The 72,089-nt window shown below is 38.7% G+C and overlaps 2 protein-coding genes and 1 pseudogene across 2 annotated transcripts, besides 2 other annotated features; 2 read left to right on the top strand and 1 right to left on the bottom strand.

The window, feature by feature from the left end:
- Window positions 15,562-16,062: an enhancer, noted in NCBI's record as "H3K27ac hESC enhancer chr11:4317251-4317751 (GRCh37/hg19 assembly coordinates)". NCBI's record gives its function as "activates a minimal SCP1, AML or CMV promoter by ChIP-STARR-seq in naive H9 embryonic stem cells {active_cell/tissue: H9 hESC(naive)}" and the evidence as "EXISTENCE:reporter gene assay evidence [ECO:0000049][PMID:30033119]".
- Window positions 16,063-16,563: an enhancer, noted in NCBI's record as "H3K27ac hESC enhancer chr11:4316750-4317250 (GRCh37/hg19 assembly coordinates)". NCBI's record gives its function as "activates a minimal SCP1, AML or CMV promoter by ChIP-STARR-seq in naive H9 embryonic stem cells {active_cell/tissue: H9 hESC(naive)}" and the evidence as "EXISTENCE:reporter gene assay evidence [ECO:0000049][PMID:30033119]".
- SSU72L4 (SSU72 like 4) lies at window positions 23,898-24,999 on the top strand. The gene has a single exon (NM_001414001.1). The coding sequence runs from the start codon at window positions 24,000-24,002 to the stop codon at window positions 24,582-24,584; it is 585 nt and encodes a 194-aa protein (NP_001400930.1). The 5' UTR covers window positions 23,898-23,999; the 3' UTR covers window positions 24,585-24,999.
- On the bottom strand, window positions 32,791-33,386 carry SSU72P6 (SSU72 pseudogene 6; annotated as a pseudogene).
- Window positions 69,377-70,442, top strand: SSU72L2 (SSU72 like 2). The gene has a single exon (NM_001413999.1). The coding sequence runs from the start codon at window positions 69,443-69,445 to the stop codon at window positions 70,025-70,027; it is 585 nt and encodes a 194-aa protein (NP_001400928.1). The 5' UTR covers window positions 69,377-69,442; the 3' UTR covers window positions 70,028-70,442.
- The last annotated feature ends 1,647 nt before the right edge of the window (window positions 70,443-72,089 follow it).

Below are 72,089 nucleotides of genomic sequence, written 5' to 3'. Positions count from 1 at the left end.
TTTTTTGTAAAAACACGGTCTCACTATGTTGCCTAGGTTGGTCTCAAACTGCGGGGCTCAAGTGGTCCTCCTGCCTCAGCCTCTCAATGTACCGGGATTATAGGTGTGAGCCACTGCTCTCAGAGTAATTTTCTTTTATTGTATGGTCCTTGTCTGTCTTTCGTATCAGATAGTCCTAGCCTCATGAAATAAGTTTGGGATTTTGCCCTCTTCTTCAGTTTTTTGAAAGAGTTTGAGAAGGACTGGTTTTCTTTCTTCTTTAAGTGTTTTGTAGAATTCATGAGTGAAACCATCAAGTCCTGGGCTTTTCTTTTCTTTTAAACAGCTTTAAAGATATAATTTACATATCATACAATTCATCCATTTAAAGTGTATCATCCAGCCTAAATGCCCATCAACCAACAAGTGGATAAAGAAAATGTGGTATATACACCATGGAATACTACTCAGCTATAAAAAGAAATGAAATAATGGCATTTGCAGCAACCTGGATGGAGTTGGAGACCATTGTTCTAAGTGAAGTAACTCAAGAGTGGAAAATCAAATATTGTATGTTCTCACTTACAAGTGGGAGCTAAGCTAGGAGGATGCAAAGGTATGAAAATTATATAATGGACTTTGGGGATGTGGGAGGAAGGGTGGGAGGAGGTGAGGGATAAAAGACTACACATTGGGTATAGTATACGCAGCTCTGGTAACCAGTGCCCCAAAATCTCAGAAATCACCACTGCAGAACTTATCTATGTAACCAAAAACCATCTGTTCCCCAGAAACTATTGAAATGTAATAAAAAATAGAAATAACAAAAATCAATAAAGTCTATAATCCAATGGTCTTAGTATGTTCACAGAGTTACACAACCATCACCACAATCAATTTTAGAACAGTTTCATCACATAAAAAACTTCATAACCATTAGTAGTCATTCTTCCTTTTCCTCCCCACTCCCACCTATTCTCTTCCCCTCTTCCCCTAGCCCCAGGCAATTACTTATCTACTTTCTAACTCTATATAATTGCCTATTCTGGACACATGTTTAATGTATTATATACATTTCTCCTATATAACTGTAATTACATATCCTTTGACCACCATCTCCCTATCCCTACCTCTCCCTTAACCATCCACACCTCTGGTAACCAACATTCTACTCCCTACTTCTGTGAGATCAAGTTTTTTCTCACTCACATATGAGTGAGATCATCCAACATTTGTCATTTTATGCCTTATCTATTTAACTTAATGTTCTCCAGGTTCAAACATGTTGCAACTAACAGGATTGTGTTCTTTTTGATGGCTGAATAGTATTCCATTGTGTATATATACCACATTTTCTTTATCCATTTTTATCTGTAGATGGGACACTTAGGGTGATTCCATATCTTGGCCTTTGTGCATAGTGCTGCAATAAACCTGGAAGCACAGATATCTCTTTGATATACTGATTTTATTTCCTTTGGATATATACTCAATAGTGGTGTTACTGAATCATATGATAATTCTATTTTTAATATTTTAAGGACCCTACAGAGTGTTTTCCATAATGTCTGTACTAATTAACATTCCCACCAACAGTGTGTAAGAGTTCATTTTTCTCCACATCCTTACTATTTGTTCTTTTGTCTTTTTGATAATAGCCCTTAAGATAGGTGCAAAGTGATATCTCATTGTGGTTTTGATTTATATTTCCCTGATCATCAGTGATGTTTAACATTTTTTAATACACCTATTGACCTATTGGCCATTTGTATGTCTTCTTTTGAGAAATGTTTACTCAGGTGTTTTGCCCTTTTTAAAATACTGTTGTTTGTTTTCTTGTCATTAAGTTGTTTGGATTCCTTATAAATTTTAGATATTAATGCCATATCAGTTGTATAGACTGCAAAGATTTTCTCCCACTTTACAGGTTGTGTTTGCACTTTGTGGATTGTTTTCTCTGCCGTGCAGAATCTTTTTCTTTGAATGTAATCTCAGTTGTCTATTTTGCTTTTTGTCATCTTTGATTTTGAGGTCATATCCAAAAAAAAAATCCTTACCCACACCAATCTCTGAAGCCTTTCCCCTATATTTTCTTCTAGTAGTTTCATGGTTTCTGGTCTTATGTTTAGGTCTTTAATCTTCTTTGACCTTTTTTATACATAAGGTGAGATAAGGGTCTAATTTCATTGTGCATGTGACTATCTACTTCTTCCTATCCTACTTACTGAAGAGACTCCTTTTCCCAATATGTGTTCTTGGTGACTTACTTGATTGAAAATCTATTGTCTCTAAGTGCTTGGAATTATTTCTAGGCTCTCTATTTCTGTTTCATTGGTCAATGTATCTGTTTTTATGCTAGTGCCATGATGTTTTGGTTACTATAGCTTTATTGCATATTTTGCAGCCCCATAATATGATGCCTTCAACTTTGTTCTTTGTGGTGAAAATTACTTTGGTTATTTGGGGGTTTGTGTGGTTTTATAGGTCTTTTAGGATTGTTTTTCCTATTTCTGTAAAAAAGTATCATTAGTATTTTGATAGTCATTGCATTCAATCTGTATATAGTTTTGAGTAGTATGAATGTTTTAGCAATATTATTTTTACAATTTATTCATATGTAATATTCATTTCTTTGTGTCTTCTTCCATTTCTTTAATCAGTTTTTTTTTTTCATCATAGAGATATTTCACCTTCTTGGTTAAATTTATGTCTGGGTACTTTATTTTATTTTTGCAGCTATTGTAAATGGGATAGTTTTCTTGATTTCTTTTTCAGATAGTTTTCTATTAACATATAAAAAGACTACTAATATTTTTGTTGATTTTTTATCCTTCCACTTTACTGAATTTGCATATTAGTTCTAATAGTTATTGGTGGAGCCTTTAGAGTTTTCTACGTATAAGATAATGTTATTCGCAAACAGGGAAAAATTAACTTCTTCCTTTCCAGTGTGGATGCCTTCTATTTCTTTCTCTTGCCTAATTGCTCTGGCTAGGACTTCCATACTATGTTGAATACAAGTAGTGAAATTAGGCATCCTTGTCTTGTTGCCGATTTCAGTGAAAAAGCTTTCAACTTTTCCCCACTGAGTATAATGTTAGCTGAGGGTTTGTCATATATGACCTTTATTGTGTTGAGATGCATTCCTTCTACACCTAATTTGTTCAGAGTTTTTATCATGAAGAGTGTTGAATTTTGTCAAACACTTTTTCAGCATCTATTAAAATGATTATATTTTTCCTTCATTCTGTTAATTTAATGTATCACATTTATTGATATTCATATTTTGAACCATCCTTGCATTCCTAGGATGTATCTCACTTGATCATGGTGAACAATCTTTTCCACAGACTGTTGAAATCAGTTTGATAGCATTTTATTGAGGATTACTGTATCTATGTTCCTCAGGGATATTGGTCTGTAGTTTTTCTTCTTTTGTTTTTGGGACCTTGTCTGGTTTTGGTGTCCGGGTACAGCTGACCTTGTAGAATTAGTTGGGAATAATTCCCTCCTCTTTAGTTTTTTGGAATATTTTGTGAAGAATTGGTAGTAAATCTTCTGTAAATATTTGACAAAATTAAGCTGTGCGGTACTGAGCTTTTTTTGATGGCTTCCTTTTATTATTGATTCAATCTCCTTGCACATTATTGGTCTGTTCAGGTTTCCATTTATTCATAATGCAATTTTGGTAGCTCCTATGTTTCCAGGAATTTATCTATTTCTTCTCGATTTTCCAATTATTTGGTGTATAATTGTTCATAATAGTCTTCAGATCCTCTATGATTTCTGCGATATCAGTTGTAACGTCTCCTTTTTCATCTCTCATTTTATTTATTTGAGTTTTCTCTTTTTTTCTTAGTCTAATTACCGGTTTGTCAATTTTGTTTATCTTTTCAACAAATCAACTCTTTATGTCTCTCTTCTATTGTTTGTCTTTAAACAATATAAAGTAGTCTAGTTTTATAGGTAAAACAAGGAGTACTAATTTTGCGTTTGCTCTTGTTTTTCTATTTTCTTGAGGTAAAATGGTAGGTTGTATATTGGTGCTGTTTCTTCTTTTGTTTTTATTTTTAATTTTTGTGGATAAATAATAGGTGTATATATTTATGGGGTGCATTATATGTTTTGATACAGGCATGTAATGCATAATAATCACATCATGGAGAACGAGGTATACATCTCAAGCGTTTATCTTTTGTGTTACCAACAATTCACTTTTACTCTTTTAGTTGTTTCAAATGTACAATCAAATTATTGTCAGCTGTAATCATCCTTTTGTGCTATCAAAGAATAGGTCTTATTCATTCTACTTTTTGTATCCATTAACCAACCCCACCTCCTCCCCAACCCCCAATACACTTCCCAGCCTCTGGTAACCATCCTTCTACTCTCTATGTCCATGAGCTCGGTTGTTTTGATTTTTAGATCCAGCATAAATGAGAACATGCAATGTTTTTCTTTCTTTGCAAGCTTTATTTCAGTTAACATAGTGATCTGCAGTTATATTCATGTTGTCACAAACAACAGAATCTCATTCTTTGCATGCTGAATATTAGTACTGATTATTAGAATAATAGTAATCCATTGTGTACATTACCAGATTTTCTTTATTCATTCATCTGTTGATGGACACTTAGGTTGCTTCCAAATCTTGGCTATTGTGAATAGTGCTGCAATAAACATAGGAGTGCAAATATCTCTTCCATTTCCTTTTTTTGGGTGTATACCCAGCAATAGGATTGCTGGATCCCATGGTAGCTCTCTTTTCAGTATTTTGAGGAACCTCCAAACTGTTCTCCATAGTGGTTATACTAGTTTGCATTCCCACCAACAGTGTACAAGAGATTGCTTCTCTTCACATCCTCACCAGCATTTGTTATTGCCTGTCTCTTGGATAAAAGCCATTTTAACTGGGGTGAGGTGGTATCTCATTGTAGTTTTAATTTGCATTTCTCAGACGAGCAACGCTATTGCTTTCATAGGAGGCACCTTTTCATAAGCCCATTTGCCATTTGTATGTCTTCTTTTGAGAAACGTCTATTCAAATCTTTTGCCTATTTTTTAATCAGATTTTTAGACTTTTTTCCTATAGCATTGTCTGAACTCCTTGTATACTCTGGCTATGAACCCCTTTTCAGATAGGTAGTTTGTAAATATTTGCTACCATCTGTGGGTGTCTCTTCACTTAGTTGAATGTTTCTTTTGCTGTGCAGAAGTTTTTTAACTTGATGTGATCCTATTTGTCCATTTTGGCTGTGGTTGCCTGTGCTTGTGGGGTATTGCTCAAGAAATTTTTGCCCAGACCATTGCCTGGGAGAGTTTCCCCAATGTTTTCTTGTAGTACTTTCTTAGCTTGAAGTATTAGACTTAACGCTTTAGTCCATTTTGATTTGATTTTTGTATATGGTGAGAGATTCAGTGATACTGCCTAGTTTCTTTCTTTTTTTTTCTTTTTTTGCATGTGGATATCTAGTTTCCCTAGCACCATCTGTTAAAGAGACTGCCTTTTCCCCAGTGTATGTTCCTGGCACCTTTGTCAAAAATGAGTTTACTGTAGGTGTGTGGATTTGTTTCTGTGTTCTTCATTCTGTTCCATTGGTCTATGTGTCTGTTTTCATGACAATACCATGCTGTTTGGGTTACTATAGCTCTGTAGTATAATTTGAAGTCAGGTAACGTGGCTCTCCCAGTTTCGTTCATTTTGCTTAGGATGGCTTTGGCTATTCTGGGTCTTTTGTGGTTCTGTATACATTTTAGGATTTTTTTTATTTGTGTGAAGAATGCCATTGATATTTTGATAGTGATTGCATTGAATCTGTAGGTTGCTTCGGGTAGTATGGACATTTTAACAATATTGGCTCTTCCAATCCATGAACGTGGAATATCTCTCCATTTTTTTTGGTATCCTCTTCAATTTCTTTCATCAGTTATTTGTTTCCTTCCCCTGCCACTTTCAGAATCTTTATTTTTGAACTTTGACAGTGTGATTATAATTCATATTGGGGTAATCTTACTTGGATTTAATATGACATAGATAATGTATATTAAATACATTTCTACTTTAAATGTCTTCAACTTATGATTACTTTGTTGGGACGTAACCTCATCATACATCAAGGAACATTCATATGATAAAGCAAGTAGAGTTAAAATTTAATGAAAGAATCTTGGTGGTTGACTATATAATTGGTCATCATAATTTTTTTTTAATTTTCTGTATATTTGAAACTTTTTATAATAAAATAATAAAAAATTTATTTACTTGAATAAGTCATGGTGACTCTTTAAGAATAGCCAATACAGAATAATGGAAATAAAATGATTATAAAGGTTACCAATTCTTGATGTTCTTAGATATCCATTGTTAATAAATTTTAATGTATACTGTTATATGTTTTTCATGTGTATGAGCATTTGTGTGTGTGAATGTTTGTTGTTTCCCTAGTATCTATTGCATCTACTATCATTACTAACATAATAGTTACTAAATCAAGAAAATAATGTTTCATTTTAAAAAGCAAAAGTATGAAATTCTCATTGTAGACTATTTGGAAAATATTTAAATGTACAAAGAATTTCCTATTTTACTCTTGTGTTTATGGTACATTCTGTTTATCTCTTACTTGACCTTTTAAATGCATTTGGAAATCAAACATTTTTATTTCAATAATTTATACCCTATTATTTTACCCATATTTCTAACAAATATTTATCATACTTGAAACATATCTTAACTAGCTGCAAATTACAACAATTTAGTTACCAGTGTAACTTTTTCATACTTAACATCTACTGTATTTCACATTTTACAGTTTGTCCAAAAAGTAATCTTTTTTACAAGAATTTCCTTATTTTATCTGTTCCTTAATTCTAGTTATATAGGAGGACCTATATGTAGTCAAGTCACCAAACATTTTCTCTGGGTGTTTCCCTTCTCTTTTTAACTTCAGGAATTGTTCTGATTCTAATATAAGTCTATTACTTACTCTGTCTTTATTCCATTTATTTTAGATTTTAAATTGATATATGTAATATTTCAACAATATGTTATTTAAAAATATATTGTAATAATATTATAATTACCAACAATTGCACTCATAAAAATAATTATTAATATTGAAAACATTTCATTATTTAATCATACTTTCATGTATTTCTATGTTGTATAATGATTAGTTTATTATTACTTAATGTTACATGACAAGAATTTCCTTTGCTACAAAATGAACTTCACGTATTTATTTAACTTTAATTAATACTGCCTAACAGATTTTCACATAAACAATATATTACAAAATATATCATTTTAGCCAACCTATACATTCTTATTGAATATTTATTTCAGATGATTTGCCAGTATCAATAAACTTGTCATAAACATGATTATTCATAAATTTGTGTATGTGCTCTATGTTACTTTTTTATATGGGATAGATTCTTAAAGTTTTCTTATTTACATTTGACATGCTCTTGGCCAGGTAGAATATATACAAATTGTTAATACATCTTATGAAAACTAGGATCATTTTTGCTTGTCAACTATACTAAAAATAATTAAATAAAAAATTGTCAAATTAAAGATGCCAGTGCGAGTTATAATTTATATCATAAATTTTTGTATAATGAAAATTATAATTTCTTAATGGAGAAATTTCTTAATGAGGTGTTATTTCTGCAAAAATGATGGCCTTCTTCCAAGAGCTAGAAGTACATGATCAAAGTACCCAAGGCAATGTTTAGCTTTCAAAAAAAAATTCAGCATGAGTAGAATCCTGAATGGAGTAGGTTAGATATCAATGACACTCCCCCAACCCAATCAATCTATGACTTTAGACAGAAGCTTGTCATCCAACAAATTCAGGGTTGTCTTGGATTTTGTTTTTGTTTTTTAACTAATTGCAAAGAGGGAGACCAGAGGAACAATGGGGTGTCTCAACAAACAAATGAAAAGATTTAGTTATTATAGGATTTAGGGTACAGATTAGTTTTAGGCAAAATAATCAACATTTTAATAAGGTTAAAATAAAGCAGGGGTATCTCTAAAGAGATTAACATAAATACTGAAATCTTATTTTAGAACTCAGCTGCCTGATCTGAGAATGGGTGGCTAAACTCCCCCATTCATCAAAGGTTGGCCTGTGATGTCGTTCTTTTATGAATTTTGGCTTGAAAATCTTTCATTCCCTATTTACGTACATGTACTCAAAATTGGCTAGCCAGAGAACTTTTCACTGAGAACAGGATATGTGGACTGAAACTTACCTAATAAGCAGTAAGCCATAGAAAAATAGGCAGTGAGAGTATTTGGGGCACAGGAAAAAGAAATTTCAAAAAGCCGACTTCTAAAATTAGATGAAGGAGTTCAAAGAATAGAAATGGTTGTAGCAGAGTATTTGTGGAGGTGAAGCAGAAGATAAAGTAGATGAGGTGAATAGAAATCTAATCATGTAGGGTCAAGTATGCAAATGTTAAGATTTGAAGATAGGATTTATGGATTTTTTTCTGATTGAATCTTGGAAAATTGTTGGGGAGGTATAGGAGCAAGTTGATACTATAAAAGCTGAGAAGATAATTCAAGGACAGAACAGTAAAGTATCTTCAAATGCTCCTGAGAGGTTAAAACAAGAGGAGGAGAGAAAAATGATCATTGACAATATAAAACCACAACTTGCACTATTATTTCCCATGTAAAAAAAAGCTCTATGACATAAAATACATCACATACCACTATACTCTCTTCAGGAGAAGCAACGAAATTGTTGGTTGAAATTGTAGGCTGTTAAAAATCATAGAAATGACTAAATTCACTCTAACAGGATTGATAGAAATAAAAAACTCTGGAAATTTCTGATATTCTTTAAAATCATGTTTTAAACATGAAGTCCTTGCCCATGTCTATGTCCTGAATGGTATTGCCTAGGTTTTCTTCTAGGGATTATATGATTTTAGGTCAGAATAACCAATGCAGAGAAGTCTGTAAAGGACCTGATGGAGCTGAAAACCAAGGCACGAGAACTACATGACGAATGCACAAGCCTCAGTAGCTGATTCGATCAACTGGAAGAAAGGGTATCAGTGACGGAAGATCAAATGAAAGAAATGAGGTGAGAAGAGAAGTTTAGAGAAAAAAGAATAAAAAGAAATCAACAAAGCTTCCAAGAAATATGGGACTATGTGAAAAGACCAAATGTATGTCTATTTGGTGTACCTGAACGTGACGGGAAGAATGGAACCAAGTTGGAAAACACTCGACAGGATATTATCTAGGAGAACTTCCCCAATCTAGCAAGGCAGCCCAACATTCAAATTCAGGAAATACAGAGAATGGCACAAAGATACCCCTCGAGAAGAGTAACTCCAAGACACATAATTGTCAGATTCACGAAAGTTGAAATGAAGGAAAAAATGTTAAGGGCAGCTAGAGAGAAAGCTCGGGTTACCCACGAAGGGAAGCCCATCAGACTAACAGCTGATCTCTCGGCAGAAACTCTACAAGCCAGAAGAGAGTGGGGGCCAATATTCAACATTCTTAAAGAAAAGAATTTTCAAACCAGAATTTCATATCCAGCCAAACTAAGCTTCATAAGTGAAGGAGAAATAAAATACTTTACAGACAAGCAAACGCTGAGAGATTTTGTCACCACCAGGCCTGACCTAAAAGAGCTCCTGAAGGAAGCACTAAACATGGAAAGGAACAACCGGTACCAGCCACTGCAAAAACATGCCAGATTGTAAAGACCATTGAGATTAGGAAGAAACTGCATCAACTAATGAGCAAAATAACCAGCTAACATCATAATGACAGGATCAAATTCACACCTAACAATATTAACCCTAAAAATAAATGGGCTAAATGCTCCAATTAAAAGACACAGACTGGCAAATTGGATAAAGAGTCAAGACCCATCCGTGTGCTGTATTCAGGAAACCCATCTCACATGCAGAGACACACATAGGCTCAAAATAAAGGGATGGAGGAAGATCTACCAAGCAAATGGAAAACAAAAAAACGCAGGTGTTGCAATCTTAGTCTCTGATAAAACAGACTTTAAACCAACAAAGATCAAAAGAGACAAAGAAGACCATTACATAATGGTAAAGGGATCAATTCAACAAGAAGAGCTAACTATCCTACATATATATGCACCCAATACAGGAGCACCCAGATTCAAAAAGCAAGTCCTTAGAGGCCTATAAAGAGACTTAGACTCCTACACAATAAGAATGGGAGACTTTAACACCCCACTGTCAACATTAGACAGATCAATGAGACAGAAAGTTAACAAGGATATCCAGGAATTGAACTCAGCTCTGCACCAAGTGGACCTAATAGACATCTACAGAACTCTCCACCCCAAATCAACAGAATATACATTCTTCTCAGCACCACACCGCACTTATTCCAAAATTGACCACATAGTTGGAAGTAAAGCACTCCTCAGCAAATGTAAAAGAACAGAAATTATAACAAACTGTCTCTCAGACCACAGTGCAATCAAACTAGAACTCAGGATTAAGAAACTCACTCAAAACCGCTCAACTACATGGAAACTGAACAACCTGCTCCTGAATGACTACTGGGTACATAACGAAACGAAGGCAGAAATAAAGATGTTCTTTGAAACCAACGAGAACAAAGACACAACATACCAGAATCTCTGGGACACATTCAAAGCAGTGTGTAGAGGGAAATTTATAGCACTAAATGCCCACAAGAGAAAGCAGGAAAGATCTAAAATTGACACGCTAACATCACAATGAAAAGAACTAGAGCAGCAAGAGCAAACACATTCAAAAGCTAGCAGAAGGCAAGAAATAACTAAGATCAGAGCAGAACTGAAGGAAACAGAGACACAAAAAACCCTTCAAAAAATCAATGAATCCAGGAGCTGGTTTTTTGAAAAGATCAACACAATTGATAGACTGCTAGCAAGACTAATAAAGGAGAAAAGAGAGAAGAATCAAATAGATGCAATAAAAAATGATAAAGGGCATATCGCCACTGATCTCACAGAAATACAAACTACCATCAGAGAATGCTATAAACACCTCTATGCAAATAAACTAGAAAATCTAGAAGGAATGGATAAATTCCTCGACACATACACCCGCCCAAGACTAAACCAGGAAGAAGTTGAATCTCTGAATAGACCAATAACAGGCTCTGAAATTGAGGCAATAATTAATAGCTTACCAACCAAAAGAAATCCAGGAACAGATGGATTCACAGCCGAATTCTACCAGAGGTACAAAGAGGAGCTGGTACCATTCCTTCTGAAATTATTCCAATCAATAGAAAAAGAGGGAATCCTCCCTAACTCATTTGATGAGGCCAGCATCATCGTGCTACCAAAGCCTGGCAGAGACACGACAAAAAAAGAGAATTTTAGACCAACATCCCTGATGAACATCAATGTGAAAATCCTCAATAAAATACTGGCAAACTGAATCAAGCAGCACATCAAAAAGCTTAGCCGCCATGATCAAGTGGGCTTCATCCCTGCGATGCAAGGCTGGTTCAACATACGCAAATCAATAAACATAATTCAGCATAGAAACAGAACCAAAGACAAAAACCACATGATTATCTCAATAGATGCAGAAAAGGCCTTTGACAAAATTCAACAACTCTTCATGCTAAAAACTCTCAATCAATTAGGTATTGATGGGACGTATCTCAAAATAATAAGAACTATCTATGACAAGCCCACAGCCAATGTCATACTGAATGGGCAAAGACTGGAAGCATTCCCTTTGAAAACTGGCACAAGACAGGGATGCCCTCTCTCACCACTCCTATTCAACATAGTGTTGGAAGTTCTGGCCAGGGAAATCAGGCAGGAGAAGGAAGTAAAGGGTATTCAATTAGGAAAAGAGGAAGTCAAATTGTCCCTGTTTGCAGACGACATGATTGTATATCTAGAAAACCCCATTGTCTCAGCCCAAAATCTCCTCAAGCTGATAGGCAACTTCAGCAAAGTCTCAGGATACAAAATCAATGTGCAAAAATCACAAGCATTCTTATACACCAATAACAGACAAACAGAGAGCCAAATCATGAGTGAACTCCATTCACAATTTCTTCAAAGAGAATAAAATACCTAGGAATCCAACTTACAAGGGATGTGAAGGACCTCTTCAAGGAGAACTACAAACCACTGCTCAAGGAAATAAAAGAGGACACAAACAAATGGAAGAACATTCCATGCTCATGGGTAGGAAGAATCAATATCGTGAAAATGGCCATACTGCCCAAGGTAATTTATAGATTCAATGCCATCCCCATCAAGCTACCAATGACTTTCTTCACAGAATTGGAAAAAACTACTTTAAAGTTCATATGGAACCAAAAAAGAGCCTGCATCGCCAAGTCAAACCTAAGCCAAAAGAACAAAGCTGGAGGCATCACGCTACCTGACTTCAAACTATACTACAAGGCTACAGTAACCAAAACAGTATGGTACTGGTACCAAAACAGAGATCTAGACCAATGGAACAGAACAAAGCCCTCAGAAGTAATGCTGCATATCTACAACCATCTGATCTTTGACAAACCTGACAAAAACAAGCAATGGGGAAAGGATTCCCTATTTAATCAATGGTGCTGGGAAAACTGGCTAGCCATATGTAGAAAGCTGAAACTGGATCCCTTTCTTACACCTTATACAAAAATTAATTCAAGATGGATTCAAGACTTAAATGTTAGACCTAAAACCATAGAAGAAAACCTAGGCAATACCATTCAGGACACAGGCATGGGCAAGGCCAACACCAAAAGCAATGGCAACAAAAGCCAAAATTGACAAATGGGATCTAATTAAACTCAAGAGCTTCTGCACAGCAAAAGAAACTACCATCAGAGTGAACAGGCAACCTACAGAATGGGAGAACATTTTTGCAATCTACTCATCTGACAAAGGGCTAATATCCACAATCTACAATGAATTCCAACAAATTTACAAGAAAAAAACAAACAACCCCATCAAAAAGTGGGCAAAGGATATGAACAGACACTTCTCAAAAGAAGACATTTATGCAGCCAACAGACACATGGAAAAATGCTCATCGTCACTGGCCATCAGAGAAATGCAAATCAAAACCACAATGAGATACCATCTCACACCAGTTAGAATGGCGATCATTAGAAAGTCAGGAAACAACAGGTGCTGGAGAGGATGTGGAGAAATAGGAACACTTTTACACTGTTGGTGGGACTGTAAACTAGTTCAACCATTGTGGAAGTCAGTGTGGCAATTCCTCAGGGATGTAGAACTAGAAATACCATTTGACCCAGCCATCCCATTACTGGGTATATACCCAAAGGATTATAAATCATGCTGCTATAAAGACACATGCACACGTATGTTTATTGCGGCACTATTCACAATAGCAAAGACTTGGAACCAATCCAAATGTCCAACAATGATAGACTGGATGAAGAAAATGTGGCACATATACACCATGGAATACTATGCAGCCATAAAAAAGGATGAGTTCATGTCCTTTGTAGGGACATGGATGAAGCTGGAAACCATCATTCTCAGCAAACTATCGCAAGGACAAAAAACCAAACACCGAATGTTCTCACTCAGAGGTAGGAATTGAACAATGAGAGTACATGGACACAGCAAGGGGAACATCACACACTGGGGCCTGTTTTGGAGTGCGGGGAGGGTGGAGAGGGGACGGATAGCATTAGGAGATATACCTAATGTTAAATGACCAGTTACTGGGTGCAGCACACCAACACGGCACATGTACACATATGTAACAAACCTGCACGTTGTGCACATGTACCCTGAATCTTAAAGTATAATAAAAAAAGAAAAAGAAGACCTTGTCTTTTGCTAGGCATTCAGCATGGGTATTGATCAATCTAGTCAGGAGTTGAGATGGTTTAGGCTTTGTTGTTGTTATAATGATCCTGAATAAACCACATGTTTAATGGCCTCTAGTGTTACTCTCTTAGTCTATTTCTACTGTTATAACAAAATGCCTGAGACTGGACAATTTATAAATAATAGAAACTTATTCCTCACAGTTTTTGAGCCTGGAACGTGCAAAATCAAGGTGCTTGCAGGTTTGGCATCTGGTGAGGGCCTAGTCTGTTCTTCCAAGATGCCACCTTGAACACTGTATCTTCACAAGACAAAAGAAACAGAAGAGCAAAAAGGGCCTAGGCTAGTTCCCTCCAGCCCTTTGATAAGTTCACTAATTCCATGTAGGAAGGCTCTGCTCTCACGACTTAATCACTTCCTAAAAGCCTTGCCTCTTAATATTATCACATTGGTGGTTGAGTTTTAACATATGAATTTTGGGGAATATCTTCAGACCATAACTTTCCATCCTTAGCCCACCAAATTCATTTCCTTCTCACACACAAAATACATTCATTCCATCTTAATAGCCCCAAAAAGTTATAACTCATTCCAGTACCAATTCAAAATTCTAAGGTCTAGAGTCTCATCTAAATCAGATATGAGTGAGACCCAAGGTACAATTCATCCTGAGGCAAATTTCTCTCCAGCTGTGAGCCTGTGAAATCAAATAAGTTATGTGTTTCCAAAATACAATGGTGAGACAAGCATAGACTAGACACTTTCATTCCAAAAGGGAGAAATAGCCAAGAAAAAAGGGGGGTAATGGGTCCCAAGTAAGCCCAAATCCAAACAAGGTAAATAACATTAAAACTTTAAGCTTGAGAATAATTTTTGACTCCATGCCCTGCCTTCCAGACACACTGGGGTGGCGGTTGGGTCCCAAGGCTTCAGGGGACCCGACCTCCATGTCTTTGCCGGATGCAGCCCATGCTGCAGCTTTCACAGGTTGGAGTTCAGTGCCTGTGGCTCTCTCGAGCTAGAGTTGCACGTTGGTGATTCTACAGGTCTGGAGTGTTGGGAGCAGCCCAGCCCTACAGTTCTCTTGGGCATGACCCAAGTGGAACTGTGAGGTGGCTCCACTATGCATTACCCTCTCTGTGTGACTCTGCCCCTGTGGCAGTTCTCTCTGTGGGCACTGCACTTCAGCCTGGGTGACAGAGACTGTCTCAAAAAAATTAAAAAGGCAAAAGATCTGGACAGACATCTCATCAAAGAAGATACACAGATGGCAAAGAAGCATATGAAAAGGTAGTCAACAACATGTCATTGGAGAATTACAAATTTACACAACATGAGATACCACTACATACCTATTAGAATGGTGAAAATCCAAAACACTGACAACAGTACATGCTGGGGAGGATGTGGAACAGCAGGAGCTCTCATTCACTGCTGATGGGAATGCAAAATGGTACAGCCACTTAAGAAGGCAGCTTGGCAGTTTCTTACAAAACTAAGCATACTCTTACCATACAATCCAGCAATCATGCTCCTGGGTATTTGCCCAAATGAGTTAAAAATGTATGTCCACACAAAAACCTGCAGACAGATATTTATAGCAGCTTTATTCATAATTGCCAAAATTGGCAATCAAGATGTCCTTCAGTCAGTGTATGCACAAGTAAATTGTAAAAAAAAAAAGCAAAAATCAAATAATAACACCTAAATAAAAGATATTCAGGTCAGAAAGGAGGATGTAAACCTGTATTTATTAAGAGATGACATGGCTGCGTATGTAAAAAAAAAAAATCCTAAGAATCTACACAACACTTGGGATAAATAAATGGATTTAGCAAGGTCAGGGACACCAAGTTTAAAATACAAAAATAAATTATGCTTTATATAAAACCAGCAAATAATTTAAAATACCATTACAAACAATTTTATTTATCATAACACTAAAACAAAGCATAAAATATCTAAATTTTATGGCTGGGCACAATGACTCTCGTGTGTTATCCCAGCACTTCAGGAGGCCAAGGCAGGCAGATTGCTTGCACTCAGGAGTTCAAGACTAGCCTGGGCAACATGGTGAGCCCCATCTCTACTAAAAACACAAAACAACTTGGCTGGGCATGGTGGTACACGCCTGCAGTCCCAGCCACTCTGGAGGCTGAGGTGGGAGGATCACTTGAAAGCAGGAGGGGTGGCAGGGGCAGTGGTGGAGGTTGCAGTAAGCCAAGAGCTGAGATCGCGCCAGTGCACTCTAGCCTGGGTGACAGAGCAAGACCCTGTCTCAAAAAAAATCTAAATTTTAGCGGAGCTTAACATTTGAATGTGATCAGAGAAAGAGACATGGCCCAGCGAGCAAGTTGGTCAGTTGAAAACAAGGCAGTTCTGGAATGGCAAAAAACCTGAGGGTCCCACAGGGCACTCTTGGGAGTGCTAATTATTTACAAGAGCCAAAGGATCTTGTGGAACACACCCAAAGGATCTTGGAGGATGCTAAGCAGATGTGGGGCACTTTAACAGTCATGCCAATGGGTCATGCAGTACTAGCAGAATGTTTAGAAAAACCGTTCAGCTCCAAGAAAGACCATCCTCCTATTTATCCCTCAACTAAATTCACTTGGTGGGTCAAATTCAAAATCCAGCAGAAGGCCTCTAAAAGCTCTTCACGGTAAACAGTTTTCTAGCCTCTGCTCGCAGTTCAACCAAGACCAGAGATGGTCAGAGTCCCCACCAGCCAAATCATTAGCACCCAATTACTATTATTACCACTAAACATGTCCCTGGAACTGAGAAATATTCTGTGACAAACAAAAAGATATTTCTTAAACATAAAACTGTTTCTCCTTTACAAATATGTATATATACAGTTACTTGGACTAATTAAATAAAAAGATATGAAAAGGATACATAAAGAAAGAGATAAGTTTATCAGCAGGAAGAAGATTAGTGAATAAGATAACTGAAAATTAAACGTGGATTATTTGGTGGCCAAAGAAAAAGAGGGTACAGAATGTTTTTCATAGTTGACCTTGACTTACAGAAGTAGGGAAAATTGATTTTTAAGTGATATTTAGGTATTCCCATGTAAATATTTAAAATATTATTATTACAAATACAAAAGTTTAAATGGCTTTTTTGAAAATGTTATAAACTTAATTCAAGTTCCAAAGAAACACTTTTGATAAAAAGTGTTTCTTAAGTAATTAATATGATTTTCAGGCCGGGCATGGTGGCTCATGCCTGTAATCCCAGCATTTTGGAAAGCCAAGATGAGAGGATCACTTGAGGCCAGGAAATTAAGACCAGCCTGGGCAACATAGGGACACCCCATCTCTACAAAAAAAATTAAAATATGTAAAATTTTCAAAAGAAAATTAATCCCAGATCCCATAAAATGGAAACAGGAATAATTGTTGTAGCAATGCTAACACTCTTTTGTTAGGAATAAGTACATGAGCATACATAAGAAGGGATGGAGATTTAGAGAAAAAGGTGGACTAGGCAGGCTTGGAGAGCCATAATGACTTGGCCAACATGTACGGAATTGAGGAGATGTTGAAAAGATGGTTCTATATTTGGGCTCCCTGGAATAATAGCAGCCCCTCAGGCTTTCAGGCCAACACATAAAATCTCAGTTCCCTGTCACCCATCATTCTGACAGCCTTGTTGTCACTCACCCCATTCTAGCCCAAGAGAACTCCATTTAAAACAGGTAAGTGATTTTTTTTATTGCTGTGAGTAAAATTACAGTCTAGATAGGAAAGGCCCCATCTAGACTAGATGTTATGGGACCTAAAGTAGGTGGCTGAAAGCACTAGTACTATTGTCTGGACTTGGGTAGACAGAGTTGGAGAGACTAAAGCAGTGTGGGGTGGAGCCACTTGTACTGGCTCATCTGTGCATATTCCTTGCAAACTTCACATTCAGTGATGTCACGTTGATACCTTGAAAATGACCTTGGTGGGAGTACATACACTGCCAAAACTGGCAAACACTACAATGCAGGGCTTTAATTGATTGACTGATCTTTGTGTGTGTATTTTAGCTGGGTTACCAGCACACCACCAAACCACAGTCATAAATATGGGCTATGCCAGTAGAATGGAAAATGCTGTCTGGGATGGCAGAATGAGGAGACTCTGGGCATGGGGTCCCTTTTTACCTCTCAGTGTGCCAAAGAACTCTGACCCCGGAGCCCCTCCAAAGAAGGTTCTACATTGGCTCTGATCCTGACTACTGTAAATATCCAAGGTATTAAAGGGACTTATTTACGGCTACCCTGCCCTGATACTTCACACTCATCCAATATTTTGTCATTTGGTTGTTTTGTTAAACATTTTGAGGAGTTGCACTGTGCTGTGATGTACTGAGATCTGGAAAAACACAAAGAAAAACTATAATTCTCAGACCTCAGAAAGTCTTAAATCAGTTAGGGGAAACATTGCCAGGTGATCTAACATACTCCTATTCCTGAGATAGGTCCTCTGATAATCAGACTTTTTGTGAAATCAGAGAGAAGAAATCATTTATGAGGTGAACGTTCTCACAGGCACATTGCTGACACATTGGAGAGATGATTTTTTTTTTTTTTTGAGAGGGAGCCTCGCTCTGTCGCCCAGGCTGGAGTGCAGTGGCACAATCTTGGCTCACTGCAAGCTCCACCTCCTGGGTTCACGCCATTCTCCTGCCTCAGCCTCCCGAGTAGCTGGGACTACAGGCGCCCGCCACCACGCCCGGCTAATTTTTTGTATTATTAGTAGAGACGGGGTTACACCGTGTTAGCCAGGATGGTCTGGATCTCCTGACCTCCTGATCCGCCCGCCTCGGCCTCCCAAAGTGCTGGGATTACAGGCGTGAGCCACCACACCCGGCCGGAGAGATGATTTTTTAAAATACCCTGAATAAGGGTAATTATCTCACAAACACAAAGAAGGGCAATGGAAGTTAATTCTCTGAGATGCTGAAGATACCTGGACCGAGACAGGAGAACATTCATGAGGCATTTGAGAAGTTGTCTAGATTAGGTTGAGTAGATAAGCAACTACTCAGGTACCCACAATTTCACCCATAGGTCAGGCTCCAGTCATTGAGCTCTTTATCCTCTCTTCTTTGCCTCCCAGAAGCAAAATCCTTTTATTCTCAAAGTACCAAATGGCCATCCTTAGCTTAGCAGGTCCTCTTCAGGCTTCTCTTTTCTATTTAAGATTTACATTGCTTCATTTGATCTTTTCTTCTGGCTGTTACTTTGTCAGCATAGTGGTGCACACTCTTGGCCTTCAACCTCCAATGGCATTTTCATATCTGTTTTGATTTATTCCACCTCCTTCAGAAGGGCGAATTTCTTCGGGGTATTGTATATTTTCATAGTGCTTGTGTGATCACAGGCTGACCTGGTGGTAGTTGCTGTCCACAGCAGGCACATCCTAAGGAGCCTCTATTGGGCTCTTGTCGCATAATTTTATTTTTGAAACAATTTCAGCCATTACTTAGAGGCTACTGCAGGAACCAAAATGGGAGTAAATCTTCCTACTCTGGAAACTGAATTTAGAGATGGGGAGAATGGAACCTGAGAGGCAGGGAAAGAATGATTATGTGTACTTCCTATGTGCTAGATTCTCAGTCAGGCACTGAATAAATACAGACATGCTACAAGTTGTTTATCTATTATACTTCATTATTTCCTGGATCCCTGAACTTCTGCACCACGCTCACCTCCTGAGAATGGAGAAGGGCATTACATAATAGTAAAGGGTTCAATTCAACCTGAAGACCTAACTATCCTAAATATATATGCACTCAACACAGGAGCACCCAGATTCATAATGCAAGTTCTTAGAAACCTACAAAGAGACTTAGAATCCCACACAAACATAGTGGGAGACTTCAACACTCCACTGACAGCATTAGATAGATCATCAAGGCAGAAAAAGAGCAAAGATATTCAGGACCTAAACTCAATATTGGACCAAGTGGATCTAATAGACCTTTTTATTATTTATTTTTGAGACACAGTCTGCCTCTGTCACCCAGGCTGGAGTGCAGTGGCATGGTCTCAACTCACTGCAAAGTCCACCTCCCAGGCTCAAGCAATTCTCATGCCTCAGCCTCCCAAGTAGCTGGGATTACTATTACAATTTTATGAGACGGCAATTAGAAAAAAGTGTCTAAAAAGGCTCCATAACTGGGGATCGATGAAACAATGGAGAAATACTGGACTAGAGTGAAGAGAAATAAGAAACACTGAGGCATCTGCTAGTAAAAATTTTGAACTCTAAGGAGAAAGAGAAAAATCTTACAAACATCCACTTAAAAAGAACATATTTCCAGCTTCATCCATGTCCCTACAAAGGACATGAACTCATCCTTTTTTATGGCTGCATAGTATTCCATGGTGTATATGTGCCACATTTTCTTCATCCAGTCTATCATTGATGGACATCTGGGTTGGTTCCAAGTCTTTGCTATTGTGAATAGCAATAAACATACGTGTGCATGTGCCTTTACAGCAGCCTGATTTATAATCCTTTGGGTATATACCCAGTAATGGGATGGCTGGGTCAAATGGTATTTCTAGTTCCATCATGCAAACTATCGCAAGAACAAAAAACCAAACACCACAGGTTCTCACTCATAGGTGGGAATTGAACAATGAGAACACTTGGACACAGGAAGGGGAAGATCACACACCGAGGCCTGTTGTGGGGCGGGCGGGGGGTGCAGAGGGAAAGCATCAGGAGATATACCTAATGTAAATGACGAGTTAACGGGTGCAGCACACCAACATGGCACATGTATACATGTGTAACAAACCTGCACGCTGTGCACATGCACCCTAGAACTCAACTATAATAAATATATATATATATTTTAAAAAAAGAGCATATTATCTACAGGAGAAGAATGATGCTGGAATTAGACTTTTTATCTCCAACGCTGGAACGGACAGTGGCATAGCAGTTAAGGACTACTGAGAGAAAGGACTACAGCCCAACAATCCTGTACCCAGCCAAGATGTGGCCCCTCTGTCAGGGTGAAGGAAAGATACACAGCAATTCAGTTTATCTCCTGTGTCCCCCACAGAGAAACCTACTTGAGAGAAGACTTTCCAAACATTATCACTTATGTGAACCTGAACAACAATTCATGGAAATGTAAAGGAAAGAACACAAATCTCTGGGCTTCACCACTAGAGGTTGTGGTTCAGTGGTTTGCGGTCTAAATTTTCATTTTTTACAAGTTCCCAATTAATGCTAATGCTGCTAGTCTGGGAACACACTTTGAGAAACTTTCAGGTGTTTACTAATTTGTTTGTTTGTTTGTTTGTTTGGAGATGGAGTTTCACTCTTCTCGCCCAGGCTGGAGTGCAATGGCATGATCTCTGCTCACTGCAACCTCCGCCTCCCGGATTCAAACAATTCTCCTGCCTCAGCCCTCCAGAGTAGCCAGAATTACAGGCACCCGCCACCACGCCCGGAACATTTTTTGTATTTCTTTAGTAGAGACAGGCTTTCACCATGTTGGCCAGACTGGTCTCGAACTCTGGACCTCAGGTGATCCACCCGCCTCAGCCTCCCAAAGTGCTGGGATTACAGGTATGAGCCACCGCGCCCAAAACGATGACTTCAAGTGAAATGCTGTATAATAAAATTAATTTTATCATAGGCTAGTTGATATGAACAAGAGTCACAAAAACATCACCAAACGTCTAAATAAAGATTCAACACACTTAGAGTATTAAACTTAGAAATAAATGTGAGCTGTACATACAATTAAGAAAGCCTAATAAAACCTAGTAAGATTATTATTCACCCAATTTTTGGTGAGTCAGTGAGTGATGGCGGTCGTAGTTGTGGTAAGTTAAATCAAGGAATAAATGCTTGCAGAGAAAAAATTGTAAGGAGCACCTCCTACTACTACACAGTTAAAAAATCAATAATGACAGACACGGCAGGCTGGCTGATCTATCTTGTACTTTCATCGTTATTGTCTTGCATTTGTATGATTACCACGTTTTATGAATTTTTATTTTTCAATAATTTGTATTCATTCCTTCATTTTCCAACCTGCTGATTCCAGTTCAGAGTGGCAGGTGGCTGGAACCTATCGGCAGCTCAAGGTGTGAGGCAGGAACCAACGCTGGACAGGACCCCATCCGGGGCTCAGGGCACACCCCCATACTGGGACCATAGAGATGTCACTTCATCTAATGTGCACATCTTTGGGATGTGGGAGGAAACAAGAGTATCCAGAGAAAAACCACAAAGACATGGGGAGAATATGCAAACCCCACGCAGACATTGGCCTGCCAGAAGTCAATTTTTTAAGTTAATATTATAATAAAATGATATTATTTGAGGCTGGACACAGTGGCTCATGCCTGTAATCCCAGCACTTTGGGAGACCAAAGCGGGTGGATCACTTGAGCCCAGGAATTTGAGACCAGCCTGGGTAACATGGTGAAACCCCACCCTCTACAAAAAAAAAAAAAAAAAAAATTAGCCAGGCGTGGTGGTACACACCTGTAGTTCCAGCTACTCAGGAGGCTGAGGTGGGAGGATTGATTGAGCCCAGGAGTTTGAGGCTGCAGTGAGCCATGATGGCACCACTGCACTCCAGCCAGGGTGACAGAGCAAAACTGTGTCTCAAAAAAGAAAAAAAAAAAAAAAGATGTTCTTTGACAACCTGCTGTATTTGCCATGTAAGAATCACCTTAAGAGGGACATAGAAAAATACAATATGTTCCTTTATAGATAGATTTTGTCCCTGCATCAAGGACAAAAGTGATGTCTCTGATCTGATTTATATTGAAATAAATGTGAGCTATACATACATTTAAGAAGGATTACTAAAAACAAGTAAAATTGGGCCGGGTGAGGTGGCTCATAGCAGTAATCTCAGCACTTTGGGAGGCCAAAGCGGGCAGATCACTTGAGGTCGGAAGTACAAAACCAGCCTGACCAACATGGTGAAACCCCATCTCTACTAAAAATACAAACATTAACCGGGTGTGGTGCCGCGTGCCTGTAGTCTTCAGCTACTTGAGAGGCTCAGACAAGAGAATCCCTCGAACCTCGGAGGTAGAGGTTGCAGTGAGTCGATATTGTGCCACTGCACTCCAGCCTAGGTGACAGAGCGAGACTCCTCAAAAAAAAAAATTATTATTTACCCAATATTTGGTAAATCAGTGAGCGACAGCAAACAGAGCGCACCTATAAATCAATCCTGACTGGGTGGGGCCACCTTTGTGGAGAGTTACTGAATTAGGAATTTAATCATTTTGATTGTTCTTGTAATTACTTAGCGGTCCATTATCATAATCTAATCAATCTAAAAGTGACATGATTATCTTATTTTTTGAAACCCCATTCATAATTTTAAAATCTCCTTTATCTTGATAAATTATACAACTATGAAAAAAATTCTAAACATTGCATTTAAGTATAGAAAAGCACAAACACAGCTGTACTTGGAGGCAGAGGATTGCATCAATCCCTGCATTCCCTGAAGAATCGTTATGATTTCAGTAATATCAAATGCAGAAAATGTTGTGTTGAATAACTCTTAAGATACCATAAGCAGATATGTTGTTGAGAATGGGATTTTTTTTGTATTGGTGAAAAATTTTGTGAATTTCTGGACAAAACTATATACAATGGTCCTGTGATTTATGCAATTGCATTTCTCGAACATTATGAAAATTAAAACAAGCAACAACACTTGTAATTTATAATTAAATATGGTGCAGCCTTGCACATCGTGAACATGTTTATCATCCAATTTCATGTCTGGAGGTCACTGGAGAGTCCTGTGACATGCTTGCAGGTAGCTTAATTGTCTTGGCCATTGTCCATAGCAGCCCCCATTCACTAGGAGAACCACCAGAGCAAACTCCAGATTTTAAATGAATCCAGACTGGGTGGTGCCACCTTTGTGGAGAGTTACTGCTTTAGGTAATTTAATCATCTTGATTGTTCTTGTGATGAGTTAGGAGATGATTATCACAACCTAATCAATCCAGAAGTCATGAAGTCTCCACCCACTCATTAAGGTGACTCAATATAAACCTGCCTCCTGTGCCTCCACATTAGCTCGTTTGGAAGACCTGGGTATAGGTGGTCGTCTCCTCGGCTCCGAGTCCCTGCAGCAGCTGAGGTGCCTGTGTCTCTCTGGTTCCCAGTGGCCGCCATCATGCTCTCCTCCACACTCAGGGTGGCTGTGGTGTGCGTGAGCAATGTCAACAGGAGCATGGAGGCCCACAGCATCCTCAGGAGAAAAGGGCTAAGTGTCCGGTCTTTTGGAACTGAATCTCATGTGAGGCTACCAGGACCAAGACCCAATCGTCCTGTAGTTTACGATTTTGCAACAACATATAAGGAGATGTACAATGACCTCCTCAGGAAAGATAGAGAACGCTACACCCGCAACGGAATCTTACACATCTTGGGAAGAAATGAGAGAATCAAGCCCGGTCCAGAAAGATTTCAGGAGTGCACTGATTTCTTTGATGTCATCTTCACCTGTGAGGAGAGTGTCTATGACACAGTGGTGGAAGATCTGTGTTCCAGAGAACAGCAGACCTTTCAGCCTGTGCACGTGATCAACATGGACATCCAAGATACCCTGGAAGATGCCACCCTGGGAGCTTTCCTCATCTGTGAGATTTGCCAGTGCCTGCAGCAGTCAGACGACATGGAAGACAATCTGGAAGAGCTGCTGTTGCAAATGGAGGAGAAGGCAGGAAAAAGCTTTCTTCACACCGTCTGCTTCTACTGAACATCTGGGCTGGCTTTGTCCCCTTCCTCAGTAAGAACTTAGGCATGGGACTTTAGTCCGGATTTATTGTGAGAAGCATCTGCAAAGACCTTCCACTGAGTACTGTTTGTGTGACTTTTGTACACATCACCTGGAAAGAGACTATTACCAAGAAAATATTTTATGGGAAATGAGAAGGACTAACATTTTTAAAAGCACTGAAAAATGGTTGGCATTGTGCTAGGTGCATTACATGGCATAACTAATTTCATGCTTATATCATTCTACAAGAAAGCTAGCCCACCATGACGCCATTTTCCAGATGAGCAAACCGAGCTGATAATGGACTGCTGGAAAAATGATTTGTTTAAGGGTATTCAGCAGATAAATAACATTGTATAGATAAGCACCTTTTAAATAAACTTCCTTTTCTCAATTTGAGTGGTTTTTTTTTAATTTTTAAATTTTTTAAGTTAGTTGAGACCAGTGAAGTGTGGTATGTTAACTTAAATGTTGTTCTTCTTTAATAAGAGTATAATATTACATGTTTGAACAGATAAATGTTTTTACATATAGATTATATCTTTTTTACTAATGCTCACTTTAATGGGTAAAATCCAAGTTGGATAATGAACTACATATGATTGTAAAATTTGGAATTATCTGCTCAAATCATAGGTCATCAAATTAAATGAAATAAAAAATGTAAATAAAAAGCATATTCTTATTTCTGTTTAGGGGATACATTTCAAGCCACTAAGTGACATGCTTTTGTTTAAACCTTATGAATTTCACTGAAAAAAAAAAAACCCAAGTTGGATAACAAACCACAGATTATCGTAAAATTTGGAATTATCTCCTCAAATAATAGGTCACCAAATCAAATAAAAAATTTTAAAAAAGTATATTCTTATTTATGTTGGGGGATGGATTTCACACCACTAAGCCACATGTTTTTATTTAAGGCTTACAGATTACAGTGAAATAAGCAATCTCTCATATTGAGAGATTCAAATTGTATTAAATTGAAAATGTTTATTGATTTGAGCATTGAGAACATCAGGTGATAAACCTAATGATGTTTTCACGGAGAAACAAGTGAAACACTTTCCATAATCCTTGGTAGTGGCACTAAAACATGTTCACTAGTAGGAGAAAAAATAGATCAGAAGTAGTTGTTCAGAGTTGAATTAATTTACATGTTATCTACTGAATTAGACTTATTATGGCAACCTAAAATAACAGCAGAGATTAGCTTTCCAAAGATAATGAGTTTATTTAAACGAAGGATTGCAAACAGGAATGCACCAGGTGTAACAAATTGTAGGTGCATCCTCAGAGGTTGAGGTAAGGGGAAACTTTTAAAGGCAAAAAGAAGTCCACAGAAACTACTTTAAAACAAAGTTTATTGGTCACAGAAGCTGACTGCAGGAGTTGGCGTTAGCTTCTTGGTGGAGACAGCCATTGCTAGGCGTGTGTTCTTGCGAGAACATTTTATGTGGAATGCTGCAGTCTTGAATATAATGCAGTTATAGAAATACGTGTGAACATGCAGAATGAGCAAAGTGTGTAAGACCTGCTGATTGTGTAAAGCATGTAGGATGTGCCATGATCTCTTGTGGGTTTTAGGGAGTCGTGATAGCTCTTATCTCAGATATACAGGCATGTGCTCCCCTGCTTCATGACCCTCCAGCTCCACTTCACCTGGATCTGACGATAGTGGACTTCATCTTGGTAGTAACAACTTTCACATTTTTGGTATCAGAAACTTTCAAAGTTGTAAGAAAATATTCTTTTTCCTCTTGCAGTGTAGGTAGCAGGAGGCAAGTGGAAGTGGGGAACCCAGCTGGTACAGTAGTTCGCAGAGGAGAGGTTGGAAGCTTGTGGGAGGGAAGTGTCTGTCAAAAGGCAGAAGAATGGACACATTGGAGAGGGATGTTAGAGCTGACATGAGAGACTTCTTGATGAGAAAAGGAGGACTTTTGAATCACTCTCAGATTTCTGATTTTAAGGGTGGCTTGGTCCAAATATATAAGTGAAAGTTTTGGTGGTAGGGCAGTGTGGTGTTTCCTCACTGACAGTTTATCTCTATTCTGTCAATGTGGCTTAAGATAAGGCCATCAGCTGGCAGTGGGCAGTCAGGATCATGATTGGGGATGGGGTGAGGATATTTGGCATAGATAATTGTTTTAAAATATGGGAATACAAACCTGAGTGTAGTTTTTTGTGAGAGCTCTTCTGAAGATAAAAGTGAGACTGTCCCATAGATACTACTTTTTCCAGCCAATCCATTTGGAAAAACATGACAAGGTGGTTGAGTTTCTCTTTTCTGTCTGTTTGGACATGGACAATGCAAATGTGACAGAAGAGCAAGGTGCAGAAATGCTTCAGGAGTTTGAAAGGGTGTAATTATAGTGATAAACGATGAAACCTGGTTTTGGACCAGAAAGGGTGAATAAGTAGGGATTGGGCTGGAATCCATGGGTTGTGGCACAATGCATGGTCAAACAGCCCTTATAGTTTAAATAAAGAAGCAAAAGTGAATGGAAAGATGTGGTCTTATAGTTGGGGCATGACTGTTTCAGATTTTGATCTAGTGGTGAGGTTCTTGATGACTATGACCATGGGTATCTCTGGTGGGGTGTAGACAAGTGCAATTGGAGAAGAAGTGAGAGTGTTGAGGGTGCTGGGTGGATAATCTGTGTGGATGCTGGAATTGCTAAGAACTGTGGCAGTAGTCGGTTGTGAGGAAGCATGAGAAGTGAGAGCTTATATAATCACTAAAAATCAAGGGTGTGGGAAGTATGGGGCACGATGATATGTTGGGCAGATATGGTAAGAAGACTTTCTAGGTTGTTGAACACCTCTAGTATTGGTTTATTGGGTAGAGGGAGGGGAGCTCTGATTGGAAGTCGTAATGGTGACCTCGCGTATCTGACTATATACTATGTAGAGTGGGAAATAAAGACTTAGATTTACTGTAATGAAAATACAATGATTTCTTGAGGAAGTAGCCAGAGAAAGAGGCAAATGGGTGTTCACATGGTTATTGAAGATGAAAAATGACATTTGGATACAAATTTCAGGAAGATTTGAGGATGAATCTGAACTATAAAAGTGAGTTGTGCCAGAAAGAAGGATATTGTGATAAGGACCAGTCAAATGAACATTGCTTTAGGTGTGTCTGACAAATTTCTATTTCTTGATTACATGATGTATGCCTTATAATAATTTCTTAAGCAACTCCTTTATTTTTGTTTGGTTTTCTGTATTTGTGTATGTGTGTTTTTTCTTCCGTTTTAAAATTACCATAAGAAGACTAACAAAACACTCAAAAAATGAGGGAAATACTTTGTTTCATAAAAAAACTTAACATTATAAGTATGTTAATAGCTTTATTTGTAATTGTTTTATTTCCTCTCTTTTACTTCCTCTCCCTCCTCACTTCCCACGTCCAATCTTCTCATTCTCCTTCTTCTTCTTCTTTTTTTTTTTTTTTTTTGTATTTATTGATCATTCTTGGGTGTTTCTCAGAGAGGGGGATTTGGCAGGGTCATAGGACAATAGTGGAGGGAAGGTCAGCAGATAAACATGTGAACAAGGGTCTCTGGTTTTCCTAGGCAGAGGACCCTGTGGCCTTCCACAGTGTTTGTGTCCCTGGGTACTTGAGATTAGGGAGTGGTGATGACTCTTAATGAGCATGCTGCCTTCAAGCATCTGTTTAACAAAGCACATCTTGCACGGCCCTTAATCCATTTAACCTTGAGTGGACACAGCACATGTTTCAGAGAGCACGGGGTTGGGGGTAAGGTTATAGATTAACATCATCCCAAGGCAGAAGAATTTTTCTTAGTACAGAACAAAATGGAGTTTCCTATGTCTACTTCTTTCTACACAGACACCGCAACAATCTGATTTGTCTTTCTTTTCCCCACATTTCCCCCCTTTCTATTCGACAAAACCGCCATCGTCATCATGGCCCATTCCCAATGAGCTGTTGAGCACACCTCCAAGACGTGGTGGTGGCCTGGCAGAGGCGCCCCCCACTTCCCAGACGGGGCAGCCGGGCAGAGGCGCCCCCCACTTCCCGGACGGCGCGGCTGCCGGGAGGGGCTGCCACCCACCTCCCTCCCAGGAGGGGCGGCTGCTGGGCGGAGGGGCTCCTTACTTCTCAGAAGGGGCGGCGGGGCAGAGACACTCCTCACCTCCCAGACGGGGTGGCGGTCGGGCAGAGACACTCCTCAGTTCCCACACGAGGTCACGGCCTGGCAGAGGCGCTCCGCATATCTCAGACGATGGGCGGCCGGGCAGAGACGCTCCTCACTTCCCAGACCGGATGGCTGCCAGGAAGAGGCGCTCCTCACTTCCCAGACTGGGCGGCCGGGCAGAGACACTCCTCAGTTTCCAGACGGGGTAGCGGCCGGGCAGAAGCGCTATTCACATCTCAGATTGGGCGGCTGTGCAGAGGGGCTCCTCACATCCCAGACGATGGGCGGCCAGGCAGAGACGCTCCTCACTTCCCAGACGGGGTGGCGGCCGGGCGGAGGCTGCAATCTCGGCACTTTGGGAGGCCAAGGCAGGCGGCTGGGAGGTGCAGGTTGTAGCGAGCCGAGATCACGCCACTGCACTCCAGCCTGGGCAACATTGAGCACTGAGTGAGCGAGACTCCATCCGCAATCCCGGCACCTTGGGAGGCCGAGGCGGGCAGATCACTCGCGGTCAGGAGCTGGAGACCAGCCCGGCCAACACGGCGAAACCCCTTCTCCACCAAAAAACACAAAAACCAGTCAGGCGTGGCGGCGCGAGCCTGCAATCCCAGGCACTGGGCAGGCTGAGGCAGGAGAATCAGGCAGGGAGGTTGCAGTGAGCCGAGATGGCGGCAGTACAGTCCAGCCTCAGCTTGGCATCAGAGGGAGACCAGGGAGAGGGAGAGGGAGACCGTGGAGAGGGAGAGGGAGAGGGAGAGCCTCCTTCTTCTTCTTCTTTTTTGAGACAGAGTCTCGCTCTGTTGCCCAGGCTGGAGTGCAGTGGTGCGATCTTGGCTCACTCACTGCAACATCCGCCTCCCATGTTCAAGCAATTCTCCTGCCTCAGCCTCCCAAGTAGCTGGGAGTACAGGTGCACAGCACCACACTTGGTTAATTTTTGTATTTTGGATTACTGGTGTGAGCCACAGCTCCCGGCCCCATGTCCGATCTACCCCAAGGTCTGACCTGGATTGTGTAATCATCATGTGGCTTGTTTGTGGTTTTACACAAGTCTAATCCATGAAGCAGAGCATGTAATACTTCAAGCTCAGTCTGTTGGTTGAAGCGAGTCGTAAGGCAATGTCCCTGGATAGAAGGGGATGGGTAATAGACTGCACATCATGATGGGGGAATGGCACGAGTGTTCAGCAGAGAGAATGGCTGGCAGCTATGTTAACAGATGCGCAACCATACCTGATAAACTATCAGATTGATAAATGTTCAAAAGCTTGACACTATACCCTGCTGGCAAGTTTGTGAGGGAAAAGGCATGTTTTCCCGTCGTAATGAAAAATGTTACAAGCTCTATGGAGGGCATCTTGAATATCTAATAAATCTAAAAACATGTTTACTCTGTCTTCCAAGTAGCCTTATAAGTAGCTAGGACTCAGGTGTGTGCCACCACACTTCGCTAATTTCTATTTTTAATTTTTTTGTAGAGATAGGGCTTCACTGTGTTGCTCAGGCTGGTCTTGAACTCCTGGCCTCAAGGCGATTCTCCTGCCTCAGCCTCTCAAGGTGCTGGGATTATAGGCATCAGCCACTGTTTCTGGCCTATACATCTCTTTGACCACAGTAATCCTACTTCTAAAAATTAACCATAAGGTCTATCAGCAGAATTATCCAACTGAAGAAGTGAGAAAAAAAGAACAAAAAAGAAAAGAAAGAGATCCTCAGGTACTTGAGGAACAATATCAAAAGGTCTACCAGATGTGTAGTTTGGGTCTCAAAATGAAATGAGAGAAAGAATGGGACTGATTTTTGTTTTTGAGGCAATAATTGTGAAATTATTCAAATTAGGGAAAAAGCTAAAATATTACAGATTGAAAAAGCTCACAGAACTTCAAGGAGGCTTAAAAACAAAGAAAGTTGTATGTAGATGCCTCACAATCAAACTGAAAATTAAGACAAAGGGAAAAAATTTAAATGTAGCCGAAGGAGGCAGGACAGAAAACACTGGTACCTTAGTAGCATCAAGCACACTTGATTTTGATTACTCTCATCATCCTCCAGTAATACAAACAGGATTATTTGGAGAAATTGTTGATTCTGAGGCTGGAAATATATAAGATGAACCTGGGGCATCTCATAATGCCAGAGTGTTTCCTTTTCCATGAAAAATGAAGTAAAACCAAACAAACACCACGATGGGGCACATGAAAGGACCCAGGAGGCAACTGAAAGTGCTTGCGATGGCCAAAACAGAAAGTTTGAGCAACAAAACAAAGCAGGATCGAATTGTAATCCCACATAGAAAAATAAATGTCCAAGATTCCATACTGCTATGAAGAAATAATTGAATAAATTCATTAATGAGGGGGAGAATAGACACATCTGTGAGGAGTAAGTCCATATAATTTAAATGGATAATCCACCCACAAGGAAGTAGGGCACAAGTCCCCACTCCTTAAATGTGGGCTGCACATAGGGACTTTTTCCAAATAGTCCAGCATGGAAAATGGGAAAAAGGGTAAATTCACAGTGGAGAAGGCTGATGAAGTGGAGCTGGAAGGTCATGAAGGAGGGGAGCCCATGCTTGTGTACTTGAGATAAGAACTATCACAAGGACTCTCTAAAACCCACAAGAGATTATGGCACATCTTACATGCTTTGCACCATCAGCAGGTCTTACACACTTTGCTCATTCTGCATGGCCACACATATTTCTATAACTGCAATATCTTCAAGACTGCAGCATTCCAGATAAAATGTTCTCGCAAGAACACATGCCTAGCAATGGCTGTCTCCACCAAGAAGCTAATGCCGACTCCTGCAATGAGCTTCTGTGACCAATAAATTTATTTCAAAGCAGCTTCTGTGGACTTCTTTTTGCCTTTAAAAGTTTCCCCTTACCCTAACCTCTCAGGATACACCTGTGACTTGTTATACCCGGTGTATTCCTGATTCCAGTCCTTCATTCAAATAAACTCATTTTGAGAGCTAATCTCTGCTGTTATTTTAGGTTGCCGTAATAAGTCTAGTTCAATAGATAACATGTCAATTAATTTAACTATGAACAACTACTTCTGATCTATTTTTCTCCTATTAGTAAACATGGTTTAGTGCCACTACCCAGGATTACGAAAAAGTGTTTCAATTGTTTCTCCTTGAAAACATGATTAGGTTTATCACGTGATGCTCTCAGTGTTCATACCAATGAATATTTTGAACCTAATAAAATTTTCACTATGAAAGATCCCTTTTTTTTCAGTGTAATTCATAAGGTTTAAACAAAAGCATGTCGCTTAGTGGCTTGAAATGCATCCCCCAAACAGAAATAAGAATATACTTTTTATTTACATTTTTTATTTCATTTAATTTGATGACCTATGATTTGAGCAGATAATTCCAAATGTTACAATCATATGTAGTTCATTACCCAACTTGGATTTTACCTATTAAAGTGAGCATTAGTAAAAAAGATATAATCTATATGTAAAAACATTGATCTGTTCAAACATGTAATATTATACTCTTATTAAAGAAGAACATTTAAGTTAACATACCACACTTCACTGGTCTCAACTAACTTAAAAAATTTAAAAATTAAAAAAAACCACTCAAATTGAGAAAAGGAAGTTTATTTAAAAGGTGCTTATCTATACAATGTTATTTATCTGCTGAATACCCTTAAACAAATCATTTTTCCAGCAGTCCATTATCAGCTCGGTTTGCTCATCTGGAAAATGGCGTCATGGTGGGCTAGCTTTCTTGTAGAATGATATAAGCATGAAATTAGTTATGCCATGTAATGCACCTAGCACAATGCCAACCATTTTTCAGTGCTTTTAAAAATGTTAGTCCTTCTCATTTCCCATAAAATATTTTCTTGGTAATAGTCTCTTTCCAGGTGATGTGTACAAAAGTCACACAAACAGTACTCAGTGGAAGGTCTTTGCAGATGCTTCTCACAATAAATCCGGACTAAAGTCCCATGCCTAAGTTCTTACTGAGGAAGGGGACAAAGCCAGCCCAGATGTTCAGTAGAAGCAGACGGTGTGAAGAAAGCTTTTTCCTGCCTTCTCCTCCATTTGCAACAGCAGCTCTTCCAGATTGTCTTCCATGTCGTCTGACTGCTGCCAGGCACTGGCAAATCTCACAGATGAGGAAAGCTCCCAGGGTGGCATCTTCCAGGGTATCTTGGATGTCCATGTTGATCACGTGCACAGGCTGAAAGGTCTGCTGTTCTCTGGAACACAGATCTTCCACCACTGTGTCATAGACACTCTCCTCACAGGTGAAGATGACATCAAAGAAATCAGTGCACTCCTGAAATCTTTCTGGACCGGGCTTGATTCTCTCATTTCTTCCCAAGATGTGTAAGATTCCGTTGCGGGTGTAGCGTTCTCTATCTTTCCTGAGGAGGTCATTGTACATCTCCTTATATGTTGTTGCAAAATCGTAAACTACAGGACGATTGGGTCTTGGTCCTGGTAGCCTCACATGAGATTCAGTTCCAAAAGACCGGACACTTAGCCCTTTTCTCCTGAGGATGCTGTGGGCCTCCATGCTCCTGTTGACATTGCTCACGCACACCACAGCCACCCTGAGTGTGGAGGAGAGCATGATGGCGGCCACTGGGAACCAGAGAGACACAGGCACCTCAGCTGCTGCAGGGACTCGGAGCCGAGGAGACGACCACCTATACCCAGGTCTTCCAAACGAGCTAATGTGGAGGCACAGGAGGCAGGTTTATATTGAGTCACCTTAATGAGTGGGTGGAGACTTCATGACTTCTGGATTGATTAGGTTGTGATAATCATCTCCTAACTCATCACAAGAACAATCAAGATGATTAAATTACCTAAAGCAGTAACTCTCCACAAAGGTGGCACCACCCAGTCTGGATTCATTTAAAATCTGGAGTTTGCTCTGGTGGTTCTCCTAGTGAATGGGGGCTGCTATGGACAACGGCCAAGACAATTAAGCTACCTGCAAGCATGTCATAGGACTCTCCAGTGACCTCCAGACATGAAATTGGATGATAAACATGTTCACGATGTGCAAGGCTGCACCCTATTTAATTATAAATTATAAGTGTTGTTGCTTGTTTTAATTTTCATAGTGTTCGAGAAATGCAATTGCATAAATCACAGGACCATTGTATATAGTTTTGTCCGGAAATCCACAAAATTTTTCACCAATACAAAAAAAATCCCATTCTCAACAACATATCTGCTTATGGTATCTTAAGAGTTATTCAACACAACATTTTCTGCATTTGATATTACTGAAATCATAATGATTCTTCAGGGAATGCAGGAATTGATGCAATCCTCTGCCTCCAAGTACAGCTATGTTTGAGCTTTTCTATACTTAAATGCAATGTTTAGAATTTTTTTCATAGTTGTATAATTTATCAAGATAAAGGAGATTTTAAAATTATGAATGGGGTTTCAAAAAATAAGATAATCATGTCACTTTTAGATTGATTAGATTATGATAATGGACTGCTAAGTAATTACAAGAACAATCAAAATGATTAAATTCCTAATTCAGTAACTCTCCACAAAGGTGGCCCCACCCAGTCAGGATTGATTTATAGGTGCGCTCTGTTTGCTGTCGCTCACTGATTTACCAAATATTGGGTAAATAATAATTTTTTTTTTTTTGAGGAGTCTCGCTCTGTCACCTAGGCTGGAGTGCAGTGGCACAATATCGACTCACTGCAACCTCTACCTCCGAGGTTCGAGGGATTCTCTTGTCTGAGCCTCTCAAGTAGCTGAAGACTACAGGCACGCGGCACCACACCCGGTTAATGTTTGTATTTTTAGTAGAGATGGGGTTTCACCATGTTGGTCAGGCTGGTTTTGTACTTCCGACCTCAAGTGATCTGCCCGCTTTGGCCTCCCAAAGTGCTGAGATTACTGGTATGAGCCACCTCACCCGGCCCAATTTTACTTGTTTTTAGTAATCCTTCTTAAATGTATGTATAGCTCACATTTATTTCAATATAAATCAGATCAGAGACATCACTTTTGTCCTTGATGCAGGGACAAAATCTATCTATAAAGGAACATATTGTATTTTTCTATGTCCCTCTTAAGGTGATTCTTACATGGCAAATACAGCAGGTTGTCAAAGAACATCTTTTTTTTTTTTTTTCTTTTTTGAGACACAGTTTTGCTCTGTCACCCTGGCTGGAGTGCAGTGGTGCCATCATGGCTCACTGCAGCCTCAAACTCCTGGGCTCAATCAATCCTCCCACCTCAGCCTCCTGAGTAGCTGGAACTACAGGTGTGTACCACCATGCCTGGCTAATTTTTTTTTTTTTTTTTTGTAGAGGGTGGGGTTTCACCATGTTACCCAGGCTGGTCTCAAATTCCTGGGCTCAAGTGATCCACCCGCTTTGGTCTCCCAAAGTGCTGGGATTACAGGCATGAGCCACTGTGTCCAGCCTCAAATAATATCATTTTATTATAATATTAACTTAAAAAATTGACTTCTGGCAGGCCAATGTCTGCGTGGGGTTTGCATATTCTCCCCATGTCTTTGTGGTTTTTCTCTGGATACTCTTGTTTCCTCCCACATCCCAAAGATGTGCACATTAGATGAACTGACACCTCTATGGTCCCAGTATGGGGGTGTGCCCTGAGCCCCGGATGGGGTCCTGTCTAGCGTTGATTCCTGCCTCACACCTTGAGCTGCCGATAGGTTCCAGCCACCTGCCACTCTGAACTGGAATCAGCAGGTTGGAAAATGAAGGAATGAATACAAATTATTGAAAAATAAAAATTCATAAAACGTGGTAATCATACAAATGCAAGACAATAACGATGAAAGTACAAGATAGATCAGCCAGCCTGCCGTGTCTGTCATTATTGATTTTTTAACTGTGTAGTAGTAGGAGGTGCTCCTTACAATTTTTTCTCTGCAAGCATTTATTCCTTGATTTAACTTACCACAACTACGACCGCCATCACTCACTGACTCACCAAAAATTGGGTGAATAATAATCTTACTAGGTTTTATTAGGCTTTCTTAATTGTATGTGCAGCTCACATTTATTTCTAAGTTTAATACTCTAAGTGTGTTGAATCTTTATTTAGACGTTTGGTGATGTTTTTGTGACTCTTGTTCATATCAATTAGCCTATGATAAAATTAATTTTATTATACAGCATTTCACTTGAAGTCATCGTTTTGGGCGCGGTGGCTCATGCCTGTAATCCCAGCACTTTGGGAGGCTGAGGCGGGTGGATCACCTGAGGTCCAGAGTTCGAGACCAGTCTGGCCAACATGGTGAAAGCCTGTCTCTACTAAAGAAATACAAAAGATGTTCCGGGCATGGTGGCGGATGCCTGTAATTCTGGCTACTCTGGAGGGCTGAGGCAGGAGAATTGTTTGAATCCGGGAGGCGGAGGTTGCAGTGAGCAGAGATCATGCCATTGCACTCCAGCCTGGGCGAGAAGAGTGAAACTCCGTTTCCAAAAAAACAAACAAACAAACAAAAAAATTAGTAAACACCTGAAAGTTTCTCAAAGTGTGTTCCCAGACTAGCAGCATTAGCATTAATTGGGAACTTGTAAAAATGAAAATTTAGACCGCAAACCACTGAATCACAAACTCTAGTGGTGAAGCCCAGAGATTTGTGTTCTTTCCTTTACATTTCCATGAATTGTTGTTCAGGTTCACATAAGTGATAATGTTTGGAAAATCTTCTCTCAAGTAGGTTTCTCTGTGGGGGACACAGGAGATAAACTGAATTGCTGTGTTTCTTTCCTTCACCCTGACAGAGGGGCCACATCTTGGCTGGGTATAGGATTGTTGGGCTGTAGTCCTTTCTCTCAGTAGTCCTTAACTGCTATGCCACTGTCCGTTCCAGCGTTGGAGATAAAAAGTCTAATTCCAGCATCATTCTTCTCCTGTAGATAATATGCTCTTTTTTTAAAATATATATATATATTTATTATAGTTGAGTTCTAGGGTGCATGTGCACAGCGTGCAGGTTTGTTACACATGTATACATGTGCCATGTTGGTGTGCTGCACCCGTTAACTCGTCATTTACATTAGGTATATCTCCTGATGCTTTCCCTCTGCACCCCCCACCCGCCCCACAACAGGCCCCGGTGTGTGATGTTCCCCTTCCTGTGTCCAAGTGTTCTCATTGTTCAATTCCCACCTATGAGTGAGAACCTGTGGTGTTTGGTTTTTTGTTCTTGCGATAGTTTGCATGATGGAACTAGAAATACCATTTGACCCAGCCATCCCATTACTGGGTATATACCCAAAGGATTATAAATCAGGCTTCTGTAAAGGCACATGCACACGTATGTTTATTGCTACTCACAATAGCAAAGACTTGGAACCAACCCAGATGTCCATCAATGATAGACTGGATGAAGAAAATGTGGCTCATATACAGCATGGAATACTATGCAGCCATAAAAAAGGATGAGTTCATGTCCTTTATAGGGACATGGATGAAGCTGGAAATATGTTCTTTTTAAGTGGATGTTTGTAAGATTTTTCTCTTTCTCCTTAGAGTTCAAAATTTTTACTAGCAGATGCCTCAGTGTTTCTTATTTCTCTTCACTCTAGTCCAGTATTTCTCCATTGTTTCATCGATCCCCAGTTATGGAGCCTTTTTAGACACTTTTTTCTAATTGCCGTCTCATAAAATTGTAATAGTAATCCCAGCTACTTGGGAGGCTGAGGCATGAGAATTGCTTGAGCCTGGGGAGGTGGACTTTGCAGTGAGTTGAGACCATGCCACTGCACTCCAGCCTGGGTGACAGAGGCAGACTGTGTCTCTAAAATAAATAATAAAAAGGTCTATTAGATCCATTTGGTTCAATATTGAGTTTAGGTCCTGAATATCTTTGCTCTTTTTCTGCCTTGATGATCTATCTAATCCTGTCAGTGGAGTGTTGAAGTCTCCCACTGTTTTTGTGTGGGATTCTAAGTCTCTTTGTAGGTTTCTAAGAACTTGCATTATGAATCTGGGTGCTCCTGTGTTGAGTGCATATATATTTAGGATAGTTAGGTCTTCAGGTTGAATTGAACCCTTTACTATTATGTAATGCCCTTCTCCATTCTCAGGAGATGAGCGTGGTGCAGAAGTTCAGGGATCCAGGAAATAATGAAGTATAATAGATAAACAACTTGTAGCATGTCTGTATTTATTCAGTGCCTGACTGAGAATCTAGCACATAGGAAGTACACATAATCATTCTTTCCCTGCCTCTCAGGTTCCATTCTCCCCATCTCTAAATTCAGTTTCCAGAGTAGGAAGATTTACTCCCATTTTGGTTCCTGCAGTAGCCTCTAAGTAATGGCTGAAATTGTTTCAAAAATAAAATTATGCGACAAGAGCCCAATAGAGGCTCCTTAGGATGTGCCTGCTGTGGACAGCAACTACCACCAGGTCAGCCTGTGATCACACAAGCACTATGAAAATATACAATACCCCGAAGAAATTCGCCCTTCTGAAGGAGGTGGAATAAATCAAAACAGATATGAAAATGCCATTGGAGGTTGAAGGCCAAGAGTGTGCACCACTATGCTGACAAAGTAACAGCCAGAAGAAAAGATCAAATGAAGCAATGTAAATCTTAAATAGAAAAGAGAAGCCTGAAGAGGACCTGCTAAGCTAAGGATGGCCATTTGGTACTTTGAGAATAAAAGGATTTTGCTTCTGGGAGGCAAAGAAGAGAGGATAAAGAGCTCAATGACTGGAGCCTGACCTATGGGTGAAATTGTGGGTACCTGAGTAGTTGCTTATCTACTCAACCTAATCTAGACAACTTCTCAAATGCCTCATGAATGTTCTCCTGTCTCGGTCCAGGTATCTTCAGCATCTCAGAGAATTAACTTCCATTGCCCTTCTTTGTGTTTGTGAGATAATTACCCTTATTCAGGGTATTTTAAAAAATCATCTCTCCGGCCGGGTGTGGTGGCTCACGCCTGTAATCCCAGCACTTTGGGAGGCCGAGGCGGGCGGATCAGGAGGTCAGGAGATCCAGACCATCCTGGCTAACACGGTGTAACCCCGTCTCTACTAATAATACAAAAAATTAGCCGGGCGTGGTGGCGGGCGCCTGTAGTCCCAGCTACTCGGGAGGCTGAGGCAGGAGAATGGCGTGAACCCAGGAGGTGGAGCTTGCAGTGAGCCAAGATTGTGCCACTGCACTCCAGCCTGGGCGACAGAGCGAGGCTCCCTCTCAAAAAAAAAAAAAAATCATCTCTCCAATGTGTCAGCAATGTGCCTGTGAGAACGTTCACCTCATAAATGATTTCTTCTCTCTGATTTCACAAAAAGTCTGATTATCAGAGGACCTATCTCAGGAATAGGAGTATGTTAGATCACCTGGCAATGTTTCCCCTAACTGATTTAAGACTTTCTGAGGTCTGAGAATTATAGTTTTTCTTTGTGTTTTTCCAGATCTCAGTACATCACAGCACAGTGCAACTCCTCAAAATGTTTAACAAAACAACCAAATGACAAAATATTGGATGAGTGTGAAGTATCAGGGCAGGGTAGCCGTAAATAAGTCCCTTTAATACCTTGGATATTTACAGTAGTCAGGATCAGAGCCAATGTAGAACCTTCTTTGGAGGGGCTCCGGGGTCAGAGTTCTTTGGCACACTGAGAGGTAAAAAGGGACCCCATGCCCAGAGTCTCCTCATTCTGCCATCCCAGACAGCATTTTCCATTCTACTGGCATAGCCCATATTTATGACTGTGGTTTGGTGGTGTGCTGGTAACCCAGCTAAAATACACACACAAAGATCAGTCAATCAATTAAAGCCCTGCATTGTAGTGTTTGCCAGTTTTGGCAGTGTATGTACTCCCACCAAGGTCATTTTCAAGGTATCAACGTGACATCACTGAATGTGAAGTTTGCAAGGAATATGCACAGATGAGCCAGTACAAGTGGCTCCACCCCACACTGCTTTAGTCTCTCCAACTCTGTCTACCCAAGTCCAGACAATAGTACTAGTGCTTTCAGCCACCTACTTTAGGTCCCATAACATCTAGTCTAGATGGGGCCTTTCCTATCTAGACTGTAATTTTACTCACAGCAATAAAAAAAATCACTTACCTGTTTTAAATGGAGTTCTCTTGGGCTAGAATGGGGTGAGTGACAACAAGGCTGTCAGAATGATGGGTGACAGGGAACTGAGATTTTATGTGTTGGCCTGAAAGCCTGAGGGGCTGCTATTATTCCAGGGAGCCCAAATATAGAACCATCTTTTCAACATCTCCTCAATTCCGTACATGTTGGCCAAGTCATTATGGCTCTCCAAGCCTGCCTAGTCCACCTTTTTCTCTAAATCTCCATCCCTTCTTATGTATGCTCATGTACTTATTCCTAACAAAAGAGTGTTAGCATTGCTACAACAATTATTCCTGTTTCCATTTTATGGGATCTGGGATTAATTTTCTTTTGAAAATTTTACATATTTTAATTTTTTTTGTAGAGATGGGGTGTCCCTATGTTGCCCAGGCTGGTCTTAATTTCCTGGCCTCAAGTGATCCTCTCATCTTGGCTTTCCAAAATGCTGGGATTACAGGCATGAGCCACCATGCCCGGCCTGAAAATCATATTAATTACTTAAGAAACACTTTTTATCAAAAGTGTTTCTTTGGAACTTGAATTAAGTTTATAACATTTTCAAAAAAGCCATTTAAACTTTTGTATTTGTAATAATAATATTTTAAATATTTACATGGGAATACCTAAATATCACTTAAAAATCAATTTTCCCTACTTCTGTAAGTCAAGGTCAACTATGAAAAACATTCTGTACCCTCTTTTTCTTTGGCCACCAAATAATCCACGTTTAATTTTCAGTTATCTTATTCACTAATCTTCTTCCTGCTGATAAACTTATCTCTTTCTTTATGTATCCTTTTCATATCTTTTTATTTAATTAGTCCAAGTAACTGTATATATACATATTTGTAAAGGAGAAACAGTTTTATGTTTAAGAAATATCTTTTTGTTTGTCACAGAATATTTCTCAGTTCCAGGGACATGTTTAGTGGTAATAATAGTAATTGGGTGCTAATGATTTGGCTGGTGGGGACTCTGACCATCTCTGGTCTTGGTTGAACTGCGAGCAGAGGCTAGAAAACTGTTTACCGTGAAGAGCTTTTAGAGGCCTTCTGCTGGATTTTGAATTTGACCCACCAAGTGAATTTAGTTGAGGGATAAATAGGAGGATGGTCTTTCTTGGAGCTGAACGGTTTTTCTAAACATTCTGCTAGTACTGCATGACCCATTGGCATGACTGTTAAAGTGCCCCACATCTGCTTAGCATCCTCCAAGATCCTTTGGGTGTGTTCCACAAGATCCTTTGGCTCTTGTAAATAATTAGCACTCCCAAGAGTGCCCTGTGGGACCCTCAGGTTTTTTGCCATTCCAGAACTGCCTTGTTTTCAACTGACCAACTTGCTCGCTGGGCCATGTCTCTTTCTCTGATCACATTCAAATGTTAAGCTCCGCTAAAATTTAGATTTTTTTTGAGACAGGGTCTTGCTCTGTCACCCAGGCTAGAGTGCACTGGCGCGATCTCAGCTCTTGGCTTACTGCAACCTCCACCACTGCCCCTGCCACCCCTCCTGCTTTCAAGTGATCCTCCCACCTCAGCCTCCAGAGTGGCTGGGACTGCAGGCGTGTACCACCATGCCCAGCCAAGTTGTTTTGTGTTTTTAGTAGAGATGGGGCTCACCATGTTGCCCAGGCTAGTCTTGAACTCCTGAGTGCAAGCAATCTGCCTGCCTTGGCCTCCTGAAGTGCTGGGATAACACACGAGAGTCATTGTGCCCAGCCATAAAATTTAGATATTTTATGCTTTGTTTTAGTGTTATGATAAATAAAATTGTTTGTAATGGTATTTTAAATTATTTGCTGGTTTTATATAAAGCATAATTTATTTTTGTATTTTAAACTTGGTGTCCCTGACCTTGCTAAATCCATTTATTTATCCCAAGTGTCGTGTAGATTCTTAGGATTTTTTTTTTTTACATACGCAGCCATGTCATCTCTTAATAAATACAGGTTTACATCCTCCTCTCTGACCTGAATATCTTTTATTTAGGTGTTATTATTTGATTTTTGCTTTTTTTTTTCTACAGTTTACTTGTGCATACACTGACCGAAGGACATCTTGATTGCCAATTTTGGCAATTATGAATAAAGCTGCTATAAATATCTGTCTGCAGGTTTTTGTGTGGACATACATTTTTAACTCATTTGGGCAAATACCCAGGAGCATGATTCCTGGATTGTATGGTAAGAGTATGCTTAGTTTTGTAAGAAACTGCCAAGCTGCCTTCTTAAGTGGCTGTACCATTTTGCATTCCCATCAGCAGTGAATGAGAGCTCCTGCTGTTCCACATCCTCCCCAGCATGTACTGTTGTCAGTGTTTTGGATTTTCACCATTCTAATAGGTATGTAGTGGTATCTCATGTTGTGTAAATTTGTAATTCTCCAATGACATGTTGTTGACTACCTTTTCATATGCTTCTTTGCCATCTGTGTATCTTCTTTGATGAGATGTCTGTCCAGATCTTTTGCCTTTTTAATTTTTTTGAGACAGTCTCTGTCACCCAGGCTGAAGTGCAGTGCCCACAGAGAGAACTGCCACAGGGGCAGAGTCACACAGAGAGGGTAATGCATAGTGGAGCCACCTCACAGTTCCACTTGGGTCATGCCCAAGAGAACTGTAGGGCTGGGCTGCTCCCAACACTCCAGACCTGTAGAATCACCAACGTGCAACTCTAGCTCGAGAGAGCCACAGGCACTGAACTCCAACCTGTGAAAGCTGCAGCATGGGCTGCATCCGGCAAAGACATGGAGGTCGGGTCCCCTGAAGCCTTGGGACCCAACCGCCACCCCAGTGTGTCTGGAAGGCAGGGCATGGAGTCAAAAATTATTCTCAAGCTTAAAGTTTTAATGTTATTTACCTTGTTTGGATTTGGGCTTACTTGGGACCCATTACCCCCCTTTTTTTTCTTGGCTATTTCTCCCTTTTGGAATGAAAGTGTCTAGTCTATGCTTGTCTCACCATTGTATTTTGGAAACACATAACTTATTTGATTTCACAGGCTCACAGCTGGAGAGAAATTTGCCTCAGGATGAATTGTACCTTGGGTCTCACTCATATGTGATTTAGATGAGACTCTAGACCTTAGAATTTTGAATTGGTACTGGAATGAGTTATAACTTTTTGGGGCTATTAAGATGGAATGAATGTATTTTGTGTGTGAGAAGGAAATGAATTTGGTGGGCTAAGGATGGAAAGTTATGGTCTGAAGATATTCCCCAAAATTCATATGTTAAAACTCAACCACCAATGTGATAATAATAAGAGGCAAGGCTTTTAGGAAGTGATTAAGTCGTGAGAGCAGAGCCTTCCTACATGGAATTAGTGAACTTATTAAAGGGCTGGAGGGAACTAGCCTAGGCCCTTTTTGCTCTTCTGTTTCTTTTGTCTTGTGAAGATACAGTGTTCAAGGTGGCATCTTGGAAGAACAGACTAGGCCCTCACCAGATGCCAAACCTGCAAGCACCTTGATTTTGCACGTTCCAGGCTCAAAAACTGTGAGGAATAAGTTTCTATTATTTATAAATTGTCCAGTCTCAGGCATTTTGTTATAACAGTAGAAATAGACTAAGAGAGTAACACTAGAGGCCATTAAACATGTGGTTTATTCAGGATCATTATAACAACAACAAAGCCTAAACCATCTCAACTCCTGACTAGATTGATCAATACCCATGCTGAATGCCTAGCAAAAGACAAGGTCTTCTTTTTCTTTTTTTATTATACTTTAAGATTCAGGGTACATGTGCACAACGTGCAGGTTTGTTACATATGTGTACATGTGCCGTGTTGGTGTGCTGCACCCAGTAACTGGTCATTTAACATTAGGTATATCTCCTAATGCTATCCCTCCCCTCTCCACCCTCCCCACACTCCAAAACAGGCCCCGGTGTGTGATGTTCCCCTTCCTGTGTCCACGTATTCTCATTGTTCAATTCCTACCTCTGAGTGAGAACATTCGGTGTTTGGTTTTTTGTCCTTGCGATAGTTTGCTGAGAATGATGGTTTCCAGCTTCATCCATGTCCCTACAAAGGACATGAACTCATCCTTTTTTATGGCTGCATAGTATTCCATGGTGTATATGTGCCACATTTTCTTCATCCAGTCTATCATTGTTGGACATTTGGGTTGGTTCCAAGTCTTTGCTATTGTGAATAGTGCCGCAATAAACATACGTGTGCATGTGTCTTTACAGCAGCCTGATTTATAATCCTTTGGGTATATACCCAGTAATGGGATGGCTGGGTCAAATGGTATTTCTAGTTCTACATCCCTGAGGAATTGCCACACTGACTTCCACAACGGTTGCACTAGTTTACATTCCCACCAACAGTGTAAAAGTGTTCCTATTTCTCCACATCCTCTCTAGCGCCTGTTGTTTCCTGACTTTCTAATGATCGCCATTCTAACTGGTGTGAGATGGTATCTCATTGTGGTTTTGATTTGCATTTCTCTGATGGCCAGTGACAACGAGCATTTTTCCATGTGTCTGTTGGCTGCATAAATGTCTTCTTTTGAGAAGTGTCTGTTCATATCCTTTGCCCACTTTTTGATGGGGTTGTTTGTTTTTTTCTTGTAAATTTGTTGGAGTTCATTGTAGATTGTGGATATTAGCCCTTTGTCAGATGAGTAGATTGCAAAAATGTTCTCCCATTCTGTAGGTTGCCTGTTCACTCTGATGGTCGTTTCTTTTGCTGTGCAGAAGCTCTTTAGTTTAATAAGATCCCATTTGTCAATTTTGGCTTTTGTTGCCATTGCTTTTGGTGTTGGCCTTGCCCATGCCTATGTCCTGAATGGTATTGCCTAGGTTTTCTTCTATGGTTTTAGGTCTAACATTTAAGTCTTTAATCCATCTTGAATTAATTTTTGTATAAGGTGTAAGGAAGGGATCTAGTTTCAGCTTTCTACATATGGCTAGCCAGTTTTCCCAGCACCATTGATTAAATAGGGAATCCTTTCCCCATTGCTTGTTTTTCTCAGGTTTGTCAAAGATCAGATGGTTGTAGATATGCAGCATTACTTCTGAGGGCTTTGTTCTGTTCCATTGGTCTAGATCTCTGTTTTGGTACCAGTACCATACTGTTTTGGTTACTGTAGCCTTGTAGTATAGTTTGAAGTCAGGTAGCGTGATGCCTCCAGCTTTGTTCTTTTGGCTTAGGTTTGACTTGGCGATGCGGGCTCTTTTTTGGTTCCATATGAACTTTAAAGTAGTTTTTTCCAATTCTGTGAAGAAAGTCATTGGTAGCTTGATGGGGATGGCATTGAATGTATAAATTACCTTGGGCAGTATGGCCATTTTCACGATATTGATTCTTCCTACCCATGATCATGGAATGTTCTTCCATTTGTTTGTGTCCTCTTTTATTTCCTTGAGCAGTGGTTTGTAGTTCTCCTTGAAGAGGTCCTTCACATCCCTTGTAAGTTGGATTCCTAGGTATTTTATTCTCTTTGAAGAAATTGTGAATGGAGTTCACTCATGATTTGGCTCTCTGTTTGTCTGTTATTGGTGTATAAGAATGCTTGTGATTTTTGCACATTGATTTTGTATCCTGAGACTTTGCTGAAGTTGCCTATCAGCTTGAGGAGATTTTGGGCTGAGACAATGGGGTTTTCTAGATATACAATCATGTCGTCTGCAAACAGGGACAATTTGACTTCCTCTTTTCCTAATTGAATACCCTTTACTTCCTTCTCCTGCCTGATTTCCCTGGCCAGAACTTCCAACACTATGTTGAATAGGAGTGGTGAGAGAGGGCATCCCTGTCTTGTGCCAGTTTTCAAAGGGAATGCTTCCAGTCTTTGCCCATTCAGTATGACATTCGCTGTGGGCTTGTCATAGATAGCTCTTATTATTTTGAGATACGTCCCATCAATACCTAATTGATTGAGAGTTTTTATCATGAAGAGTTGTTGAATTTTGTCAAAGGCCTTTTCTGCATCTATTGAGATAATCATGTGGTTTTTGTCTTTGGTTCTGTTTCTATGCTGGATTATGTTTATTGATTTGCGTATGTTGAACCAGCCTTGCATTGCAGGGATGAAGCCCACTTGATCATGGCGGCTGAGCTTTTTGATATGCTGCTTGATTCAGTTTGCCAGTATTTTATTGAGGATTTTCACGTTGATGTTCATCAGGGATGTTGGTCTAAAATTCTCTTTTTTTGTCGTGTCTCTGCCAGGCTTTGGTAGCACGATGATGCTGGCCTCATCAAATGAGTTAGGGAGGATTCCCTCTTTTTCTATTGATTGGAATAATTTCAGAAGGAATGGTACCAGCTCCTCTTTGTACCTCTCGTAGAATTCGGCTGTGAATCCATCTGGTCCTGGATTTTTTTTTTGATTGGTAAGCTATTAATTATTGCCTCAATTTCAGAGCCTGTTATTGGTCTATTCAGAGATTCAACTTCTTCCTGGTTTAGTCTTGGGCGGGTGTATGTGTCGAGGAATTTATCCATTCCTTCTAGATTTTCTAGTTTATTTGCATAGAGGTGTTTACAGCATTCTCTGATGGTAGTTTGTATTTCTGTGAGATCAGTGGTGATATGCCCTTTATCATTTTTTATTGCATCTATTTGATTCTTCTCTCTTTTCTTCTTTATTAGTCTTGCTAGCAGTCTATCAATTGTGTTGATCTTTTCAAAAAACCAGCTCCTGGATTCATTGATTTTTTGAAGGGTTTTTTTGTGTCTCTGTTTCCTTCAGTTCTGCTCTGATCTTAGTTATTTCTTGCCTTCTGCTAGCTTTTGAATGTGTTTGCTCTTGCTTCTCTAGTTCTTTTCATTGTGATGTTAGCGTGTCAATTTTAGATCGTTCCTGCTTTCTCTTGTGGACATTTAGTGCTATAAATTTCCCTCTACACACTGCTTTGAATGTGTCCCAGAGATTCTGGTATGTTGTGTCTTTGTTCTCATTGGTTTCGAAGAACATCTTTATTTCTGCCTTCGTTTCGTTATGTACCCAGTAGTCACTCAGGAGCAGGTTGTTCAGTTTCCATGTAGTTGAGCGGTTTTGAGTGAGTTTCTTAATCCTGAGTTCTAGTTTGATTGCACTGTGGTCTGAGAGACAGTTTGTTATAATTTCTGTTCTTTTACATTTGCTGAGGAGTGCTTTACTTCCAAGTATGTGGTCAATTTTGGAATAAGTGCAGTGTGGTGCTGAGAAAAATGTATATTCTGTTGATTTGGGGTGGAGAGTTCTGTAGATGTCTATTAGGTCCACTTGGTGCAGAGCTGAGTTCAATTCCTGGATATCCTTGTTAACTTTCTGTCTCATTGATCTGTCTAATGTTGACAGTGGGGTGTTAAAGTCTCCCATTATTATTGTGTGGGAGTCTAAGTCTCTTTATAGGTCTCTAAGGACTTGCTTTATGAATCTGGGTCCTCCTGTATTGGGTGCATATATATTTAGGATAGTTAGCTCTTCTTGTTGAATTGATCCCTTTACCATTATGTAATGGTCTTCTTTGTCTCTTTTGATCTTTGTTGGTTTAAAGTCTGTTTTATCAGAGACTAAGATTGCAACACCTGCATTTTTTTGTTTTCCATTTGCTTGGTAGATCTTCCTCCATCCCTTTATTTTGAGCCTATATGTGTCTCTGCATGTGAGATGGGTTTCCTGAATACAGCACACGGATGGCTCTTGACTCTTTATCCAATTTGCCAGTCTGTGTCTTTTAATTGGAGCATTTAGCCCATTTATTTTTAGGGTTAATATTGTTATGTGTGAATTTGATCCTGTCGTTATGATGTTAGCTGGTTATTTTGCTCATTAGTTGATGCAGTTTCTTCCTAATCTCAATGGTCTTTACAATTTGGCATGTTTTTGCAGTGGCTGGTACCGGTTTTTCCTTTCCATGTTTAGTGCTTCCTTCAGGAGCTCTTTTAGGGCAGGCCTGGTGGTGACAAAATCTCTCAGCGTTTGCTTGTCTGTAAAGTATTTTATTTCTCCTTCACTTATGAAGCTTAGTTTGGCTGGATATGAAATTCTGGTTTGAAAATTCTTTTCTTTAAGAATGTTGAATATTGGCCCCCACTCTCTTCTGGCTTGTAGAGTTTCTGCTGAGAGATCAGCTGTTAGTCTGATGGGCTTCCCTTCGTTGGTAACCCGACCTTTCTCTCTAGCTGCCCTTAACATTTTTTCCTTCATTTCAACTTTGGTGAATCTGACAATTATGTGTCTTGGAGTTACTCTTCTCGAGGAGTATCTTTGTGCCATTCTCTGTATTTCCTGAATTTGAATGTTGGGCTGCCTTGCTAGATTGGGGAAGTTCTTCTGGATAATATCCTGTCGAATGTTTTCCAACTTGGTTCCATTCTCCCCGTCACGTTCGGATACACCAAATAGACATACATTTGCTCTTTTCACATAGTCCCATATTTCTTGGATGCTTTGTTGATTTCTTTTTATTCCTTTTTCTCTAAACTTCTCTTCTCACTTCATTTCTTTCATTGGATCTTCCATCACTGATACACTTTCTTCCAGTTGATCGAATCAGCTACTGAGGCTTGTGCATTTGTCATGTAGTTCTCGTGCCTTGGTTTTCAGCTCCATCAGGTCCTTTACAGACTTCTCTGCATTGGTTATTCTGACCTAAAATCATAAAAACCCTAGAAGAAAACCTAGGCAATACCATTCAGGACATAGGCATGGGCAAGGACTTCATGTTTAAAACATGATTTTAAAGAATATCAGAAATTTCCAGACGTTTTTATTTCTATCAATCCTGTTAGAGTGAATTTAGTCATTTCTATGATTTTTAACAGCCTACAATTTCAATCAACAATTTCGTTGCTTCTCCTGAAGAGAGTATAGTGGTATGTGATGTATTTTATGTCATAGAGCTTTTTTATACATGGGAAATAAGAGTGCAATTTGTGGTTTTATATTGTCAATGATCATTTTTCTCTCCTCCTCTTGTTTTAACCTCTCAGGAGCATTTGAAGATACTTTACTGTTCTGTCCTTGAATTATCTTCTCAGCTTTTATAGTATCAACTTGCTCCTATACCTCCCCAACAATTTTCCAAGATTCAATCAGAAAAAAATCCATAAATCCTATCTTCAAATCTTAACATTTGCATACTTGACCCTACATGATTAGATTTCTATTCACCTCATCTACTTTATCTTCTGCTTCACCTCCACAAATACTCTGCTACAACCATTTCTATTCTTTGAACTCCTTCATCTAATTTTAGAAGTCGGCTTTTTGAAATTTCTTTTTCCTGTGCCCCAAATACTCTCACTGCCTATTTTTCTATGGCTTACTGCTTATTAGGTAAGTTTCAGTCCATATATCCTGTTCTCAGTGAAAAGTTCTCTGGCTAGCCAATTTTGAGTACATATACCTAAATAGGGAATGAAAGATTTTCAAGCCAAAATTCATAAAAGAACGACATCACAGGCCAACCTTTGATGAATGGGGGAGTTTAGCCACCCATTCTCAGATCAGGCAGCTGGGTTCTAAAATAAGATTTCAGTATTTATGTTAATCTCTTTAGAGATACCCCTGCTTTATTTTAACCTTATTAAAATGTTGATTATTTTGCCTAAAACTAATCTGTACCCTAAATCCTATAATAACTAAATCTTTTCATTTGTTTGTTGAGACACCCCATTGTTCCTCTGGTCTCCCTCTTTGCAATTAGTTAAAAAACAAAAACAAAAACCAAGACAACCCTGAATTTGTTGGATGACAAGCTTCTGTCTAAAGTCATAGATTGATTGGGCTGGGAGAGTGTCATTGATATCTAACCTACTCCATTCAGGATTCTACTCATGCTGAATTTTTTTTTGAAAGCTAAACATTGCCTTGGGTACTTTAATCATGTACTTCTAGCTCTTGGAAGAAGGGTATCATTTTTGCAGAAATAACACCTCATTAAGAAAATTCTGCATTAAGAAATTATAATTTTCATTATACAAAAATTTATGATTTAAATTATAACTCGCACTGGCATCTTTAATTTGACAATTTTTTATTTAATTATTTTTAGTATAGTTGACAAGCAAAAATGATCCTAGTTTTCATAACATGTATTTACAATTTGTATATATTCTACCTGGCCAAGAGCATGTCAAATGTAAATAAGAAAACTTTAAGAATCTATCCCATATAAAAAAGTAACATAGAGCACATACAAAAATTTATGAATAATCATGTTTATGACAAGTTTATTGATACTGGCAAATCATCTCAAATAAATATTCAATAAGAATCTATAGGTTGGCTAAAATGATATATTTTGTAATATATTGTTTATGTGAAAATCTGTTAGGCAGTATTAAATAAAGTTAAATAAATATGTGAAGTTCATTTTGTACCAAAGGAAATTCTTGTCATGTAACATTAAGTAAAAATATACTAATCATTATACAACATAGAAATACATGAAAATATGATTAAATAATGAAATGTTTTCAATATTAACAATTATTTTTATGAGTGTAATTGTTGGTAATTATAATATTATTACATTATATTTTTAAATAACATATTGTTGAAATATTACATATATCAATTTAAAATCTAAAATAAATGGAATAAAGACAGAGTAAGTAATAGACTTATATTAGAATCAGAACAATTCCTGAAGTTAAAAAGAGAAGGGAAACACCCAGAGAAAATGTTTGGTGACTTGACTACATAAAATGTAGGTCCTCCTATATAACTAGAATTAAGGAACAGATAAAATAAGGAAATTCTTGTAAAAAAGATTACTTTTTGGACAATCTGTAAAATGTGAAATACAGTAGATGTTAAATATGAAAAAGTTACACTGGTAACTAAATTGTTGTAATTTGCAGCTAGTTAAAATATGTTTCAAGTATGATAAATACTTGTTAGAAATATGGGTAAAATAATAGGGTATAAATTATTGAAATAAAAATGTTTGATTTCCAAATGCATTTAAAAGTTCAAGTAAGAGATAAACAGAATGTACCATAAACACAAGAGTAAAAAAGGAAATTCTTTGTACATTTAAATATTTTCCAAATAGTCTACAATGAAAATTTCATACTTTTGCTTCTTAAAATGAAAAATTATTTTCTTGATTTAGTAACTATTATGTTAGTAATGATAGTAGATGCAATAGATACTAGGGAAACAACAAACATTCACACACACAAATGCTCATACACATGAAAAACATATAACAGTATACATTAAAATTTATCAACAATGGATATCTAAGAACATCAAGAATTGGTAACCTTTATAATCATTTTATTTCCATTATTCTGTATTGGCTATTCTTAAAGAGTCACCATGATTTATTCAAGTAAATAAATTTTTTCTTATTTTATTATACAAAGTTTCAAATATACAGAAAATTAAAAAAAATTATGATGACCAATTATATAGTCAACCACCAAGATTCTTTCATTAAATTTTAACTCTACTTGCTTTATCATATGATCGTTCCTTGATGTCTGATGAGGTTACGTCCCAATAAAGTAATCATAAGTTGAAGATATTTAAAGTAAAAATGTATTTAATATACATAATCTATGTCATATTAAATCCAAGCAAGATTACCCCAATATGAATTATAATCACACTGTCAAAGTTCAAAAATAAAGATTCTGAAAGTGGCAGGGGAAGGAAACAAATAACTGATGAAAGAAATTGAAGAGGATACCCAAAAAAATGGAAAGATATTCCACGTTCATGGATTGGAAGAGCCAATATTGTTAAAATGTCCATACTACCCGAAGCAACCTACAGATTCAATGCAATCACTATCAAAATATCAATGGCATTCTTCACACAAATAAAAAAAATCCTAAAATGTATACGGAACCACAAAAGACCCAGAATAGCCAAAGCCATCCTAAGCAAAATGAACGAAACTGGGAGAGCCACATTACCTGACTTCAAATCATACTACAGAGCTATAGTAACCCAAACAGCATGGTATTGTCATGAAAACAGACACATAGACCAATGGAACAGAATGAAGAACACAGAAACAAATCCACACACCTACAGTAAACTCATTTTTGACAAAGGTGCCAGGAACATACACTGGGGAAAAGGCAGTCTCTTTAACAGATGGTGCTAGGGAAACTAGATATCCACATGCAAAAAAAAAGAAAGAAAAAAGAAACTAGGCTGTATCACTGAATCTCTCACCATATACAAAAATCAAATCAAAATGGACTAAAGCGTTAAGTCTAATACTTCAAGCTAAGAAAGTACTACAAGAAAACATTGGGGAAACTCTCCCAGGCAATGGTCTGGGCAAAAATTTCTTGAGCAATACCCCATAAGCACAGGCAACCACAGCCAAAATGGACAAATAGGATCACATCAAGTTAAAAAACTTCTGCACAGCAAAAGAAACATTCAACTAAGTGAAGAGACAACCCACAGAATGGTAGCAAATATTTACAAAGTACCTATCTGAAAAGGGGTTCATAGCCAGAGTATACAAGGAGTTCAGACAATGCTATAGGAAAAAAGTCTAAAAATCCGATTAAAAATTAGGCAAAAGATTTGAATAGACATTTCTCAAAAGAAGACATACAAATGGCAAATGGGCTTATGAAAAGGTGCCTCCTATGAAAGCAATAGCGTTGCTCATCTGAGAAATGCAAATTAAAACTACAATGAGATACCACCTCACCCCAGTTAAAATGGCTTTTATCCAAGAGACAGGCAATAACAAATGCTGGTGAGGATGTGAAGAGAAGCAATCTCTTGTACACTGTTGGTGGGAATGCAAACTAGTATAACCACTGTGGAGAACAGTTTGGAGGTTCCTCAAAATACTGAAAAGAGAGCTACCATGGGATCCAGCAATCCTACTGCTGGGTATACACCCAAAAGAAAGGAAACCAGCATATGGAAGAGATATCTGCACTCCTATGTTTATTGCAGCACTATTCACAATAGCCAAGATTTGGAAGCAACCTAAGTGTCCATCAACAGATGAATGAATAAAGAAAATCTGGTAATGTACACAATGGATTACTATTATTCTAATATTCAGTAGTAATATTCAGCCATGCAAAGAATGAGATCCTGTTGTTTGTGACAACATGAATATAACTGGAGATCACTATGTTAACTGAAATAAAGCTTGCAAAGAAAGACAAACATTGCATGTTCTCATTTATGCTGGATCTAAAAATCAAAACAACTGAGCTCATGGACATAGAGAGTAGAAGGATGGTTACCAGAGGCTGGGAAGTGTATTGGGGGTTGGGGAGAAGGTGGGGTTGGTTAATGGATACAAAAAGTAGAATGAATAAGACCTACTCTTTGATAGCACAAAAGGATGATTACAGTTGACAATAATTTGATTGTACATTTGAAACAACTAAAAGAGTAAAAGTGAATTGTTGGTAACAAAAAAAGATAAACGCTTGAGATGTATACCTCATTCTCCATGATGTGATTATTATGCATTACATGCCTGTATCAAAACATATAATGCACCCCATAAATATATACACCGATTATTTATCCACAAAAATTAAAAATAAAAACAAAAGAAGAAACAGCACCAATATACAACCTACCATTTTACCTCAAGAAAATAGAAAAGCAAGAGCAAACGCAAAATTAGTACTCCTTTTTTTACCTATAAAACTAGACTACTTTACATTGTTTAAAGACAAACAATAGAAGAGAGACATGAAAAGAAGAGTTGATTTGTTGAAAAGATAAACAAAATTGACAAACCGGTAATTAGACTAAGAAAAAAAGAGAAAACTCAAATAAATAAAATGAGAGATGAAAAAGGAGACGTTACAACTGATATCGCAGAAATCATAGAGGATCTGAAGTCTATTATGAACAATTATACACCAAATAATTGGAAAATCGAGAAGAAATAGATAAATTCCTGGAAACATAGGACCTACCAAAATTGCATTATGAATAAATGGAAACCTGAACAGACCAATAATGTGCAAGGAGATTGAATCAATAATAAAAGGAAGCCATCAAAAAAAGCTCAGTACCGCACAGCTTAATTTTGTCAAATATTTACAGAAGATTTACTACCAATTCTTCACAAAATATTCCAAAAAACTAAAGAGGAGGGAATTATTCCCAACTAATTCTACAAGGTCGGCTGTACCCAGGCACCAAAACCAGACAAGGTCCCCAAAAAAAAGAAGAAAAACTACAGACCAATATCCCTGAGGAACATAGATACAGTCATCCTCAATAAAATGCTATCAAACTGATTTCAACAGTCTGTGGAAAAGATTGTTCACCATGATCAAGTGAGATACATCCTAGGAATGCAAGGATGGTTCAAAATATGAATATCAATAAATGTGATACATTAAATTAACAGAATGAAGGAAAAATATAATCATTTTAATAGATGCTGAAAAAGTGTTTGACAAAATTCAACACTCTTCATGATAAAAACTCTGAACAAAGTAGGTGTAGAAGGAATGCATCTCAACACAATAAAGGTCATATATGACAAACCCTCAGCTAACATTATACTCAGTGGGGAAAAGTTGAAAGCTTTTTCACTGAAATCGGCAACAAGACAAGGATGCCTAATTTCACTACTTGTATTCAACATAGTATGGAAGTCCTAGCCAGAGCAATTAGGCAAGAGAAAGAAATAGAAGGCATCCACACTGGAAAGGAAGGAGTTAATTTTTCCCTGTTTGCGAATAACATTATCTTATACGTAGAAAACTCTAAAGGCTCCACCAATAACTATTAGAACTAATATGCAAATTCAGTAAAGTTGAAGGATAAAAAATCAACAAAAAATATTAGTAGTCTTTTTATATGTTAATAGCAAACTATCTGAAAAAGAAATCAAGAAAACTATCCCATTTACAATAGCTGCAAAAATAAAATAAAATACCCAGACATAAATTTAACCAAGAAGGTGAAATATCTCTATGATGACAAAAAAACTGATTAAAGAAATTGAAGAAGACACAAAGAAATGAATATTACATATGAATAAATTGGAAAAATAAATATTGCTAAAACATTCATACTACTCAAAACTATATACAGATTCAATGCAATCACTATCAAAATACTAATGACACTTTTTTACAGAAATAGGAAAAACAATCCTAAAAGACCTATAAAACCACACAAACCCCCAAATAACCAAAGTAATTTTCACCACAAAGAACAAAGTTGAAGGCATCATATTACGGGGCTGCCAAATATGCAATAAAGCTATAGTAACCAAAACATCATGGCACTAGCATAAAAACAGATACATTGACCAATGAAACAGAAATAGAGAGCCTAGAAATAATTCCAAGCACTTAGAGACAATAGATTTTCGATCAAGTAAGTCACCAAGAACACATATTGGGAAAAGGAGTCTCTTCAGTAAGTAGGATAGGAAGAAGTAGATAGTCACATGCACAATGAAATTAGACCCTTATCTCACCTTATGTATAAAAAAGGTCAAAGAAGATTAAAGACCTAAACATAAGACCAGAAACCATGAAACTACTAGAAGAAAATATAGGGGAAAGGCTTCAGAGATTGGTGTGGGTAAGGATTTTTTTTTGGATATGACCTCAAAATCAAAGATGACAAAAAGCAAAATAGACAAATGAGATTACATTCAAAGAAAAAGATTCTGCACAGCAGAGAAAACAATCCACAAAGTGCAAACACAACCTGTAAAGTGGGAGAAAATCTTTGCAGTCTATACAACTGATATGGCATTAATATCTAAAATTTATAGGGAATCCAAACAACTTAATGACAAGAAAACAAACAACACTATTTTAAAAAGGGCAAAACACCTGAGTAAACATTTCTCAAAAGAAGACATACAAATGGCCAATAGGTCAATAGGTGTATTAAAAAATGTTAAACATCACTGATGATCAGGGAAATATAAATCAAAACCACAATGAGATATCACTTTGCACCTATCTTAAGGGCTATTATCAAAAAGACAAAAGAACAAATAGTAAGGATGTGGAGAAAAATGAACTCTTACACACTGTTGGTGGGAATGTTAATTAGTACAGACATTATGGAAAACACTCTGTAGGGTCCTTAAAATATTAAAAATAGAATTATCATATGATTCAGTAACACCACTACTGAGTATATATCCAAAGGAAATAAAATCAGTATATCAAAGAGATATCTGTGCTTCCAGGTTTATTGCAGCACTATTCACAAAGGCCAAGATATGGAATCACCCTAAGTGTCCCATCGACAGACAAAAATGGATAAAGAAAATGTGGTATGTATACACAATGGAATACTATTCAGCCAACAAAAAGAACACAATCCTGTTAGTTGCAACATGTTTGAACCTGGAGAACATTAAGTTAAATAGATAAGGCATAAAATGACAAATGTTGGATGATCTCACTCATATGTGAGTGAGAAAAAACTTGATCTCACAGAAGTAGGGAGTAGAATGTTGGTTACCAGAGGTGTGGATGGTTAAGGGAGAGGTAGGGATAGGGAGATGGTGGTCAAAGGATATGTAATTACAGTTATATAGGAGAAATGTATATAATATATTAAACATGTGTCCAGAATAGGCAATTATATAGAGTTAGAAAGTAGATAAGTAATTGCCTGGGGCTAGGGGAAGAGGGGAAGAGAATAGGTGGGAGTGGGGAGGAAGAGGAAGAATGACTGCTAATGGTTATGAAGTTTTTTATGTGATGAAAATGTTCTAAAATTGATTGTGGTGATGGTTGTGTAACTCTGTGAACATACTAAGACCATCGGATTATAGACTTTATTGATTTTTGTTATTTCTATTTTGTATTACATTTCAATAGTTTTTGGGGAACAGATGGTTTTTGGTTACATAGATAAGTTCTGCAGTGGTGATTTCTGAGATTTTGGGGCACTGGTTACCAGAGCTGCGTATACTATACCCAATGTGTAGTCTTTTATCCCTCACCTCCTCCCACCCTTCCTCCCACATCCCCAAAGTCCATTATATAATTTTCATACCTTTGCATCCTCCTAGCTTAGCTCCCACTTGTAAGTGAGAACATACAATATTTGATTTTCCACTCTTGAGTTACTTCACTTAGAACAATGGTCTCCAACTCCATCCAGGTTGCTGCAAATGCCATTATTTCATTTCTTTTTATAGCTGAGTAGTATTCCATGGTGTATATACTACATTTTCTTTTTCCACTTGTTGGTTGATGGGCATTTAGGCTGGATGATACACTTTAAATGGATGAATTGTATGATATGTAAATTATATCTTTAAAGCTGTTTAAAAGAAAAGAAAAGCCCAGGACTTGATGGTTTCACTCATGAATTCTACAAAACACTTAAAGAAGAAAGAAAACCAGTCCTTCTCAAACACTTTCAAAAAACTGAAGAGGGCAAAATTCCAAACTCATTTCATGAGGCTAGGACTATCTGATGCGAAAGACAGACAAGGACCATACAATAAAAGAAAATAACTCTGAGAGCAGTGGCTCACACCTATAATCCTGATACATTGAGAGGCTGAGGCAGGAGGACCACTTGAGCCCCGAAGTTTGAGACCAACCTAGGCAACATAGCGAGACCATGTTTCTACAAAAAATAGAAAAAGATAGCTAGACAAGGTGGTGCATGCCTGTAATCCCAGCTACTTGGGAGGCTGAGGTAAGAGGATTGCTGGAGCCCAGGAGTTGAGGCTGAAGTGAGCCATGATCACACCACTGCATTCCAGCCTGGGCAGCAGAGTGAGATACTGTCTCAAAAAAATTACACGCAAACATCCTCAACAAATATAAACATAGATGCAAAAATCCTCAACAATACTAGTAAACTGAATTCAACAGCATATAAAAATGATCATTCATCAAGATCAAGTGAGATTTATCCATAGGGTAAAGATGGTTCCACATACACGTGATATACCATATTAACAGAATGACGAACAGAAATCATATGGTCATCTCAATAGATGGAGAAAGTATTTAACAAAATTCAACATTTTTTTCCATGAAAAATGTTCTCAACAAATTACATATAGAAGGAATGCACCTCAACACAATAAAGGCCATATAAGACATACCCTCAGCTAACATCATACTCAGTGAGGAAAAGTTTAAAGCTTTTCCTCAAAGGTCAGGAACATAATAAAAATGCGCACTCTGACCACTTCTAGTCAGCATAGTACTGGAAGTCCTAGCCAGGGCAATTCAGCAGGAGAAAGAAATAAAAGGTTTCTAGATCGAAAAGGAAGCAGTTAAATTGTCCCTGGTTTGCAGATGACATGATTGTATATGAAGAAAACTTTATAGACTCCACCAAAAAACTGTTAGCACTGATAAAAATTCAGTAAATTAGCAAGATATAAAATTAACACATAAAATTAGTAGCTTTTCTATACACTAACAAGAAACTATCTAAAAAAGAAATCAAGAACACAATTTCATTTATGATAGCATTAATAAGAATAAGTTACTTAGGAATATATTTAGCCAAGGAAGTGAAAAACCTGTACACTGAAAACTAGAAAACACTGATGAAGGAAACTGAAGAAGACACAAATAAATGGGAAGATAGCCTCTGTTCATGGATTGGAAGAATTAATATTGTTAAAACATCCACACTACCCAAAGCAATCTACAGATTCAGTGTAGTCCCTATCAAAATACCAATGACATTCTCCACAGAGGTAGAAAACACAACCTTAAAATTATTATGGAACCATATAAGACCTTGAATAGCCAAAGCACTCTCAAGTAAAACATGAAAAATAAAATACAAAAACCAAAACTGGACGTATAATAATACCTGACTTCAAAATATACTACAAAATATATTATAAAGCTATAGTAATTAAAACAGCAAGGTACTAACATTAACAAAAGGACACAAAGACCAATGGAGCAGACTAAAGAACCTAGGTATAATTCCACACATTTACTGTCAATTGACTTTTGCCAAAGGTGGCAAGAACAGACAAGGGGGACAATCAGTCTCTTTAATAAATGGTATTGGGATAACTCAATATCCACAAACAAAAGAATAAAATTAGATCCTTATCTCACTCTACATACAAAAATTACGTCAAAATGGATTAAACGCTTAACTGTAAGACTAGAAACTCTAAAACAGCTAGTAGAAAACGGGGGAAAAGCTTCATGACATTGGTCTGGACAACAATTTTTTGAATAAGAATCCAAAATCATAGGCAACAATAATGAAAATTGGCAGAATTATTTAAAACTAGAAAAACTTCTGCATAGGCAGGAAATAACAGAAGAAAAAGGCAATCTATGGAATGGGAGAAAATATTTGCAAACCTTTATCTGATAAGGGGTTAATAGCCAAAATAGATAAATAATTCCAACAACCCAATAGTAGGGAATAAACTTCTTAAAAAATGGGCAAAGTACCTAAATAGGCAATTCTCAAATAAGACATACAAATGGCCCATAGGTAAATGAAGAAAAGAAAAAGGTCAACAAAATTAATCATCAGGGAAATGCAAATTAAAACCACAATGAGATATCACCTCATACATGTTAGAATGACTATTAACGAAAAGACAAAAAATAAAAAGTGTTGGAGAGAATGGGGAGAAGGGGAACCCTTGCACATTGTTGGTGGGAATGTTAGATAGTATAACTATTATGGAAAACAGTATGGACAGTCATAAAAAAATTAAAAATAGAACTATCTATGATCCAGCAATCTCACTACTGTGTATATATCCAAATATATGAAATCAGTATGTTGAAGACTCTAACTTCTAGTTCAAGTCCAAGGAACCCCTCTCATCACTCCATTTGCAGAGGAAAAACAATTCAAATATGAGCTGTCCAAGGATGCACAGCAATCGGCTTGTAGTTATAGGGGTAGGGCTTATTGAAAGAGGCTAAGCAAAAATATACTGAGAATAAATGCTGTTTTTTTTTTCCTTTGTCCACTTTTGTATGGGGTAATCATTTCTTTCTTTTTAGAATGGTAAGCTCTAGAGGATAAATATTTGGATGAAGGCCATAGGAAAAGGGGCCACAGAGGCCTGTTTAATAGAGACTTCAGGTCTGAGATACAAATGAGTCCTCCCAGCTCACAGTTGGTAGCTCAGTTCATGACATTACCTAGAGTTTGCACCAACATTCAGCTAGTATTAAAAACTTTGCTCACAACTATTGCAAGGACAGAAAACCAAACACCACATGTTCTTACTCATAGGTGGGAATTGAAAAATGAGAACACTTAGACACAGGGTGGGGAACATCACACACTGGGGCCTGTCGTGGGGTGGGGGGATGGGGGAGGGATAGCATTAGGAGAAATACCCAGTGTAAATGATGAGTTAATGGGTGCAGTAAACAAACACGGCACAGGTATACATATGTAACAAACCTGCACGTTGTGCGCATGTGCCCTAGAACTTAATGTAAGAAAAAAAAATAATTCTGCTCAGGAGGAACATCTCTGTGTATCTTCTTGCTGAGCCTGTGGTGGTAATAGGTAACAGGCAGCTACTTGAGCTCCTGGAGTTCTTAGATGCGGGCATCTCTTTTTCAGAAGATGCAACCAATATTTTCTAACAGGACCTGGAGAATCATTTTATTTTAAAATCCCTCATAGTTCCAATGTTTAGATCACCTGTGGTTCTGTCGCTATTTTTTTCCACTTTTTTTTTTTTTACTTATTTGGTAGTTTCTTGGCATGCTTGGTGTGTGAGTGTGAATGGATAGTGATTTTATATGAAAAAACTAGAGACTCTGTTCTCTGAAACTGTTACGTTTCTCTAGAAAGAATTCAGGCAGATAAGGGTACTGGCAGATCTTGATCCATCTGAGAGGACGCTTAACTTTTGCTAGTGCTAGCGTTGATCTTTTTCTGGGTTGTCCTTACTCCTAGAGTACAGCCCTTCTAGTGTTTCAAAGCTTCCTAGTGTTTCAGTGTTTATTTACAAGGGTTGCTCTACCTCCTCAGGCCCTGACCTCCAGCCTCTGACTCCCCAGCACCATCAGACTGCTAGTCTTTGCATAACTGTTTAGCTTCACAGCTGCTGCTTTCCATTCAGGTGCTGAGAATCTTGCCCTGAACATGCACAGCTAAGGAATTGGCAAACTCCTCAAGGGGAATCAGCACGCTGAATTTTGGCCCAATTTTCTCTAAGGCTGCCTCTTCTATCTCAGATCTCAGACTCCATGGTATCCCTGAACTGCAACTTCTTTATTCCTAGCCTGCTGAGTTTCACTCGCGTCCATGTGAAGAGACCACCAAACAGGCTTTGCGTGAGCAACAAGGCTGGTTATTTCACCTGGGTGCAGGCAGGCTGAGTCCGAAAAGAGTGTCAGCAAAGGGAGATAGGGGTCTGGCCGTTTTATAAGATTTGGGTAGGTAAAGGAAAAAGGGGGTTCTTCTCTGGTGGGCAGGAGTGGGGGGTCACAAGTTGCTCAGTGGGGGAGTTTTTGAGCCAGGATGAGCCAGGAGAAGGAATTTCACAAAGTAATGTCATCAGTTAAGGCAAGGACAGGCCATTTTCTTTTCTTTTGTGGTGGAATGTCATCAGTTAAGGCAGGAACAGGCCATTTAAATATCACTTCTTTTGTGATTCTTCAGTTGCTTCAGGCCCTCTGGATGTATTCATGCAGGTCACAGGGGATATGATGGCTTAGCTTGGGCTCAGAGGCCTGACACTGAGAATGCTACAAGCTCCCACTACCTTTCAACTTGGTCTTTGTTGCACATGCCAGGACTAAGCAAATGCTCTGAGGACAAAAGCAGAGGCAAATGTGGGGCTTGCATAGCTGCACTAGTGTACATTCTTTCCAGCAATCTTCCCTTCAAGTCCCACTTGGATTGTTTTTTTCTTTAACAACTTTGGTTGCTTTAAGTATTTTACCTAGCTTCTATGCTTACTATTGATTGGAAGGTTAGTACAAGCTCCTCCATTGTGCTCAGATGTTGGATGTAGCTTCTGCTTATCCACAAGTGTCCCAAAGCCCCAAGGGACTGGTTTAGGATTTATCCTCTGTCACCTGGATGATCACACCAGACTTCTAACTGGTCTCTGCTTATAGGCTTACCCTTTCCAATCCATGCTAACTCAGGAAAATGATACATCTGTTGTATTTTTCCAAAATTTCTTATAGTATACATTTCTCAGATAATAAACTATGGCTTCTGGTTTCCCCTCTCTACCTACAGTGCTGCAGACTTGGTTCAAAAATTAGGAACTGGCAAGCCATGCTTTGGGAGGCCCAAGTGGGAGGATTGCCTGAGGTTAGGAGCTCGAGACCTGCCTGGCCAACACAGTGAGACCCCATCTCTAGAAAAAAAAATGAGCTTGGCACGGTGGTGCACTCATATAGTTCTAGCTACTTAGGAGGCTGAAGATCACTGGATTCCAGGAGTTCAAGGCTGCAGTGAGCTTTGATTGTGCCACTGTACTCCAGCATAGGTGACAGAGCAAGACCTTGTCTCTAAAAAACAAACAAAACACAATTAAGTACTGAATTCCTAAAGTATCCAGGTACTGTATGAGCAGTGAGCCAAGATGAATATGCACAGTTCTGGTCATTGAGTCTAGTATAATGAGGATGATAGAACTATGAAAGATAACGTCAAAGTTGTAATTTTTATGACGTAATCATGCCCCTGACACTACAGGAGCCTAGATAATGGCATGGGCCTAGTTAGTACAATCCCCTTGCTGGGCTAGAGTCAGCAATGAGCTGTAATAGGGAGTCATTGTCTGTCAATACTGACACAAGGAAATTTACCAAGCATTTACTATGTTCTAGGAACTTTTCTGGCTGATCTGGAAGGGCAGATAAAGAAGTCTACCATTTGCCCTCAAGGGGTTTGCAGCCTATTAGGAGACAACCCTGCCAAACAGTAATATACCAGGTTGTTTGAAACACATCAACAACAAAACAACACCACCAAACAAAACAGAAACAGGAGCAAATCTATTTTTTTAAAGAGTTGAGAAGAATAGCACAAATACATAAAATGAAAAATAAGAACAATCTTGAAAATAGAAAATAAATTTTATTAATAATTATTATAAATAAGACTTCACAAAACAAGGTGTACAAATGGACCATAAACACATGAGATGATGCTCAGCATCTTTAGTCATCAGGGAAATGCAAACTAAAATCCCAAAATTCCACTCAGAAACACTAAATGGCTAAAATAGAAAAGGTGAGAAAGAATGAATGTTGGTGAAGTTGTGGAACAATGGGGACGCTGATGCTGGGAATGTAAACTGATTCAACCACTTTGGAAAAAAATATTTGGCAATTCTTAGGAAGTTCAACATATATTTATCCTATAGCCCAGACATTTCAGTCTTAGGTACTCACCCAAGAGAAATTGGTTGCTTGAGGGCCTGAAGGGAGAACTGGTAGGGGGTGCTTTATGAGTGTTGTCAGTTAGGCCCTGGGCTTGCGATCCGAGGAGGGAAGAGGAGAGAGGCTGATTTTGGTATCCTGAGATTCTTCATGGACCCAAGAAGCCAAAGGGAAACCCTGAAGTGGGTTGAAGGGGACCAGGAAACTCAAAGGCTTTCTTTAGGTGCATCTGAAGAGATCTGCTGCTTGCTTTGTTCTTTACTACCAGACTTGGGCCAACAGAGACCCCTGTGTCTTCTAGCATCTCTGGGACTGCTCCTGTTAGGGGAAGAAGGTATCTGAGTTGCCTAAGGTGAATCCGTACGGGTCTGCAGCAACCTCAGTTCTTACCTCTTCAGAGCAGCAAGAATTCGACTAAGAGGCATAAGGCAAAAAAAGACCGAGGCAAGTCTCAGAGCAGGAGTGGAAGCTTATTAAACAGCTTTAGAGCAGAAAGTAAAGTACACTTGGAAGAGACTCCAGTGGGTGACTTGAAGGACAAGTGCCCTGCTTAACCTTGATCCTGGGACTTTATATTGTGGCCCATTTTTGGCATATTGCACCCCTTTCCCATGATTCTTCCCTTAGGGTAGGCTGCCCACCTGCTAACACCCTCCTTATGCTTGGGAAGTGAGCATGCGCAGTGTGTTTAGGAAATTGTACTCATGTCCATCTGAGGCTTTCTTCCCTTTTCTGGTGGAATGCCTCCGGAAGGTCATACTCTGCCATTTTCTCTTAAGGCACATGCCTGGATTCACTTGCCCAAATCCTGAGATTTTATTGGAAGCTGATACCCAATCTCAAGTGTTTTCATCTGTTTGGGAAGTTGCCTCTCCCTGGTGCCTGAGTTCAATGAACACTTTAGTGTGGCAGCTATGGACCATCAGGAGATTGTCTTTCTTCACTGCTGCCAAGTTCTCATTTTTAGAGAGGCAGTGTGGTAACTGCCCAACCATCACTTGCTGGTCACCTGACCTTCCTGGTGGGTTGGGGGTAGAGCCCTCTCCTGCCTGGTTCATCTCTGTCTAACTACCTGTAACACTCCCATTTGGAGTCCAGGAGCAACTTAAGCGTCAGTGATAAAGATTCTGTGTTAGCAGGCCCAGCAGTCAGCAATGATCAGTCAGAAGAAACTGAACACTTACCAGTGACATGCAGAGGGGAGGGGAGAAAGATGACAACTTGGACAAAAAGTAAATTCTATTAAAAAAAATGTGAGGGGCCAACACTTTCTGAGACCAAAACACGATTTCTCTTATCAACAATTTAGTGAGTGAATTGAGATCCAAATTTGATTTGACTAATACTTCAAAACAAAAAGCAGAAATATAAGAAACCACGAGGAAAAAGAAGGGACGTGGCAGATAAATCAAGAATAACAAAATGTAAATTACTAGAATTTCACAAGGAGTAAAAGGTATTCGTGGAAGTAAGACAATAATTAAAGAATAGTAGATTATTTCTTGAATGTAATAAAGGCTCACTGTTTCAGGTTAAACCATGCTTTCTCAACAGGAGTGACAATGTCCATAATGGGGCAGAAACTGGTTCTCGGGGGAGTGAACAGAAATCTCACTCCCTTTATGTACAGAGCACAGATGCCGTACATAAACAAATACACACTATATCTATGCTATTAAAATTTTATGGGGAAGTGATTAGGGAAAAATGTCTAAGAAGGCTCCTTAAGTGGGGGTTGATTAAAACAATGGGGAAATACTGGACTAGAGTGATGAGAAAAAAGAAACACTGAGGCATCTGTCAGTACAAATGTTGAACTCTAAAGAGAAAGAGAAAAATCTGACAAACATACAGTTAAAAAGAACATATTATCTACAGAAGGAGAAGGATGCTGGAATTAGACTTTATATCTCCAACGCTGGAACGGACAGTGGCATAGCAGTTAAGGACTACTGAGAGAAAGGACTACAGCCCAACAATCCTGTACCCAGCTGAGATGTGGCCCCTCTGTTAGGTTGAAGGAAAGATACACAGTAATTCAGACAGTTTATCTCCTGTGTCCCCCAACAGAGAAACCTATTTGAGAGAAGACTTTCCAAACATTGTCACTGATGTGAACCTGAACAACAATTGGTGGGAATGTGAAGAAAAGAAAGGAAATGGAGGCATGTACTGAGGCTGGGACTAAATATTTCAATAATTTCTTATGTGCATAACAGAAAAAGAAGTTTAGACTTCAGGTAAAGTTCATTCTCAGTTGTAAATAAGGACTCAGAAATTGAAGGAACTATCTGTGAGATACATTTGACTAAGGCTATTGAACTAAAATTAACAAAATATCCTGGCAAAACCTGGAAGTTAGGAATAGGGGATCAGTCAAAAGTGAAAAAGAATTAAGAGCATTGCAAAACTCTTGTTTTCAAATAAGTACTAGAGAAACGTGTTCTAATCAGGAAGGCAGAGAAAGCGCAGGTAACCATTTAATGGGGTGGGTAATCCAAGTAGAATTTCAAGTTAGGTACAAAATGGAGTATATAACAACTTGACAAAAACCAAGGGCAGAAATAACAATATAAAATAAAGAAGATGTGAGGAATGTACAGTAAAAAAGTCATTACACCAAATGTGTATAGACTAAATTCTAGCATTAAATAAATTTTGAAATGTGGGTGGGTGAAGGGATCACAGGAATAAGAAATAAAATCAGGATGAACATAATCCATGCCCAGAGATTTTGATTCATTTGATCTGGGGTAGGTCCCAGACATTGGCATCTTATAAAAGTTTGGTAGAAAGGTCTTGAAATATCCAGCCACAGTTAACAATCACTGAACTGGAAAATCACTCTTAGCAGATTCCAGAACTGGAACTGTTATTGATGCCTGTGTTTCGAGGTGCCTAGAAGCCAGAATACCTTTGCCATGTTCTCCCTCAGAATCTTGAGATTTATTCATTTCTCTTCAGGTCCTGTATAACTTGTGATATCGCAATAGCAGCGGAAACATTTTTCTCTGTCTCATCACGTTGTTTTTCTAATACACTTCTCCAGGTTTTGTCTTGTGTGTGTTCCCCTATACTTGGACTTATGTAATCAAGAAGTCTGGTGCTTTGAAAAGCAATTAGTGTTTAAATAAATTATGTCTACTTTTATGTCTCTGAGTTGGTACTCTACCATCAGCTCAACATCTAATCCAATTAACCACATACTGTTTCCCTGGATTTTTTTGTTTGTCTCACTTTGTGCCTTCACTTGGAGGCAGAACATAGTAAATGCCCTTGTCATTTCCCCTGAGGACATAGGCAGTACCCGTAGTACTACCTCTAAGAAGTGTTTCAAGTAGAAATTCACTTATATGATACATTTAGTATTTCATACTGATCCTCCCGGTATTATCCTTTTATTTCTGTTGAAATTATATGCAACCACTTTGTGTATCAGTCTTCAAGGTTTGGTTTAACACTGTTTCTCAATTCTTTCAAAACACACAAAACATCTTCCTTTTCAGTAACACTTATAGCTGGTCTCTGAGATTTTTCTTCTTTTCATTTGTTAGATTTCTTTAGGTCTCAGTCATTGAGTCTGATAAGAAATTTCACAACATATTTAAGATCTGACTAGCTTTTCATTTATGTTGAATGTTTCCTCTCATTTGGTTTTTCAAGAAAATCCTGTTCATTCTCTATGCCCGAAGCAGTGCATTTAACAATTCTTCAGATGCTTCTAATGTATAGTCAAGTTTCAAAAATCTCTAGGGAAGTTCTTCTAAAACTTTGGCTTTTGGAATTATTAGGAAGACTTTGAAAAACACAGATCTCTGGGCTTCACCACTCGAGTTTCTGATTCAGTGGTTTGAGGTCCAAATTTGCATTTTTTTTTAATAGCTCCCAATTGAGGCTAATGCTGAGCACACACTTTGAGAAACTTGAAGGTGTTTACTGATTTAAAAAATACAGTAAGCACTCACTAACTGTGGTCAATAGGTTCTTCAAAACAATGACTTCAAGCGAAATGATGTATAATAAAATCAATTTTATCATAGGTTAATTGATATGAACAAGAGTCACAAAAGCATCACCAAATTTCTAAATAAAGATTCAACACACTTTGAATATTAAACCTTGAAATAAATGTGAGTTATACACACATTTAAGAAAGCTTAATAAAACCAAGTAAGATTATTATTTACCCAATTTTTGGTGAATCAGTGAGTGACAGTGGCCGTAGTTGTGGTAAGTTAAATCAAGGAATAAATGTTTGCAAAGAAAAAATTATAAGGAGCTCTTCCTACTACTACACAGTTAAAAACCAACAATGACAGACACGGCAGGCTGATCTATTTTGTACTCTGATCATTATTGTCTTGCATTTGTATGATTACCACATATTTTATGAATTTTTATTTGTCAATAATTTGTATTCATTCATTCATTTTCCAATCCGCTGATTCCTCTTTGGAGTGGCAGGTGGCTGGAGCCTATCTCGGCAGCTCAAGGTGTGAGGAAGGAATCAACGCTGGACAGGACCCCATCTGGGATTCAGGGCACACCCTCACACTAGGACCATAGAGATGTCAGTTCACCTAATGTGCACATCTTTCGGATGTGGGAGGAAACAAGAGTATCCAGAGACAACCCACACAGACATAGGGAGAATACGTAAACTCCACACAGACAGTGGCCCCGCCAGAAGTCAAACTTTTTTCTCATTAATGTTACAATAAAATGATGTTAGGTGAGGCTGGGCACAGTGGCTCATGCCTGTAATCCCAGCACTTTGGGAGGCTGAAGCGGGTGGATCACTTGAGCCCCTGGGCTTTTGAGACCAGCCTGGGTAACATGGTAAAATTCCATCCTCTACAAAAAATACAGAAGTTATTCAGGCATGGTGGTACACACCTGTAGTCCAAGCTACTCAGGAGATCAATATGAGAGGAATGATTGAGCCCAGGAGTCTGAGGTTGCAGTGAGCCATGATGGCACCACTGCATTACAACCGGGGTGACAGAGTGAGACCCTTTGTCAAAATGAAAAAAGAAAAAAAAGGATGTTATTTGAGAACCTGCTGTATTTGCAATGTAAGAATCACCTTAAGAAGGACATACAAAAATACAATATATTGCTTTATAGATACATTTTGTCACTGCACCAGGGACAAAAGTGATGTCCCTGATCTGATTTACATTGATATAAATGTGAGCCATACATACATTTAAGAAAAATTAATAAAAACAAGCAAGGTTATTATTTACTCAATTTTTGGTGAATCAGTGAGTGACAGCAAACAGAGCTCACCTATAAATGAATCCCGACTGGGTGGGGCCCCCTTTGTGGAGAGTTGCAGCTTTAGGAATTTAATCATCTTGATGATTATTTCAATTAGTTAGGAGCCCATTATCATAATCTAATCAACCATAAGGTGATTGATTATAAAGTGACATGATTATCCTTATTGTTTGGAACCCCTTTCATAATTTTAAAATCTCTTCATTTTCTTAATAAATTTTACAAACTTTTAAAGAAAAATAATTCTAAACATTGTATTTCAGTACCGAAAACTAAGACACAACTGTACCTGAAGGCATATTAAAGTAGGCAGAGGCTTGCAGCAGTTGCTGCCTTCTCTGGAGAATCATTATGATTTCAGTAATATCAAAGGCAGAAAATGTTGTGTAGAATAACTCTTAAAATACCATAAGCAGATATGTTGTTGAGAATGGGTTTTTTTTGGATTGGTGAAAAATTTTGTGAATTTCTGGACAAAACTATGTACAATGGTCCTGTGATTTATGCAATTGCATTTCTCGAACACTATGAAAATTAAAACAAGCAACATCACTTGTAATTTATAATTAAATAGGGTGCAGCCTTGGACATTGTCAATATGTTTATCATCCAATTTAATGTCTGAAGGTCACTGGAGAGTCCTATGACATGCTTGCAGGTAGCTTAATTGTCTTGGCCATTGTCCATAGCAGCCCCCATTCACTAGGAGAACCACCAGAGCAAACTCCAGATTTTAAGTGAATCCAGACTGGGTGGTGCCACCTTTGCTGAGAGTTACTGCTTTAGGTAATTTAATCATCTGGATTGTTCTTGTGATGAGTTAGGAGACGATTATCACAACCTAATCAATCCAGAAGTCATGAAGTCTCCACCCACTAATTAAGGTGACTCAATATAAACCTGCCTCCTGTGCCTCCATATTAGCTCATTTGGAAGACCTGGGTATAGGTGGTCGTCTCCTCGGCTCCGAGACCCTGCAGCAGCTGAGGTGCCTGTGTCTCTCTGGTTCCCAGTGGCCGCCATCATGCTCTCCTCCACACTCAGGGTGGCTGTGGTGTGCGTGAGCAATGTCAACAGGAGCATGGAGGCCCACAGCATCCTCAGGAAAAAAGGGCTAAGTGTCCGGTCTTTTGGAACTGAATCTCATGTGAGGCTACCAGGACCAAGACCCAATCGTCCTGTAGTTTATGATTTTGCAACAACATATAAGGAGATGTACAATGACCTCCTCAGGAAAGATAGAGAATGCTACACCCGCAACGGAATCTTACACATCTTGGGAAGAAATGAGAGAATCAAGCCCGGTCCAGAAAGATTTCAGGAGTGCACTGATTTCTTTGATGTCATCTTCACCTGTGAGGAGAGTGTCTATGACACAGTGGTGGAAGATCTGTGTTCCAGAGAACAGCAGACCTTTCAGCCTGTGCACGTGATCAACATGGAAATCCAAGATACCCTGGAAGATGCCACCCTGGGAGCTTTCCTCATCTGTGAGATTTGCCAGTGCCTGCAGCAGTCAGACGACATGGAAGACAATCTGGAGGAGCTGCTCTTGCAAATGGAGGAGAAGGCAGGAAAAAGCTTTCTTCACACCGTCTGCTTCTACTGAACATCTGGGCTGGCTTTGTCCCCTTCCTCAGTAAGAACTTAGACATGGGACTTTAGTCCGGATTTATTGTGAGAAGCATCTACAAAGACCTTCCACTGAGTACTGTTTGTGTTACTTTTGTACACATCACCTGGAAAGAGACTATTACCAAGAAAATATTTTATGGGAAATGAGAAGGACTAACATTTTTAAAAGCACTGAAAAATGGTTGGCATTGTGCTAGGTGCATTACATGGGATAACTAATTTCATGCTTATATCATTCTACAAGGAAGCTAGCCCACCATGACGCCATTTTCCAGATGAGCAAACCGAGCTGATAATGGACTGCTTGAAAAATGATTTGTTTAAGGGTATTCAGCAGATAAATAACATTGTATAGATAAGCACCTTTTAAATAAACTTCCTTTTCTCAATTTGAGTGGTTTCTTTTTAATTTTTTAAGTAAGTTGAGACCAATGGAGTGTGGTATGTTAACTTAAATGTTGTTCTTCTTTAATAAGAGTACAATATTACATGTTTGAACAGATAACTGTTTTTACATATAAATTATATCTTTTTTACTAATGCTCACTTTAATGGGTAAAATCCAAGTTGGATAATGAACTACATATGATTGTAAAATTTGGAATTATCTGCTCAAATCATAGGTCATCAAATTAAATGAAATAAAAAATGTAAATAAAAAGTATATTCTTATTTCTGTTTGGAGGATGCATTTCAAGCCACTAAGCGACATGCTTTTATTTAAACCTTATGAATTACACTGAAAAAAAAAAACCCAAGTTGGATAACAAACCACAGATTATCATAAAATTTGGAATTATCTCCTCAAATAATAGGTCACCAAATAAAATCAAATAAAAAATTTTAAAAAAAAACTATATTCTTATTTATGTTGGGGGATGGATTTCACACCACTAAGCCACATGTTTTTATTTAAGGCTTACAGATTACAGTGAAATAAGCAATCTCTCATATTGAGAGATTCAAATTGTATTAAATTTAAAATGTTTATTGACTTGAGCATTGAGAACATCAGGTGATAAACCTAATGATGTTTTCATGGAGAAACAAGTGAAACACTTTCCATAATCCTTGGTAGTGGCACTAAAACATGTTCACTAATAGGAGAAAAAATAGATCAGAAGTAGTTGTTCAGAGTTGAATTAATTTACATGTTATCTACTGAATTAGACTTATTATGGCAACCTAAAATAACAGCAGAGATTAGCTTTCCAAAGATAATGAGTTTATTTAAACGAAGGATTGCAAACAGGAATGCACCAGGTATAACAAGTTGTAGGTGCATCCTGACAGGTTGGGGTAAGGGGAAACTTTTAAAGGCAAAAAGAAGTCCACAGAAACTACTTTAAAACAAAGTTTATTGGTCACAGAAGCTGACTGCAGGAGTTGGCGTTAGCTTCTTGGTAGAGACAGCCATTGCTAGGCATGTGTTCCTGCGAGAACATTTTATCTATAATGCTGCAGTCTTGAATATAATGCAGTTACAGAAATATGTGTGAACATGCAGAATGAGCAAAGTGTGTAAGACCTGCTTGTGGTGTAAAGCATGTAGGATGTGCCATGATCTCTTGTGGGTTTTAGGGAGTCGTGATAGCTCTTATCTCAGATATACAGGCATGGGCTCCCCTCCTTCATGACCCTCCAGCTCCACTTCACCTGGATCTGACGATACTGGACTTCATCTTGGTAGTAACAACTTTCACATTTTTGGTATCAGAAACTTTCAAAGTTGTAAGAAAATATTCTTTTTCCTCTTGCAGTGTGGGTAGCAGGAGGCAAGTGGAAGTGGGGAACCCACTGGTACAGTAGTTCACAGAGGAGAGGTTGGAAGCTTGGGGGAGGGAAGTGTCTGTCAAAAGGCAGAAGAATGGACACATTGCAGAGGGATGTTAGAGCTGACATGAGAGACTTCTTGATGAGAAAAGGAGGACTTTTGAATCACTCTCAGATTTCTGATTTTAAGGGTGGCTTGGTCCAAATATATAAGTGAAAGTTTTGGTGGTAGGGCAGTGAGGTGTTTCCTCACTGATAGTTTC

This window comes from Homo sapiens, chromosome 11 (genome assembly GCF_000001405.40).
Source record: "Homo sapiens chromosome 11, GRCh38.p14 Primary Assembly".
Taxonomy (NCBI): domain Eukaryota; kingdom Metazoa; phylum Chordata; class Mammalia; order Primates; family Hominidae; genus Homo; species Homo sapiens.
Note: the sequence above shows the minus strand (reverse complement) of the source record. Positions and strands in the feature narration are given on the sequence as shown.

Excerpts from the sequence above, each read along its gene's own strand:
- SSU72L4 (NM_001414001.1), top strand. The coding sequence starts at position 24,000 with ATGCTCTCCTCCACACTCAGGGTGGCTGTGGTGTGCGTGAGCAATGTC.
- SSU72L2 (NM_001413999.1), top strand. The coding sequence starts at position 69,443 with ATGCTCTCCTCCACACTCAGGGTGGCTGTGGTGTGCGTGAGCAATGTC.